The sequence below is a fragment of the Salvelinus namaycush genome, chromosome 16 (assembly GCF_016432855.1).
Source record: "Salvelinus namaycush isolate Seneca chromosome 16, SaNama_1.0, whole genome shotgun sequence".
Taxonomy (NCBI): Eukaryota; Metazoa; Chordata; class Actinopteri; order Salmoniformes; family Salmonidae; genus Salvelinus; species Salvelinus namaycush.
In genome coordinates, this window is record NC_052322.1 from 39,905,391 (window position 1) to 39,958,601 (window position 53,211).

Below are 53,211 nucleotides of genomic sequence, written 5' to 3' on the forward strand. Positions count from 1 at the left end.
TCCTATGACACCCATAGAGTTCCCTGAAACTCACCACAAAACATCTAACTACAAACATGTTCACACATCCACTCTTTGTCTAATCTTTATCAAGTCATACAATGGCAATTGTTACAAGACTACTTTTGTCATTGTGTGGGGAGTTTTGACCTGTTTTCATAGCAGAGCCCTCCTGTGGTCTCAGGAGGTACCGCAAATAAGTTTCAGTTTCATAAAGATGACAATGTCATGTGTTGAGTTGTGATTTCATTTCACTTTTCTTTCTAAACTGAGTGTACACATAGACCCATAAACAGGACAGGTCACCACAGCAGGAATACACAGCACAGACAGAAACTGTAGAGCCAACACAACACACAACAGCACAGCACGCAACCCTGTTACCTCCCCCCTCTCTCCCAAAGGACATAAGATCATTGAGAATTGTACTGCGACCACCACCCTGATTGGCCACTGTTAATTATCTGACAGGATTACATTTCTCTCTCTCTCTAAATGTATTGTGTGTTCTGATACACTATCCCATTGTGCTGTATTTTGGATTCAAGTCATTCAGAAACTTGAATTTAAGCTTGATGAACAAAATTAATTTGGCTGTGTATGATCCCAGAGTGACAACTGCTGGATAGTATGTAGAGTACATCACTGCCATAATGGGTCCTGTAGTTAATGATTGATCTTATTCATGTCAAATATCTTCCAGCAGGTGATGTTTTAGTCATTACATAAGAAAATTTAACTTTAATCTCTCAGGGAAGGAAAGCAGTAGAATGATGAGTTGTATGTTTTATTCTCAAATAATCTACAAAGGCAAAATAATTAGCAAACAACAAACTAAATGGCTAAAGGATGGTTAAAGGGTTATTAAGAAAGGCTATTGACTAGTTACATTAATGCTAAATAAGTGCTTAGTGGTAATAATGCTAATTTAATAATGTTACGTAAATGCTTATTCACATGAAACAATCATTTCATAGAGGACATATTTCTTCCACATTGTTTACAGCAGTACAAAAAAAAGAAACACCCTCAAATCTTTAATTAATGATAGATCTTTATGTAACAGTTGTTTTTGTTTTTATTTTTGGCAAAATCCATTTCCCTCACACATTTCTATTTTTCTCCTTTTAAAAGAGCAAGCAGTCATTTGTATCTACACAAAACAGGCACCAAAACAATACATTTTTATATAGCCATTTCTTCAAGTAACATACAGTGGAATCGTTTTCATTCAGCAAAACGTGTGAAAAGACATCTATCTACAGGTAGGGAGGCCTGGTGACAACACGAAAAATACACATCCTACAAAATACAGAATAACATACCAGTACGTACTGAAAACAGACAAGAAATATATACATCCCTGAAATAAACAGCAAAATGAAACCAATGAAAAACATTCACATTCTATGTGCTAGAATTACACGAGCATAGTGATTGGTTGCTTCTTATTCATCATCATCCATTATAAACATCATCCTCATATTCTTCTCCTCTCTTCATACAGATTTCAAAGTTCATAAATCATAAAATACGGTGCACTCATTCACAATTAAACACACACGCACCACATACCACTGCTCTGTTTCTTTCCACAAGGTATGAAGGTGCTGCTCGTTAGGGAATTCTTTGATTAATTCATGAATATTTCAAAATATAGAATTTATCAATATATTTGATGACTAAGATATTGGAGCATAAATCAATAGAAAAAGCAGGCATTTACAGTTCTTCTATTAGCTAGCTGAAAATCACAGAAGCTGATAAGGTTGAAAGGTCAAGTTAACATGTTTTGGTCAAACACACTACTATACTTTGCACTGCAGTAAGACTCAGGGCGTGATCCCTGTTTGAATACTTGGCCAATGCACTATTTTATTCCTCATCACTGATTTGCATGTGATTGGATACGTGTAAGCAATGTTTCTACCATACTGCTTTAACCTATCAGATCTGCGTTCAATTCAAGGGAGGAAGGAAGGATACAGTACATGCTTCAAACAGGACCCTGGTCAATTGCAAAGAATGATGCCCATTTTACATGGTGGAATCAATCACATGAACGACACATACTTCTAAAATGAAACAATAATAAAATGGAGGGATAAAATGACAGAACAGGATCTAAAACTGGTAGTCCTCTTCAGCCATGTCGATGGCCCAGGCAAATTTCTCCCTCTGGGTTTTGTTGTAAATCTTCTCCATGGGAACGTCCCATTTCTTAACCCTGCAGAGGAGAGGAGGAGAGGAAGAGAGAAGGAGAGCAGGGCATTAGGAGAGAGAACTAAAGACAGAGGAGGGAAAGAAAACAAAAGTATTGGGACAGTGACACATTTTTAGTTGTTTTGGCTACAGACACATAAATATCCTACCCCCAAGTCATGTTAATAACAGGGGAGGTTATGATATTTGTGTGTCTGTAACGTTCTAACTCATCATTATTCCCAATTCATTCAGGATTATTTGTAATCATGGTAGCACCCACATTAATGTAGACGTGTTTAGAAACATACTCTAATCTTATTTACAATAAAAGTGACTTCTAAATGACAGAATACTTTATTAAATTAAATTTAAATTAATGGTAAATAATCTGAAACACAACCAAAACAAACAGCAAATGCATCCAACAAATGTATAAAGTCACAAGCTTGATGTAGTCATTGCGTGCTATGAATATGGGACCAAATGCTAAACGTTTGACTATGTTAATATACATATAAGTGAATTTGTCCCAATACTTTTGGTCCCCTATGCCCAAAAAGTGCTGCAAATTCTAAACGGTTCACCCGATATGAATGAAAATAGCCTCAAATTAAAGCTGTCAGTCTACACGTTAACTGCATAGTCATTGTATAATTTCAATCCAGAGCCAAAACAACAAAAAAATTGTCACTGTCCCAATACGTTTGTAGCTCACTGTATTTAAATCCCTCACACTCTCAATCTCTGACAATGACTGTCCGAAGACAGTTGTCTTTTTTATTCATGTTTTTTCCTTTTATCATTGAAGATTATATAAAATAATCTATTGATCATGTAAGGGTGTGTGGGTGGAGGGCCCTCTGTAAGGGTGTGTGGGTGGAGGGCCCTCTGTAAGGGTGTGTGGGTGGAGGGCCCTCTGTAAGGGTGTGTGGGTGGAGGGCCCTCTGTAAGGGTGTGTGGGTGGAGGGCCCTCTGTAAGGGTGTGTGGGTGGAGGACCCTCTGTAAGGGTGTGTGGGTGGAGGGCCCTCTGTAAGGGTGTGTGGGTGGAGGGCCCTCTGTAAGGGTGTGTGGGTGGAGGGCCCTCTGTCTAAGCCCTCCATTCATCCAGCAGCAGTAAGCTCTTTGGAGTGGTGTACTGTACTTAAGTAAAAATACTTTAAAGTACTACTTAAGTCGTTTTTTGGGGAATCTGTACTTTACTTTACTATTCATATATTAGTCAACTTTTACTGTTACTCATTCCTAAAGAAACAACATTTCGAAAGAAAATATGTACTTTTTACTCCCATACATTTCCCCTGACACCAAAAAGTACTTGTTACAGTTCAAATGCTAAGGCAGGACAGAATTATGGTCCAATTCACACACCTATCAACCATCCCTAAGATCTCTGATCTGGCAGACTCACAAAAAAATATATACTGTGGTTGTGTTGGAGTGTTTAACTGTCTGTCCGTAAAAAATACAAAATAAAATTGTGCCATCTGGTTTGCTTAATATAAGGAATTTGATGTATAGCATTTTACTTTTCACAATTGTTTCATGTTGAATACTTGTTCCACCACTGTACTTAGGTACATTTAAAACCTGATACTTTTAGAATTGCACTCAAGTAGTATTTTACTGGGTGACATTCACTTTTACCTGAGTCATTTGCAATTAAGCTATCTTTACTTTTACTCAAGTATGAGAACTGAGTACTTTTCCCACAACTGGCTATTTGTTCCGGGCGGCCACGTCACATTGCCTCTACATGTGGAGGAAAAGCTCTGTGAGGGGACGCTCTCTGGCCCTACAAACAAACCCTATTGTTCCTCACGCTCACACACTTTTCCTTCTCACCCTTTCGTTCTCTTCTTCACTCTGCTTTCCCACAATGCACAAGCATTTCCTGCCTTCTGTCACCATTGGCGACCACTAGTGACCCCACCACTACCCCCCCCACCCACCCAAGACACACACCCACCCCCGCCTATGAAAACATTACATGTAGTTACCCTTATGTCAGGCTTACGTATGTAACTACTTTAGTAACAAATATATTCCTCAGTTTGTACCTGGTAACGTCAGACATTACTTACTTACTTATCGTGTAATTACAAGATAAATTAACTACATGGTATCTGTGAAGTAAATGTAATCCACTCTATGTAATGTGATCATTCGTCTGTCTGTCTGTCTGTCTGTCTGTCTGTCTGTCTGTCTGTCTGTCTGTCTGTCTGTCTGTCTGTCTGTCTGTCTGTCTGTCTGTCTGTCTGTCTGTCTGTCTGTCTGTCTGTTAGTTACCATGCCACAGAGATGTGATCATTCCCCTGTCTGTCTGTCTGTCTGTCTGTCTGTCTGTCTGTCTGTCTGTCTGTCTGTCTGTCTGTCTGTCTGTCTGTCTGTCTGTCTGTCTGTCTGTCTGTCTGTCTGTCTGTCTGTCTGTCTGTCTGTCTGTCTGTCTGTCTGTCTGTTAGTTACCATGCCACAGAGATGCGTGGGTCCAGGTAGTTGAGTTTGGAGGTTCCCAGGGCGATCTGCTTGTTCTCCTCTCTGTCTGTGGCCTGCATCTGTAGCTTCATCAGCTGTTCCTCTATCCTCTGGACCGCTTTCCTCTTCACCTCCACCATCCTGAGGACACCACACAAGTCATTGATTAGTTGATTGATCGATCACTAGTTCTACCAAATTGGATTGGGGTAAGAAATGAGTAGAAACTTCCACCTATCTGCTGGCAAGGTGAGTCTATTGTCATTTGTATGCAGCACAAAGTACGTAGAGGAAGGGGCTAGCTAGGGGTTGACTTGGCATGGGGCCCTAGTCTGGTGTAGTTTCAGTAGAGCTGTACTCACTTTTTACTCTGGTCATCATGTGAGGCCTTGTGCTCTGTCTTGGCCCCCTTCAGCTGTTTCCTGGTGGCCGACAGCTGCTTCTGCTTCTCATCTATCTGAGAGCATTAAACACACACACACACACACACACACACACACACACACACACACACACACACACAAGGTCATTACTGTGTATACTATGTGGGTACTGTGACAGCAAAAATATACATTTCAGTGCAAGTGGACAATAGAGACTTATTCTATTCTACTGTTACCTTGGTTTGCAGGTTCTGCATGGACTTCTCAAAGGTCTTAGGTGCAGCCCTCTGGTGGTTGCACAGTATAGCCACAGCCCGGTTGGCTCTGTTGTAGGACAGGATCTTAGCAGGAATGCTCTCATCTGCTGGAGACAGACACAGAAACAGTGTTTACCATGCACTTTTCAAGGAAATATCTGGTAAATTGTGTAGGCTACCGCAACATAAAGTTGAACCAACTATTTGCTCACTGTTTGCTGCTGCCAATGTGATCTTTATTAAAGCTAGTAACACAGCAACAATAACATTTGCCCCGACATCAGGTTAGTAGAAGCAAACAGTGGGCAGACAACTTCATCCACTATTGGCTAGTGGACCTGTCACTCATGGGAGCAGTGTGTGTGATTGGCTGTCTGCGTGCTGTCACTCACGGCTGGTGAGCTCTTTGAGCTGCTGCTGCAGGGTGATGGAGGCATTGTACGTACGGAACACTTTGGCTGTCAGCCCGTCCATCAACTCCTGGAGGTGCTTATTCAGAATAGAGGTCTAGAGAAGAGGAGGAAGAGAAGGAACAGAGAAAGATATAAAGGCAGGGGGAGAGAGGTGAGTTTAGGGGAGATGAGGGAGAGAGAGAGAGAGGTGAGTTTAGGGGAGATGAGGGAGAGAGAGAAAGGTGAGTTTAGGGGAGATGAGGGAGAGAGAGAGAGGTGAGTTTAGGGGAGATGAGGGAGAGAGAGAGAGAGAGAGAGGTGAGTTTAGGGGAGATGAGGGAGAGAGAGAGAGGTGAGTTTAGGGGAGATGAGGGAGAGAGAGAGAGAGAGGTGAGTTTAGGGGAGATGAGGGAGAGAGAGAGAGAGAGGTGAGTTTAGGGGAGATGAGGGAGAGAGAGAGAGAGAGGTGAGTTAGGGGAGATGAGGGAGAGAGAGAGAGGTGAGTTTAGGGGAGATGAGGGAGAGAGAGAGAGGTGAGTTTAGGGGAGATGAGGGAGAGAGAGAGAGGTGAGTTTAGGGGAGATGAGGGAGAGAGAGAGGTGAGTTTAGGGGAGATGAGGGAGAGAGAGAGAGGTGAGTTTAGGGGAGATGAGGGAGAGAGAGAGGGGTGAGTTTAGGGGAGATGAGGGAGAGAGAGAGAAGTGAGTTTAGGGGAGATGAGGGAGAGAGAGAGAGAGAGAGGTGAGTTTAGGGGAGATGAGGGAGAGAGAGCGAGGTGAGTTTAGGGGAGATGAGGGAGAGAGAGAGAGGTGAGTTTAGGAGAGATGGGGGCGAGAGGGAGGTGAGTTTAGGGAAGATGGGGGTGAGATATGGGAGATGAGGGAGATGTAGGTGAGTTTAGATGAGATGAGAGGGAGAGGGAGGGAGGTGAGTTTAGGGGAGATGAGGGAGAGAGAGGGAGGTGAGTTTAGGGAAGATGGGGGTGAGATATGGGAGATGGGGAGAGAGGGAGATGTAGGTGAGTTTAGGGGAGATGAGGGAGAGAGAGGGAGGTGAGTTTAGGGAAGATGGGGGTGAGATATGGGAGATGGGGAGAGAGGGAGATGTAGGTGAGTTTAGGGGAGATGGGGGCGACAGGGAGATGTAGGTGAGTTTAGATGAGATGAGAGGGAGAGGGAGGGAGGTGAGTTTAGACGAGATGGGGGAGAGAGGGAGAAGGAGGCGAGTTTAGATGAGATGAGGGAGGTGAGTTTAGGGGAGATGAGTGCAAGAGGTAGGTGAGTTTAGATGAGATGAGGGAGAGGGAGGGAAGTGAGTTTAGAGGAGATGGGGGAGAGGTAGGGGAGATGGGGGAGAGAGGGAGAGGTAGGTGAGTTTAGATGAGATGGGGAAGAGAGGGAGAGGGCGGTGAGTTTAGGGGAGATGGGAGAGAGAGGGGGTGAGTTTAGAGGAGATGGGGAGAGAGGGAGAGGGGGTGAGTTTAGAGGAGATGGGGAGAGAGGGGGTGAGTTTAGAGGAGATGGGAGAGAGAGGGGGTGAGTTTAGAGGAGATGGGGAGAGGGCGGTGAGTTTAGAGGAGATGGGAGAGAGGGGTGAGTTTAGAGGAGATGGGGAGAGAGGGGTGAGTTTAGAGGAGATGGGGAGAGAGGGAGAGGGCAGTGAGTTTAGGGGAGATGGGAGAGAGAGGGGGTGAGTTTAGATGAGATGGGGAAAGAAGGGGGGAGTTTAGAGGAGATGGGGAGAGAGGGAGGTGAGTTTAGGGGAGATGGGGACAGAGGGAGAGAGGGGGTGAGTTTAGAGGAGATGGGGAGAGAGAGAGAGGGCGGTGAGTTTAGAGGAGATGGGGAGAGAGAGAGAGGGCGGTGAGTTTAGAGGAGATGGGGAGAGAGGGGTGAGTTTAGAGGAGATGGGAAGAGAGGGGGTGAGTTTAGAGGAGATGGGAGAGAGAGGGGGTGAGTTTAGAGGAGATGGGGAGAGAGGGGTGAGTTTAGAGGAGATGGGGAGAGAGGGAGAGGGCAGTGAGTTTAGGGGAGATGGGAGAGAGAGGGGTGAGTTTAGGGGAGATGGGGACAGAGGGAGAGAGGGGGTGAGTTTAGAGGAGATGGGGAGAGAGAGAAAGGGGGTGAGTTTAGAGGAGATGGGGAGAGAGAGAGAGGGCGGTGAGTTTAGAGGAGATGGGGAGAGAGGGGGTGAGTTTAGAGGAGATGAGGAGAGAGGGAGGTGAGTTTAGAGGAGATGGGGAGAGAGGGGGTGAGTTTAGAGGAGATGAGGAGAGAGGGAGGTGAGTTTAGGGGAGATGGGGACAGAGGGAGAGAGGGGGTGAGTTTAGAGGAGATGGGGAGAGAGAGAAAGGGGGTGAGTTTAGAGGAGATGGGGAGAGAGAGAGAGGGCGGTGAGTTTAGAGGAGATGGGGAGAGAGAGAGGGCGGTGAGTTTATGGGAGATGGGAGAGAGAGGGGTGAGTTTAGAGGAGATGGGGAGAGAGGGAGAGGGCAGTGAGTTTAGAGGAGATGGGGAGAGAGGGGTGAGTTTAGAGGAGATGGGAAGAGAGGGGGTGAGTTTAGAGGAGATGGGGAGAGAGGGGGTGAGTTTAGGGGAGATGGGGAGAGAGGGAGAGCACATTTGAGACACTTATGTAGGACCTGTTTTATATTTGACTATTAGCCCTCAGTTCCTTCATTCACCCAGTATTAAGACCATAGGTTGTCTCTCTTACATTGAGTCTGTCGAAGAGGTCGTCCTCGGGCTGCTTATTCTCCAAGAAAAGCTGCAGGTTCTTAAACACCTGAGATAGAATACACAGGTTCATTTAAGAGGGAGTCTTGACATGTCTTATTCCTTATAAAATACATCAGTATTCTAGTACATTTGACTTTTAGGTTCAGATAAATAATCCTGACCAGGCTGGTGATCTAGTTATTCTCTTAGTTGTAATGTCTGATTCCTGCCAGATGAGGGTGCCGTCATTGAGCAGGTTGTGTGTGTGTGTGTGTGTGTGTGTGTGTGTATGCCAGTAATAGCAGGAAACAGACCTCCCCCAGAGGCAGAGCTGACGGAAAGCACTTTAGGCCTGGATCACCTGTCTGTACAAACATCCTCTGAGCAGTGTGTGCCCAAACACACACACACACACACACACACACACACACACACACACACACACACACACACACACACACACACACACACACACACACACACACACACACACACACACACACACACACACACACACACAGGCAGGTGTGCGTACACAGGCAGATCATTTGAACATGACTAACACACGCTCCAGACATCTGTTAAATGCCCGCCCAACACAGACTAGACCACCCGATCAAATGGAAGGGTTGAAATCTTAAACATCCCTTTAATTCTAAATCAATATCCTATTCTCTCCTTCCTCTTCTCTCCTCCCCCTCCTCTGTTCTCCGTCTGTCCACCCTCTCCTCCACTCCTCCCCCTCTTCTCAATCTCTTCTGTGTTCCCCCTCCTCTCTTCTCCATCTGTCCCCTCTCTCCTCCACTCCTCCCTACTTTTCCCTCCTCTCCTCACCCTCTTCTCCACAGGCATCTTGTTGTAGTATCTGATGGAGTCTTTTCCCAGGAAGTCAAACTCCACCACGTACTCCTGGTCGTCCATCTTGGGGTACAGCTTGATGTGTTCCACCCTCAGGGAGCAGCAGCCAACCGTATCAGCCGTCTCCCCCTCCTCCTTCTCATTCCCCGCCCTCAAGGCCAGCTATAGGACACACAGGGTGGAGGACAGAGGTTGTGTTTGAGCGTCCTCGAGTATTTAGGTATCCAACCTCAATCGAAAAGGCTTGGAGTGGTGAAAGCAGAAGGGCAGTAACTTTGCTCTCAATAATCCAGTCACAGCTAATAGATGTACTGTAACGTGTATTTCCCCTCACCTTGTCTATGAAGTAGAGAGCCACAGCTCTCTGTCTGACCCTCATCTCTTTAGACTTCCAGTCCTCTCTGTACTGGGCCCTCAGGCGGTCCACACACTTCTTCAGCCTCCGGGCCGTCTCATACTTCTGCCAGTCCTTCTCGCCCTACACACAGGCAGACACGGAACAGAGGCAGACACAGAACAGAGGCAGACACGGGACAGAGGCAGACACGGGACAGAGACAGACACGGGACAGAGACAGACATGGGACAGAGACAGACACGGAACAGAGACAGACACGGAACAGAGGCAGACACGGGACAGAGGCAGACACGGGACAGAGACAGACATGGGACAGAGACAGACATGGGACAGAGACAGACACGGAACAGAGACAGACACGGAACAGAGTCAGACACGGAACAGAGACAGACACGGGACAGAGACAGACATGGGACAGAGACAGACACGGAACAGAGACAGACACGGAGAAGAGGCAGACACGGAACAGAGACAGACAAGGGATAGAGACATACACGGGAGAGAGACAGACACGGAACAGAGGCAGACACGGAACAGAGACAGACAAGGGACAGAGACAGACACGGAACAGAGACAGACACGGGACAGAGACAGACACGGGACAGAGACAGACACGGAACAGAGGCAGACACGGAACAGAGACAGACACGGGACAGAGACAGACACGGAACAGAGGCAGACACGGAACAGAGACAGACACGGGACAGAGACAGACACGGAACAGAGGCAGACACGGAACAGAGACAGACACGGGACAGAGACAGACACGGAACAGAGGCAGACACGGAACAGAGACAGACACGGGACAGGGTCATGGTTAGGAGTTAGATCTTAGAGTTACCTTGATTCTGGAGCTGAAGTAAATGTACTTGTTAGGGTTAGGAGTGAGGAGGTTTAAGGTTGTCATTACCTTGATTCTGGAACTGGGGTTGAGCATGATGTACTTAATAGAACCCTGGATGTTCTCAGTCCACGACACCAGCCATGTGACTTTGTTGTCATGACGAACCTCCTTCCAGCGCGTGCCCTGGGGCGGCTTGGGGTGCTTGGAGTCTCTGAGGAGAAGAGGAGAGGGGCAGAGAGAAGGTTTGAAGAAGAATTAAGCAATACCTTGGATCAAAGAGACTGAGTGAGACAACTTGGGGAAGAGGGGCTGAGAGATGTAGTGTTTTAGCTGGTCTAAGAGGTAGGCCTAGTCCACGTGGGTTCACCCCAAATCCTTTAGGGCTTGAGGCCTTCAGACCTCTCGTAATGCATGGGATGGCATACTGAGGTTCCTCAAGGGAGTAAGGCTTCAATTGTGTTCTAAAGTCAAAGCTGATCCTGTTTTGACATTTCCTCTCCTGTGTACAACTATTACAGGACCGAGGTGAAAAACACAACAAAACAACGCCAAGCTGAGCAGGTAGATGGCCAGCTTGTCCTTTTATTGTTTCCACCACCGGACTGGGCTCGAGGCGACACACACATGCGTTTGCATGCACACACACACGTGCACACACGAACACACACACACACACACACACACACACACGAACACACACACACACACACACACACACACACACACACACACACACACACACACACACACACACACACACACACACACACACACACACACACACACACATACACACAGACACACACACAACTGAGCCTGGGGCTACACAGACAGAGAGATGGCCTTTGACACAGACGGGGACACACGTAAACAACCATATGGCATGTTTAGGACCATCACACACACAAACACAAACCATGCACGGAAACTAGAAGAGCCAGGACAGGACAGAGCCAGGACAGGACAGCAAGCAAAGATACTTTTTACCCTGGATAAAAATAGCTGCAGCAATCACAACAAGGCAGATATGGAGGGGGAGATAAGAGGGGGGAGGGAGGGAGGCATACAGAGGAAGGAGGGAGAAGTGGGGGACAGACATACAGATGAGGGAGGAAGAAGGGAAGAGAGGGACAGACATACAGCAGGGAGAGGAGGTATAAGGGAGAAGGGGGAGGGATAAGAGAGAGAACAGAGGAACATAACAATGGGGCAGAGGGGTGGAGGACTCTTTTACATAAAAACACACACACACACACACACACACACGCACAATAAGAAATTCCGTTACCGTAGAAAAAAAAGTGTGTGATGTCAGGAACATAAAACTCCCACAAAACACAATGTCCCAATAACATGTTCTCTTCTCACGAGACATAGGTTCACACCCTTACACATGAAGCCGATAGAATCCATACAGGAGCAGGCACAACTTGGCAAGCAATTCAATGTGATTGTTGCAGGACTCAATAGCGTACCACTCAAATATATAGTGGTATACAGGGACCTCTTGTGGTAGGAACACAAAACTTCTTGGTGATCCATAGAATTTTTTAATTTTTTAATTTAACTAGGCAAGTCAGTTAAGAACAAATTCTTATTTACAATGACGGCCTAGGAACAGTGGGTTAACTGCCTTGTTCAGGGGCAGAACGCCAGATTTTTGCCTTGTCAGCTCTGGGATTTGATGTAGCATAGTCCAACGCTCTAACCACTTGGCTACCGTTCTACCAACAATCCCTCGCAATGCTCATTCATCACCCTCTTTCCAACTGATGATGATGAAGATGGGGAGACTCACTTGCTGCAGTTGATAATGATGTCTTCAGGGCGGATGCGGCGTTTCAGCATGCCCATCTTTGGGTGGTCCCCACGCCCCCTGAACAGACCGGGAGGCTCGATGCGGAAGTTTCCAATTCGCTCCTTATGGTTGTCCATCACACAGAAACCATACTCCTGGAGGATACGCTCATTCTCCTCTTTGATTTTCTGGAAAACGTTGGAATAACATTGGAGAACGTTGGAGGGTGTGTGAGTTGTAGACGTGTGTACTGTATGTGTACTGTATGTGTGTGTCTGTGTGTGTGCGCGCGTGTGCACATGTTGGTTCAGGGCCTCACCAGTTTCTCATCTTTGGACATCTGTTTCCGGGCCTCTGATTGGGCCTTGAAGTACTCGCTTATCTCCGTGAAGTTACACTTGTTTATATCTGTGATCTTTGACTTCTCCTCCGATGTCATTTCCTGGGGTTAAAGGACAGAATGGAGTTTTATTTATACAGAGGATCAACTGAGACTAAGGTCTCATTTGCAGTAGAGCCCTGTTTTCAATACAAAGAAAAAACATGGACATTATGAAAAACAATCACAATTAACATTTAAAAGATCAGAAATCAATTTTTTTAATGGCCCAAGAGGCACTAGAACATCCATTCTAACAGTTTTTTGTAAATTGTTCCACATGTAAGGTGCAGCATATCTGAAGTGTAATGTAATTCATTGACATCGTTTTAGAATGAGTAATTCTATAAGAGATCAAAGATGTCAGATAAATTGGAAATATTTGCATTAACGCTTTATAGATAATTAACATAAAATGCTGCTCTCTTCTGGAGGTTAAAGAGGCCCAACCTACTTCTAGATATCAGGAACAGTGGTGAGTTTTAAAACCAGAGCCAGTAATGAACCTCAGGGTACAATGATATACAGCATCCAAGTGTGAACGCTGCAGCATGCATGTAAATAACACCCCCATAATCCAATACACACATAAAGGTAAAGGTTGCCTGCCCTTTCCCATCTGGACAAAAGGAACACTTATGTGAGAATGCTATTCATTGACTACAGCTCAGCGTTCAACACCATAGTGCCCACAAAGCTCATCACTAAGCTAAGGATCCTGGGACTAAACACCTCCCTCTGCAACTGGATCCTGGACTTCCTGACGGGCCGCCCCCAGGTGGTGAGGGTAGGTAGCAACACATCTGCCACGCTGATCCTCAACACTGGAGCTCCCCAGGGGTGTGTGCTCAGTCCCCTCCTGATCTCCCTGTTCACCCACGACTGCATGGCCAGGCACGACTCCAACACCATCATTAAGTTTGCAGACTACACAACAGTGGTAGGCCTGATCACCGACAACGACGAGACAGCCTATAGGGAGGAGGTCAGAGACCTGGCCGGGTGGTGCCAGAATAACAACCTATCCCTCGATGTAACCAAGACTAAGGAGATGATTGTGGACTACAGGAAAACGAGGACCGAGCACGCCCCCATTCTCATCGACTGGGCTGTAGTGGAGCAGGTTGAGAGCTTCAAGTTCCTTGGTGTCCACATCAACAACAAACTAGAATGGTCCAAACACACCAAGACAGTCGTGAAGAGGGCACGACAAAGCCTATTCCCCCTCAGGAAACTAAAAAGATCTGGCATGGGTCCTGAGATCCTCAAAAGGTTCTACAGCTGCAACATCGAGAGCATCCTGACTGGTTGCATCATTGCCTGGTATGGCAATTGCTCGGCCTTTGACCGCAAGGCACTACAGAGGGTAGTGCGTACGGCCCAGTACATCACTGGGGCTAAGCTGCCTGCCATCCAGGACCTCTACACCAGGCGTTGTCAGAGGAAGGCCCTAAAAATTGTCAAAGACCCCAGCCACCCCAGTCATAGACTGTTCTCTCTACTACCGCATGGCAAGCGGTACCGGAGTGCCAAGTCTAGCACAAAAAGGCATCTCAACAGTTTTTACCCCCAAGCCATAAGACTCCTGAACAGGTAATCAAATGGCTACCCGGACTATTTGCATTGTGTGCCCCCCCAACCCCTCTTTTACGCTGCTGCTACTCTCTGTTTATCATATATGCATAGTCACTTTAACTATACATTCATGTACATACTACCTCAATTGGGCCGACCAACCAGTGCTCCCGCACATTGGCTAACCGGGCTATCTGTACTGTGTCCCGCCACCCGCCACCCACCACCCGCCAACCCGTCTTTTACACTACTGCTACTCTCTGTTCATCATATATGCATAGTCACTTTAACCATATCTACATGTACATACTACCTCAATCAGCCTGACTAACCGGTGACTGTATGTAGCCTCGCTACTTTTATAGCCTCGCTACTGTATATAGCCTCGCTACTGTTATTTTTCACTGTCTTTTTACTGTTGTTTTATTTCTTTACTTACCTATTGTTCACCTAATACCTTTTTTGCACTATTGGTTAGAGCCTGTAAGTAAGCATTTTACTGTACGGTCTACACCGGTTGTATTCGGCGCACATGACAAATAAACTTTGATTTGATGGGGTTTGAACCATTTTCTTTCAAATAACAAATGATAAACAGGCTTTGTTTCTGTAAAAGAAAACGATTTTGAACTTCAACTTTCCTACCAGCTCAGATATGTGTTTTGAAAGACAACTTGTCATCTAGCCATATACCAATATATTTATAATAAGGAACTAGTTCAGACTAGTAATTTAATAGTAATTTAGATGTAAATTATGTAGTCTAGAGAAGAGCATATCTTTTGTTTTGTTAGCATTCAGCACCAACTTAAGATCAGAAAGTGTCTTCTGCAGTACCAGAATTTGAAAATGCTTGGCCAATAGTAGGTGCAATGGAGTATAACACAGTATTCCATGGGGCATAACTCAACTAATATCTGTCTGAACGTTCCACTAGATGAAACAGAGCAGCCATGTACCTACCTTTCTCCAGTCCTTGTAGAAGTTCTTCCTAAACATTTCCTTGGTTGTGTACTCATGGTCCAGCATCTTAGCAAAGAACGTAGCTACCTCCTCTGCAGGGGCACTTAGTCTCAGGAGCTTACCTGGGGCATAGAAAGATTGAGCACATAAAATATGACTTGTCTTTCGGAGAGACTTGGTGATATCATCATATCAAAAATATAATCTAACCACCTAAACATAAAGTGTGAATCTATATGGACTCACTCACCATCGTAGAAAAACCTGACATGGCCAGGTAGGGGTTCGTATGGAGGAGCAAGAACAGGTCCCTTGTGTTCCAGAAACTTCCATTTGGAGCCATCAGTAGATCTCTCCTCCTCCCACCTAAAATGGATGGGTGACAAAATGTGTAGGAGAAAAATAACAAGTAAACAGTAGAAGGACTGTAGATTTTTGTATTTTTAGAGTACGCACAACCATTTAGTGATTGTATTTGTAGGAATCAACCCTCCCAAACATCTCACCATTTTGTGATTGTATCTGTAGGAATCAACCAATCCTCCCAAACATCTCACCATTTTGTGATTGTATCTGCAGGAATCAACCAATCCTCCCAAACATCTCACCATTTTGTGATTGTATCTGCAGGAATCAACCAATCCTCCCAAACATCTCACCATTTTGTGATTGTATCTGCAGGAATCAACCAATCCTCCCAAACATCTCACCATTTTGTGATTGTATCTGCAGGAATCAACCAATCCTCCCAAACATCTCACCATTTTGTGATTGTATCTGCAGGAATCAACCAATCCTCCCAAACATCTCACCATTTTGTGATTGTATCTGCAGGAATCAACCAATCCTCCCAAACATCTCATCATTTTGTGATTGTATCTGCAGGAATCAACCAATCCTCCCAAACATCTCACCATTTTGTGATTGTATCTGCAGGAATCAACCAATCCTCCCAAACATCTCACCATTTTGTGATTGTATCTGCAAGAATCAACCAATCCTCCCAAACATCTCACCATTTTGTGATTGTATCTGTAGGAATCAACCAATCCTCCCAAACATCTCACCATTTTGTGATTGTATCTGCAGGAACCAACCAATCCTCCCAAACATCTCACCAATTAGTGATTGTATCTGTAGGAATCAACCAATCCTCCCAAACATCTCACCATTTCCACTTCTCCTCTGTTTCCTTCTTGGCTTTCTTGCCATCCGCTCCAGCTTTCTTGTCTTTTGTCTTCTTCTTGGGTTTTATGTCCTGAACGAGACAAAAACGAGTGTGAACAAGGGTGAGGAAAGAGTGTCCAACCTCAGCTGAGAACCTCAACTCACCTCTTCCTCTTGTTTTCTCTTCTTGCCATTCTCTGTCTTGATCTTTTTGGGCTTGTATTCAAATCTGAACAAAATACAACCATCAGATGAAACATGATTTGTTTTATCTAGGTTTAATTTGATCACTTTCATTAAAAAAATGCATTAATGAACTATTTATATGCAGCGTACGTAATATTTATGTGTGAGTATGCACACATAAGTGTTAGTGTTTTTGTATTAGTTTCTAATCTGTTTGTCTTCCTGATTGGCTCAACAGGCATGGCTAACAAACCTTGGCATACTGCACCAAGAGTTAATGAGGAGCCTTAGACCATTGTGGATACTCACTCCTCCTCATCTCTCTCTCTCTTCAGAGTCTTGTTGTGTTTGGGAGAGGGGTACAAGCCGTTGTCCTCCTCTGGTTCACTCTTAATGGCAGGAGGGCTGGGGCTGTTCCACATCTCCCTGTAGGACACATTACAGTGTTAAAGGTGCAATCCATAGATATTCATAAAATGTACAGTATCTGCCTTCTACACCCATAGTTGTTTACACTACTACTTGTAGTTACAATTAAAAATAAAATAGAACAATCAATTCTATATTCCCATTTACCTCGCATGACCGTTTTCTTTCTCCTTCTTGGGCTTGCCTTCAACATGGGAGGATTTGACCTGCGAGAAACAGACAAACTGGCTGGGAATTGTAGTCTACTAGTAGAGTCACTGTGACATCTGAGATCTACCTTTTCTGATAGACCCTCTATACCCCTCAAACTCAACTGTGGACCTCAAAGCCAGTTCCACTGCATGTTTTCATTGTTCCCCTCTAATCACAAACATATTTAGACCTGGGACACCAGGTGGGCGCAATTAATTATCAGGTAGAATAGAAAAACAGCTGGCTCCGGACCTCATAGGGTCAGAGTTGAATAACCCTGCTCTATACGGAGAAAACAAACCTCTCTTTTCTCTCTGTCTTTCTCCTTCTGTTTCTCCCTGTGCCTGTCGACACTCCCGTCGCTGTGCTTCAACCTCTCCTTCTCCTTGTCTCTGTGCTTCTTCTCAGAGTGCTCCCTGTGTTCACTGAGAGATGGACAACACATGAGAGGTCAGGGGTTAGGGGTCAATGGACAAGGGTCAGACACAGGAAAGCTATACAAACACAAATTATTCAGGCCACAGAGAACTCCAATATTGAATACAGACTACAACACACAACCTGGATGAACACAGAACATATCAAAGAAGGCAAAGAAGTCAACGTAATAAAGACTTTTAAAATGTAGATTGCAAATGGAGGGCTTGTTTGTTTTGTCTACAGCTTTCTGTTTCACTGAATAGACTACGCAATTGACGCGGCAAGTAGCCTTGTAGTTTTTGAACTTTTGTAGGCTTTTTGAATGGTCTTCAATGGCAAAAAACATAGTGCAACAGTCTTCTGCGCAAAAACTTAATGAAAGGCATTTGATATAATATATTGATATAAGGTGCATTTGGAAAGTGTTCAGACCCCTTGACTTTTTCCACATTTTGTTACGTTATCGCCTTATTCTAAAATGCATTAAATAGTTTTTTCCCCCTCATCAAGCTACACACAATACCCCATAATGACAAAGCAAAAACATTTTTTTTATTTTTTATTTGCAAATGTATTAAAAGTAAAAAATGTGAAAATCACATTTACATAAGTTTTCAGACCCTTTATTCAGTACTTTGTTGAAGCACCTTTGGCAGCGATTACAACCTCGAGTCTTCTTGGGTATGATGCTACAAGCTTGGCACACCTGTATTTGGGGAGTTTCTCCCATTCTTCTCTGCAGATCCTCTCAACCTCTGTCAGGTTGGATGGGGAGCATCACTGCACATCTATTTTCAGGTCTCTCCAGAGATGTTCAATCAGGTTTTCATCAAGGATCTCTTTGTCCTATGCTCCGATCATCTTTCCCTCGATCCAGACTACCACCATGCTTCACCGTAGGGATGGTGCCAGGTTCCCTCCAGATGTGATGCTTAGCATTCAGGCCAAAGAGTTCAATCTTGGTTTCATCAAACCAGAGAATCTTGTTTCTCATGGTCTGAGAGTCCTTCAGGTGCCTTTTGGCAAACTCCAAGTGGGCTGTCATTTGCCTTTTACTGAGTAGTGGCTTCCATTTTGGCAACTCTACCATAAAAGCCTGATTGGTGGACTGCTGCAGAGATTGTTGTCCTTCTGGAAGGTTCTCCTATCTCCACAGAGGAACTCTGGAGTTCTGTCAGTGTGACCATCGGGTTCTTGGTCACCTCCCTGACAAAGGCCCTTCTCCCCCGATTGCTCAGTTTGGCTAGGCGTCCAGCTCTAGGAAGAGTCTTGGTGGTAACAAACTCCTTCCATTTAAGAATGATGGAGGCCACTGTGTTCTTAGGGACCTTCAATGCTGCAGAATTGTTTTGGTACCCTTCCCCAGATCTGTGCCTCGACACAATCCTATCTTAGACCTCTAAGGACAATTCCTTGGACCTCGTGGCTTGGTTTTTGCTCTGACCTGCACTGTCAACTGGGGGACCTTATATTGACAGGTGTGTGTCCAATCAATTGAATTTACCACAGGTGGACTCCAATCAAGTTGTAGAAACATCTCAAAGATTATCTATGGAAACAGGATGCACCTGAGCTTAATTTCGAGTCTCATAGCAAAGGGTCCGAATGCTTATGTAAATATGTATTATTTTAAATGTTTTGTATAAATTTGCAATTTTTTATTTATTTATTTATTTTAAAAATTAAACAAAAAAAATGTTTTCGCTTTGTCATTATGGGGTATTGTGTGTAGATTGATGAGGGGAAAAAACAACTTCATCAACTTAAGAATAAGGCTGTAACGTAACAAAATGTAGAAAAAGTCAAGGGGTCTGAATACATTCTGAATGCACTATATCTTATATGACCACGTTTTCATGAATTTGATTATATAATCCTCAAGCCCATTCAAAAGACCAGAGACATGAACAAGGAAGTACGACGTATGAAACGTGTGTCACGTTCCTGACCGGTTTTCTGTTATTTTGTATGTGTTTGACGGTCAGGGCGTGAGTTTGGGTGGGTAGTCTATGTTATGTGTTTCTATGTTTGTTAAAGGGTGACCTGATATGGCTCTCAATTAGAGGCAGGTGGTTTTCATTTCCTCTGATTGAGAGCCATATTAAGGTAGGTGTTTTCACATTGATTGTTGTGGGTGGTTGTCTCCTGTGTCTGTGTTTGTCGCACCATACGGGACTGTTTCGGTTTGTTTGTCCGTTCGTTCGTTTTGTGTAGTCATTTTTCCTGTTCGTGCGTTCTTCACGTTATATGTAAGTTCGTTAGTTCAGGTCTGTCTACATCGTTTATTTGTTATTTTGTTTAGTATCAAGTATAGTTCGTTTTTTGTCTTGTTTAAATAAATATCATGTCATTTCACAACGCTGCGTTTTGGTCGAATCCCTGCTCCTCCTCTTCGGATGAAGAGGAGGAGGAAATCCGTTACAGAACCACCCACCGAACCAGGACCAAGCAGTGTGAGTTCGAGCAGAGGCCAAATAATCAGGACTCATGGACTTGGGAGGAAGTATTGGAGGGAAAAGGACACTGGGCTCATATTGGGGAATATCGCCGCGCTCGTGAGGAGATGGAAGCAGCGAGAGCCCAGGAGCGGTGGTATGAGGAGGCAGCAAGGAGACGTGGCTGGAAGCCCGCGAAGAAACCCCAAAAATTTCTTGGGGGGGGGGGGGGGGCTAAGAGGTAGTGGGCCAAGGGCAGGTAGGAGACCTGCGCCCACTTCCCAGGCTAACCGTGGAGAGCGGGAGTACGGGCAGACACCGTGTTACGCAGTAGAGCGCATGGTGTCTCCTGTACGTGTTCATAGCCCGGTGCGGGTTATTCCACCTCCCCGCACTGGTAGGGCTAGATTGAGTATTGAGCCGGATGTCATGAAGCCGGCCCTACATATCTGGCCACCAGTACGTCTCCTCGGGCCGGCTTACCACCAGTGCCTACACCACGCACCAGGCTTCCAGTGCGTTTCCAGAGCCCTGTTCCTCCTCCACGCACTCTCCCTATGGTGCGTGTCTCCAGCCCAGTGCCTCCAGTTCCGGCACCACGCACTAAGCCACCTGTGCGTCTCCAGAGCCCTGTACACACTGTTCCTGCTCCCCGCACTAGCCTGAAGGTGCGTGTCCTTAGCCCGGTGCCTCCAGTTCCGGCACCACGCACCAGGCCTACAGTGCGCCTCATCCGGCCAGAGCCATCCGTCTGCACAATGCCATCTGAGCCATCCGTCTGCCCAGTGCCATCTGAGCCATCCGTCTCCCCAGCGCCATCTGAGCCATCCGTCTCCCCAGCGCCATCTGAGCCATCCGTCTCCCCAGCGCCATCTGAGCCATCCGTCTGCCCAGTGCCGTCTGAGCCATCCGTCTGTCCCGAGCCATTAGAGCCGCCCGTCTGTCCCGAGCCGTCAGAGCCGTTAGTCAGTCAGGAGCCGCTAGAGCCATTCGTCAGTCAGGATCTGCCAGAGCCGCCAACCAGACAGGATCTGCCAGAGCCGCCAACCAGACAGGATCTGCCAGAGCCGCCAACCAGACAGGATCTGCCAGAGCCGCCAACCAGACAGGATCTGCCAGAGCCGCCAACCAGACAGGATCTGCCAGAGCCGCCAACCAGACAGGATCTGCCAGAGCCGTCAGCGAGCCATGAGCGTCCAGAGCCGTCAGCGAGCCATGAGCGTCCAGAGCCGTCAGCGAGCCATGAGCGTCCAGAGCCGTCAGCCAGCCATGAGCGTCCAGAGCCGTCAGCCAGCCATGAGCGTCCAGAGCCGTCAGCCAGCCATGAGCGTCCAGAGCCGTCAGCCAGCCATGAGCGTCCAGAGCCGTCAGCCAGCCATGAGCGTCCAGAGCCGTCAGCCAGCCATGAGCGTCCAGAGCCGTCAGCCAGCCATGAGCGTCCAGAGCCGTCAGCCAGCCATGAGCGTCCAGAGCCGTCAGCCAGCCATGAGCGTCCAGAGCCGTCAGCTAGCCATGAGCGTCCAGAGCCGTCAGCCAGTCATGAGCTGCCCCTCAGCCCAGAGCTGCCATTTATCCAGAACTGCCCCTCAGTCCAGAGCTGTCTCTCTGTCCGGAGCTGCCCTTCAGTCCGGAGTTGCCCCTCTATCCTGAGCTACCTCTCTATCCTGACCTACCTCTCTGTCCTGAGCTATATCTCTGTCCTGAGCTACCTTATCCCGGTGCTGCCCCTTGTCCCGGTGCTGCCCCTTATCTTAAGGTTACCAGTTAAATTAAGTGGGTGTAAAATGAGGGTGGTCATTCTAAGGGGGAGACGTAAGCTGGGATTGACTATGGTGGGGTGGGGACCTCGCCCAGAGCCTGAGCCACCACCGTGGTCAGACGCCCACCCAGACCCTCCCCTAGACTTTTGGTGGTGCGTTCGGAGTACGCACCTTGAGGGGGGGGTTATGTCACGTTCCTGACCGGTTTTCTGTTATTTTGTATGTGTTTGACGGTCAGGGCGTGAGTTTGGGTGGGTAGTCTATGTTATGTGTTTCTATGTTTGTTAAAGGGTGACCTGATATGGCTCTCAATTAGAGGCAGGTGGTTTTCATTTCCTCTGATTGAGAGCCATATTAAGGTAGGTGTTTTCACATTGATTGTTGTGGGTGGTTGTCTCCTGTGTCTGTGTTTGTCGCACCATACGGGACTGTTTCGGTTTGTTTGTCCGTTCGTTCGTTTTGTGTAGTCATTTTTCCTGTTCGTGCGTTCTTCACGTTATATGTAAGTTCGTTAGTTCAGGTCTGTCTACATCGTTTATTTGTTATTTTGTTTAGTATCAAGTATAGTTCGTTTTTTGTCTTGTTTAAATAAATATCATGTCATTTCACAACGCTGCGTTTTGGTCGAATCCCTGCTCCTCCTCTTCGGATGAAGAGGAGGAGGAAATCCGTTACAACGTGTCACTTGCACACAGTATTCCTGACTGAAACCATAGCCATTCTTTGTCACAGACAACATTCAAACTCTCTCTCTGACAAATTTCCCAAGGTATTTGCTATAAATTATAATGTGTTCTCAGTGAACTTACATAGACACATATGAGCTAAAAAAAATACACAAATCCCAGTTATCCTCAAAAACTCTTAAAAGCATGCTTTTCTTTATCTAGCATTACTGCCCAGACATAACCTCAAAAGCATAAGACCCACATTGTGCCAAATATCAATTGGAAAATGTTTTCATAACAAGTACAAGTGGGAACACTTTGTTTCAGAGAGGGTACTCATGCCTATGGATGTTAGCAGAGAGCGAGAGAGCGAGAGAGGGGGGTAGTGAGAGAGAGGGGCGGTAGAGAGAGGGGGGGGGGGTAGAGAGAGGGAGAGAGAGAGAGAGAGAGGGGGGTAGAGAGAAAGGGAGAAAGAGAAAGAGAGAGAAGGGGTAGGGAAAGAGGGAGATTGAGATAAAGTAATTTCTGTGAAAATCATGCATTGATGTCCTAGATGTCCTAGAGAACTAGGTAGAAGACATACAGTACCTTCAAAAAGTATATCCCCTGACTTATTCCACATTTTGTTGTGTTACAGCCTGAATTAAATATCACCCATCTACACACAATACCCCATAATAACAAAGTGAAAACATGTTTTTAGAAATGTTAGCAAATTTATTGAAAATTAAAGACAGAAATATATCATTTACATTAGGATTCACACCCCTGAGTCAATACTTTACTTTGCAATACCTTTGGCGGTGATTACAGCTGTGAGTATTTTTGGGTAAGTCTCTAAGAGCTTTGTCAACATGGATTGTACAATATTTGCCCATTATTCTTTCTAAAATTATTCAAGCTCTGTCAAGTTGATTGTTGATCATTGTTAGACTGCCATTTTCAAGTCTTCCCATAGATTTTCATGCCGATTTATGTCAAAACTGTAACTACGTCAGAAACAATAAATGTCATATTGATAAGCAACTCCGGTGTAGATTTGGCCTTGTGTTTTAGGTTATTGTCCTGCTGAAAGATGAATTAGTCTCCCAGTCTGTTGGAAAGCAGACTGAACCAGGTTTTCCTCTAGGATTTTGACTGTGCTTATAGCTGTATGTTTCTTTTTATCCCCAAAAACACTCCCTAGTCCTTTCCGATGACAAGCATACCCATAGCATGATGCAGCCACCACCATGCATGAAAATATGAAGACTGGCACTCAGTGATGTATTGTGTTGGATTTGCCCCAAACATAACACTTTGTATTCAGGGCAAAAAGTAAATTTCTTTGCTATATATTTTGCAGTATTACTTAAGTGCCTTCTTGCAAACAGGATGCATGTTTTGGAATATTTTTATTCTGTACAGGTTTCCTTCTTTTCATTCTATAATTTAGGTTAGTATTGTGGAGTAACTACAATGTTGTTGATCCATCCTCAGTTTTCTCATATCACAACCATTAAACTCTGTGTTTTAAAATCACCATTGGCTCATGGTGAAATCCCTGAGCAGTGTCCTTCCTCTCTGAGTTAGGAAAGACGCCTCTATCTTTGTAGTGACTGGGTGTATTGATACACCACCCAAAGCTTAATGAATAACTTCACCATGCTCAAAGGGATATTCAGCATCTGCTTTTTAACATTTTTACACATCTACTAATCGGTGCCCTTCTTTGCGAGGCATTGAAAAACCTCCCTGGTCTTTGTGATTGAACCTGTGCTTGAAATTCACAATTCGATTGAGGAACCTTACAGTTAAATGTATGTGTGGGGTAGAGATGAGGCAGTCACTGCCATAACAAGTGTAGATCAGTGACTCAGAAGAAAGCCATTAAGAGGGTTTGTGCTCAGGCTATAATGAAAGAAGGCAGGTGCGTGGGAGAGAATATACCTGTAGAGTTAAAAAAGTACTCACACTCAAAACCACGAAAAGGAATTACCCAAGGAGGCCGATGCAAAAATAATATAATTCATTTAATCCATGCTTGAAAGAATACAATACCACACTGCCAGGTCTCTGACCTTCTCCCTATAGGCTGTCTCATCGTTGTCGATGATCAGGCCTACCAGTGTTGTGTTGTCGGCAAACTTAATGATGGTGTTGGAGTCGTGCTTGGCCACGCAGTCGTGTGTGAACAGGGAGTACAGGAAGGGACTAAGCACCCACCCCTGAGGAGCCCCCGTGTTGAGAATCAGCATGGCAGTTGTTGCCTACTCTTACCACATGGGGGCGGCCCGTTAGGAAGTCCAGGATCCAGTTGCAGAGGGAGGTGTTTAGTTCCAGGGTCCTTAGCTTAGTGATGAGCTTCGTGGGCACTATGGAGTTGAACGCTAAGCTGTAGTTAATGAACAGCATTCTCAGATAGGTATTCCTTTTGTCCTTTTGTTCATCAGCACTGATGAAGGCATAAGGCCGAAACGTATGCTCCGTTTCTTTTTTTCTTTTTTTAGCACCTTGCACTTTCACTTTTAGTATTCTTTCGAGCATGGATTAAATTAATTATATTATTTAGTACTTTGAGTACTGTTTGTTCAGTGACACACAATCTCAATATAATCAATTTTAAATTCAGGCTGTAACTCAACATAATGTGGAAAAAGTCAAGGGGTGTGAATAGTTTCTGAACCAGTGGAGGCTCTCAGAGGAATATAAATAGTTATCCTTTTTAAAACTAGACTAAATATATTCACGTCACCAAATAATTGAATAAAACACTTCATTTTGCAATGAAGCTCTACAGTAGCCTCAACAGCACTCTGTAGGGTAGCACCATGGTGTAGCCGGAGGACAGCTAGTTTCCGTTCTGCTCTGGGTACATTGACTTCAATACAAAACCTTGAAGGCTTGTGGTTCTGACCCTCTTCCATAGACTTACACAGTAATTATGACAACTTCCGGAGGACGTCCTCCAACCTATCAGAGCGCTTGCAGCATAAATTGACATGTTGTCCACCGAATCAAAGGATCAGAGAATTAATCTATTACTGAATGCATAAGCTACAGCTAGCTAGCACTGCAGTGCATAACATGTGGTGAGTAGTTGACTCAAAGAGAAAGACAATAGCTGAACAGTTTTTAACAAATTCATTTCTTAAAAAATTAAGGAGAAGCAGCTACCTAAAGTAGCCATATTTCATTGTATTTTTTCCCCCCACATTCACTTACTTAGCTAAACAATACATCTCAAAATAGCCTGCGGGTAGGGGTGTTGGGCCAGTAACCGAAAGGTTGCTGGATCGAATCCCCGAGCTGACAAGATAAAAATCTGTCGTTCTGCTCCTGAGCAAGGCAGTTAACCCACTGTTCCCCGGGTGCCGATGACGTTGATGTCGATTAAGGCAGCCACCGCACCCACCTCTCTGAAAACACATTTCAGTTGAATGCATTCAGTTGTATAACTGACTAGGTATCCCCCTTTCCCATCTAGCTAGTTTAGCCTACTCAAACACCCGGCTCAAACAGAGAGGCATGCTATGTTAGCTAGCTGGCTATGACTATCCAACACTGGAACTCTTCCAATTCAAAGTAAGCTTTTGATTTTATAAATGTATTGCCACTGGGGCCCGACGGTGTAACTGCTAAATTGCTTGCTGTACACTGTACTGCGTGATTGTAGTGGGTTAGTTCTAGTAGCTATGTTGATTATGTCATTAGCTAATATAGTGACAATTATGTAGGTTGTGTGTAGCGGTTAGCATTCATGAAGGTTTGGCTTGTTAATTTTTGTCACAGACTGGTGATGTGAAGGGCACTGAAGTCCACAACCGAAGGGAAAAGGTGAGAGGAAGAGAGAGCATAGATGCGATAAGGAATTATACAACAATCAAAGGGATCATGCTGTTTGTATGTGGCTGCTATGAAAGTAAACCGTGTTTGAGTGTGATCAGGGGCGTATTCATTCTGCCGATTCTGTTGAAAAACGTTTCTCAAATGGAACGAAACAGGGATAAACATAACTGAATTTGTACAATAGAAACTTTGGTTTGGAGCTCTTGGACTAATGATTACACCCTAGATCAGCTAGATGCTGGCAAGAGTGTGCAAGGCAGTATTGAATGTGTCAATGTCTGTCACCTTGATTACTCAAAAATAAATTGACCTGTGTTGTAAACTTTCATTCATAGGCTAAGTTGTAGCAACCTCATGATGAATGTAGAGAAATTTTTGTATCATGTAGTAGCCTAAGCTTATCGATGTTACACTGAGCTGGGTGAATGGAATATGAATGATATTCATCCAATATGCTGTAATAAGGCCATGCTCATAAAACAAAAATGTCCTCCCTCATCTTAAATGGCACCGACCGCCACTGTTCTGAAGGCATAGTACAACAGCACAGAGACAGCATAGGGGCAGCATAATAAATTAAGATATCCTGTTGAATGATGTAATGTGGTGTTGTCTTATGGTCTTGTACAACACAAAGTTATGGTCAGCAATGCCAGTATACTCAGAACTCTCCCACAGACCAAATGAAAAGGGAAATGAGAAGGAATGAGAGATGGAGAACAAGACGGAAAGACTTCTGAGAAACCCTCAGCGGGATGGAGATGACTGGCAAAAGGAAGGAAAAAGAGAGAGAGACAAAGAGAGGAGGGGAGAGGGAACATACCTGCTGCTGTGCTTGGCTTTATCTCTCTCCTTGTCTTTCTTGTGTTCTTTGCGCCTGTGTTCTTTGTGCTTGTCCTTGTGTTTGTGAGCGTCTGGGACAAAGTTAGAGATTGACTTGCTTAGTAGAGATCCCCCAGACAATAGGAACTGTAACAGCACAGTGTAATCTGAGCATTTTGTGGCCCTCGGTGGCCCAGTGTATGGATAAGCTCATGTCTTCACCGTCACATAGTAATGAATACAAACTGCAGGTTCAACAAATAGAATCACTTCTCATACCGCAAGGGTGTTCAATATTAAACATCAAACAGCCCCTAACCCAGCCTATTTAGTGCCACATTTTCTTTCAAATTAGTTGGCTGGATTATTAAGTTACTGTGTAGTTACTTTGTAATTACACCACAATTAAAAGCTTAAACGGTATCGTACCATTTAATGTGAAGAATGACCTGTAAAATCAAGTACGTAAACAAGACTGGGTAATTGAAAGTCAAAACCCCCCTTGCATATCTCTCCCTACCTGTCTAAACTCAGAATGAGATCCCACAGGGAGTGTCAAAGAGAAACAAAGTGGGTCCAGGGGAGTGGGGATGGGAGGGAGGTTCACACATCTAGGTGGGTCTACTTTCCTACAACGGAGGCTGCATATCTCTGTTATTAGACCAAAACATGAGAGATCCATACTGCTGCTGCCCTGTCTCAACACGCACCCCAGACATCTAGACCTGAACCACCCGCACACACAGGCCTGCATGTTCTCTGTTGATAGAAACATCACAACTGGCTGGGTCTTGTGAAACACACGTTGAACTCACATGTAACCCTAGACCTAAGGTCAGTGGTGTAGTGGAGGGTAAACGCATACAACGTTGTTTACGCACCTTTTTTTATTTTGGGTGAGCGTTTACACACCTTTTTTTTTTATTTTGGGTGAGCGTTTACACACCTTTTGTGGAAAAATGCATTGAAAGTATAGGGAGCGTTACCTCTGTAATCCAGTCTTGCAATCAGCATTTACCCACCATTTTTTTTACCACTACATCACTGTCTAAGGTAAAATCTTAAATCTGAGGTCTTCAACCTTTTCTTGACCAGGGACACCCGGCTAGGCAAACAGGCGACCCAGGGACCCCCATCATATGTCTTATCTTGAAGTAAATTATAGTGGCAAGAAGTAATCGAAAATGTACAATTAATAGTTTTTAATTGTTTTGACCTTCCCACATAATTGGAAGAGGAAGTGTACAAGTCAAGAAAGCTTACCAGCAGCCAGTGGCACTTTTCAAAGCGGGTGCTTTTTCAAAGCCTATGTCAGATACTCCAGTGAGTGTAATTAGCTCAATATTAGGAGAAGAGAAATAAAGTTGACATAATAACTAATATATTCTCCTATTTTCTACTGTAGGTTTGTAATTCAAAATGTATTTATTCTGTTGTTGCAAGCGATATTCATGAAAACATTTCAATAAAAACATGTATTTTCGCAGACCCTCTGCAGTACCATGGCGAACTCCTAGGGGGCCACAGACCCCAGGTTGAATACCCCTGTCTTAAATGATAGGATACCCTTTTCCTCTAGTGATGCACAATAGTCTATGTGTCGCTGGTGAGAAGTAGTGCACTAGATTAAGAATAACAGGTTATAATTTGAGACGGTCTATGATTCCTCAATAAGTAAAATTTGGGCCATCTCTTTTGGGTGACTGTCATTTTTTTAAATCCCCCCTGAACAAAAGTGGGAAAAACTTCCAATTAGTGGTGGCTTTGTCAGAAGGGTGGGCCCACATAACTGTCAGTCTTGAGCTTGAACGTCACCTTGTGGCGTCCCTCTGTCATGGCAGTTAAATAACGGGTAGGGGGTTATTGTCATAGGAAACAATAATATGCTCCCACTACTATATCTCTGTCCCATTTCCATGACTGTTTAATTATAAAACTAATGAAATGTTGAGTTGTCAAAGGTGTGTGCACTTGATTCACCCCCTCCTCCCCCCTTTTTAAATATATGTTATTACAGTATTATTGTGCTGGCAGAATTCCAGTATAATTTCTAAAAACCATGCCCAAAGTTGACTAACAAATGCAACAAGCTATAACAACATTTAAAACATATATTTGTAATAAAGCAACTATCTTTGACAGATGAAATGTAGTGGCAGTAATGTCTGCAGCGATTGTACCAGGAGCCATGGGGTGGGAGAGGCCGATGAACTCCCAGCTCTAGCCTCCATATCACCGCCAACTGTTCTATCAGTGCTCGGCGCACTGGCTGCTAGACAGAGAAAAAGAAAATGGCGCAGAGACTAAGTCCTAAACCCCCATTTCACTACTTTCGGCTCAAAAATTATACATTGTTGCACCACAACATAAACAAACAATGGTCTATTTGAGAAACACGGTGTAAAGTGCTGCCAGAATTTACCCTCAGATCGCAATATTATATATCGAAAGGGTAATTTTGAGGCCCTCTTTTTGAACAATAGACACAAGAGAGTGGAGGAGAAGGGACTTAGTCTCTGGGACGCCATTTCTGTCCTTTAAAAACTAACAGGAGTAGACGAATGAAGATCACAAGCAAAACCATGATCAATAATTTTTTTGCCGTTAAAAACAACTTACCATTGGCTCGAGACCCAGAATTGACCTGCAAAATTTTAAAAATATATTAAATTAATGTTTATATTTTCTGAATGCCGGTAGAAAGGAGAATGTCAAGTTTCATACAGGGAAATATGAGAAATTCTACACAAAGCCCAGCGATCGCTTGTGATATTTATAACAAAGTTGCTACTTGAAAGACAACTAATGCAACTTGTTAACATTGCATGGACACAATCGATAGGCTATCACATTAATGTAATTTTATCATTATCTAGTCAACCAAACCAACTGTCACATAATGCAAATAACCAGCTACCTACATCTCGTTCAGCATAATAACACTACCTGCGAGTCTCTTTCACCGTGATCCCCGCTCATTGTCTTGTAAAGCCAAATGCACAAGTCAGAGATGCCCAAGGTAAGAAGATGAGGTTGACAGAGTAGTCTGGATAGACTGTGGAATGGAGTCGTTGCGCACCGGGCTAAGTCCGAATTCTCTGCAACTGCGCATGCTCGAATTTAAATAATGAAAAATAAATGTTTCTACTGTCCTGCATGGTTCCTCCCTACAATAGTTAAAGTTCCCTGATTTGTCGAAAAATCTCTCTATGGTAGATTAACAGTAGGATATAGACTATAGAAAATACGTTGTTGTCAAACTGCACTTTTAAAAGAGGACAGCATTCAGTCCTAACAAAATATTGTAAAATGGAACAATTCATGCAGCCATGTAGGCCACTTGTGTGTGAACTTCTTTCACAGAATGTCAGTTCAACACATAAAACAAGGACAATTAAGTAGCAGAACATTTTAATAAGTTTCACAACATAATTATACAATTGAGACACCTTCAATTATCAGTCTTCACATGATTAATCCAGCATAATTGTTTAAAAACAAAACACATTCACACGCGCACAAACACACACTAGCTACAACCTCACATGATAGCTGGGACAAAACATCAACATAATTATTTTCAAACAATTATCTGTACATGGTTATTTTCTCCATTGAGAATTCATAATCGGGGAGAAAATAAACTCATTGAATGATTGACAGAAAAACACATTTACAGTTCACAGGGTTTCACTACTGTGGTCATTTAGACTTCCTTCTCTTAGCCTGGGTAGGACTGGCACCGGTTTCTGAAAGGACACAGGAAAGAGGGAGAGGGGGACAAGTTTGAGACGACAAAGAACTTTAAAATAACAATTTAAGCTATGCAAGAGTAAATTGTGTGAGAGAGTGTATGCCCTCAGTGGGAGGTGTGTGTACTGTATACATGTGCCTGTGTGTACCTTTAGCAGCAACCATAGCGCTGGCTCCAGGCCTGGCTGGTCTCTTCCTCTGCACGCCGTCTGCCACCGTTTCCTCCTCCACCTCCTTTTCAGCCCGCGAGCTCCGTCTGCTGGGACCTTTCGGCTTCTCCACAGCAGCCCTGATAGATTCCCAACAGCAAACAGACCAGGGGAGAAAGAGAAAAGGACAGGTCATTTACAGAGATAATAATAAAAATAGTAACTCTACAGTAGCTACTCAGTGAAAGTTCAGTTGGGAAAACCGCTTCGGGAATGGGCTGTTTTCCCTCATCTACCACAGACACTGTCGTCCGTCTTCACCCCAAACAGTATCCGATAGATAACAAAATGGTGAACACGACAGGGCTGCTTGCGTGCATCCTGGCAGCACTCATGCATGTAAATACATACCTTGGGACTAAGTTGACGGGAGTCTTTCTTTTCTTTGCCCATCTGTGATAGAAGTGGAAAAACAGCGGTAAACTAAAACTGTGATGCTGAACAAACATGGTTTTAAGTCCACCAACATACTCTTAATGATTATAATTATCACCAGCAAATATAAATCAGATATGGCCATATTCATATTGTAAACACAAGATCTTATGGAGTGGTAGTGCTTGAGTTGTCTTTTGACATGCATTAAGTTTGGATATAGTTTGCATGCTAAGCATACATACCAAGTGATGAGGCCACGTGGCTCATTGGGTTTCGCCATGTACCCCCCTGCCCTGGCCAACCAAATAAACTCCCTGAGTTTCAGTAGAGTTACAAATGTCTAAGCATTTCTGTTTACAAACATGGATGGCACTTACAGCAGACTAGGCCAAGTACTAAATACTCATGTTAACCTTAAAAGGCAATGGAATATCCCAATCACCCCTGGCATGAAAAGTATTTAATTATTAAAAAGAACAGGGTTACATTTTGTTCATTTGAAATCGGTTTTGATAACCTCACCCTTGCTCGGTTACTGTGGCAACTTCTGCTGTAGAGGGAAAAAAACAAAAAAAAGGTTACTAAATATCACAGCAAAGGCCATATTATGTTCACAGCATACAGGGTATCATATAAAGCAGTGTTACCCCTATGTGCATTTAGCAGCAGCGCACCAACACTGTCAAATCGTGGCAGCCCCAAAAAATTAAGTAATGTTTTATAGGGGGGTATGTAGAAAAGATAACGGAGCAATATTTTTAAACAAGATCTTTGAGAACTAATAATCACCCCCCAAAAAAAATTGACAGTCAGGGAGAATCTTAAATTCCAATAATGTCATGGCATTGACTTTGTTATAATGCTTGAGTCACTCAAATAACATAAGAACAAGGCCTCAGCCATGGTAAAACGTGTATAATTGTAGGAAATTAGCTTTAAAAACGGTGAAATGTCTCTGCGGCCAAGAGAAGGGCCTATAAAAACCGCACCATTGGCCACGCCCAAACATATGGCACATGACATTAAGATCATAATGAATAAGGTTATTTGGACAGATTCTAGAGCAGTGTTAGCCTGGTTGCCAGTCTGTTTAGCTAACATTCCACTCCCTGAACTTCAAGGCAAAACTGATCCTAGATCAGCACAGCCTGCATGAATAACTTGCTCTATTACTTGCTCTAACACATTTACATTTTATGATTCCCTCATAATATATCGCAATCTTTGCTTACGTTATGGATGTTCCCATCCGTCCTCTGTTAACAATATGCCATATCATGTCATTACCATGGCCGGAGCATTAACCATTTTGTTACAGATAAGTTAGTGTGACAGTGCTTACCAGTCTTCTCCGTAGCAGCAGGCTCCTCTTGCTGTAGAGGTTCAGGTTGGACTGACACTGGGAGAAAGGACATGGTGGAGGTTATTATTATCAGTCGAAGTTTGACATGTGGGGGATAAGTCACTCAATCATTGATTGATTTATCCATCAATATGTACCTGGGGTGTTGCCTGCAAGTGCTGGGGGCTCTAGTGGGGCTGGCTGGCTGGGAGGCTCCATGGCTGTGGGGGCAGGCTGAGCCCCAGTAGGGGTAGGGGCCACTAGGGAGGATATGGCTGGGGAGGGACCGGGGGGGTTGGGGGGTCCAGGGGCGGCAGCAACAGGAGAGGTGGATGTGGATGGACTTGGGACTGAGGCTGAAGAAGGAGCAGGGAGAGACGTAGCAGGGGTAGGAACAGGGGCAGTAGTAGAGGTTCGGGTGGTGACAGGTACTGATACTGGGGGAGGGGTGGTAGTAGTAGAGGCAGGAAGACAGGACTGGGCTGGTGCAGCAGATTGAGCAAGGACAGGAGTTGGCGCTGATACTGGAGGAGTGGTGACTTTCAGAGGAACAGCAGCAGCTGTGGTCCGAGTCTGTGCTCCAGACACTGTGGTCCGTGTCTGTGCTCCAGACACTGTGGTCCGAGTCTGGATGACAGATGCAGGGGGTGGAGGGAAGGCGTGAGGGGGCACTGCCCAGTTCGGCCCCCTCTGGGGCTGGGAAGTCCCCTCTAAAGGTTGGGCAGCCCGTGCTTCAGCAACCTGCTGGTAGTCTGGTCGATTACCCACTGGTGGTGCAGAGCCAGGAGCCTGGGCAGGCTTTCCCTCGGCAGGCTTTCCCTGGGCAAGCTTTCCCTGGGCAGGCAAGGGGGGGGACATAGGGCTCTTCCGGGCGCTGGCTGGGACACCAGGACTGGAGCATGGAGGAGGGGACGCTAGGGGCTGTTGGACGGAAGACGAGGCAGACGCCAAGGCTGTGGGAGAGAGGCTGGGATGGGGGGATGGCTGCCCAACTGGTGGGCTCAATTTCTGGCCAGGGGGCGCCTCACCCGGGGTCTCCGACTTGGGAGTGCCAGGCTTTTGCTGCTGAGGTCGAGGCAGAGTACTAACAGGGACAGGGGAAGCACGTCTAGTGGCCATCTGGACCTGCCCAACTAGCGTTCGGGCAGGCTGGTAGCTAGCCACACTGACCACAGCAGCCTGAGTCGAGGCCGGGGCTTGGGCCTGGGTTGGAGCAGCAGTGAGCTGGATGTTAGTGGTGGACACCTGTATGGGCTTTACCATGGTGACCGGCTGGGACACTACCGTGGCGTTGGGGGCCACAGACACTGTAGGGATGTGGAAGATGGGAGTACCGGTGTTAAACACAGGAGTGGTGATAAACTGGGTGTGGGGGCCACGGGTCTGCTGGCTGGACTGCTGGGGTCTGATGTTCTTTTTGGGCATTGCCACCATAGCGGAGATGACACCTGGGGGGGCCTGGGGGGTGGGAGCTGGGGTGTAACTGATCTGGTTGGGGAAGATGGTGGCAGATGATGCAGGGATCTGCAGGACAGTGGGGATATTGGTCGAGGGTTTAGGGCTGGGGGTTGGTTTGGGGCCAACGGCAGGGTTTGGGTTAGGTTTGGGGCTAATGGCAGGGTTTGGGTTAGGTTTGGGGCTGGGGGTTGGTTTGGGGCTAATGGCAGGGTTTGGGTTAGGTTTGGGGCTGGGGGTTGGTTTGGGGCTAATGGCAGGGTTTGGGTTAGGTTTGGGACTGGGGGTTGGTTTGGGGCTAATGGCAGGGTTTGGGTTAGGTTTGGGGCTGGAGGTAATGTTGGGGAGGGGACTACTGTGACTGACGCTGGCACCCACACTGACGCTAAAACTAGGAGTAGGGTTTAGAGTAGGGCCGTGGGTAATGGTAGGGTTTAAGTTAGGGCTAGGGGTGCTAGGCTTGGCGCTGGGGCTAGAGTTAGAGTTGACGTTGGGGCTGTCAGTTTGGTTAAGATTGGGGCTAGGGCCGGGATTAGCATTCAGATTGGTATTTGCATTGCGCTGCAGGTTAGGATTACCGACTGGATTTGGGAGTTTTGGGCTGGGGGTTGAGCTAGGCTTGGGGTTAGCTTCTGGCTCGTTCACAGCAGCAGTAGTAGCAACAGTGGTAGCCCCCGCATTCGAGCTCTGAAAAACACTGGTTAGGTTCTCTGAAACTATGGAGGCTTTAGAGCTCTCCTTGCAGGCAGCATCCCCAGCTGGAGCAATCAGAGTGGGCCTGGGATGCACGCTGGGGGTGGCTGCGTTATCCAGCAGCTGGTTAAGAGAAGGAGAGGCCTCAGATCCAGACACCTGCTGAGGAGTGCTCTGTACAGGCTGCCTCTCCACTATCGCCACTGTCTGCTCCAGCCCAGCTTTAGCCTCCTGAGGAGTGGCTACACGGGGGCTAGCCATCCGTGGGGCGGAGAGCTCCCTCAGAGGCTGGGGCATCTGCCGGTGCTCTACACCTGCCATTCCCTGCCCTTCCCTGGGCATCTCAGCTGGGTTACCCTGCATCACCTGGAAGGGGGTCTGGATCTGCTGGGGCTCCAGGCCCACCCCCGCCACTGGTGGGAGAGTGACTGGGCTAGGAGGCACCGGGGTGGGGCTCAGCATCATGGTCTGCCCTGTCTGGGGGTTGACCATTTGTTGCTGGTGAGAAGGGGATGTGAGGGTGATTTTGGTCCACTTCTGCCTCCCTGAGCTGGGGTTAGTGACTTTGCGGCTGGAGGCAGGGCTGGATCTGCGGCCGTTACTGGGATTGGCCCTTTTAGCCTGACCTCCTCCAGGCTGCTTGTCCGGTTTGCCCTGGCCCGAGTTGGCAGCTCCACTGCCTGTAGGGAAAGACTGCTGACCGTTGTTAGAGTTACCTACACCACTTCCGTTGTTGCTGGGCAGAGTTAGGCTGGGAGGGGCCTGCCCTATGGCTTTGAGAGTGGTGGGGTTGAGCCCACCCTGCTGGTCAAAGCCCCGGCTAAGGTTGGGCTGCCTGGGGGGCAGAGGGATGTTGATTTTGGGGGGGAACAGGCCTGCGATGGAGGCATTCAGCCTCTCAGGGGAGAGGTTGATCTCAGAGGGCTCAGTGCTGGGAGGACGATTGGTTGGGGTGAGAGGATGGTGGTAGGGCCTGGGACTGGCTCGGTTGGGTGTTTTGGGCCTGGAGCTCTGGGAAGTTGTGGGGACATTAGGGAAGTGGAGGCCTGGCATGGGGCCACCCTGCTGGGGCTGAGGGGGCATCTGCTGCTGGGGGCTGGCTCCAGGGTGCTGGGGCGAGGGGCCTGGGCCTTGCTTCATCATGTGGGTATTGGGGCCCTGGTTCACCAACATCTGTTGGGCCCCGTTCCCAGGCGGCATCCCCATCTCCTGGCCCCCGGGTCTGTCTTGCAGGGAGTTGGCTGCTCCAGGGGACTCCTCAGCCCCAGTACCCTGCCCTGCCTCGGGGTGAGACATCCTTCTGGCTGCCCCAGCCATCTACATAGGTAGAGCAAGAGAATACTTTATTTATACACACAGAGGAATTCATTAGTCCACACAGACAAATTCAACAAGCATAGAACATTCACAAGACGATAACAATAAATATGATATATAAAAATGTTAAACATCCAGATAGTGTGTCCAACCTGTGGATTGACGATGAGGGGCATCCCTCTGGGTTTGTCTGGAGAGGGAGGCACTCCTCCGTGCCCCTGGAGGTTGATCATGACAGGCATGTTGCCCTGTTGGGACCCGGGTATCCTCTGGGCCTCCCCGGGATTCAACATGCCCCTGGGGGGGTGCTGCCCGCCTGGAGGGAGGGGCATCCGGCTCTTAGCCTGCTCCTGCTGCATCTTCATGATCATCAGCATCTGCTGCTTTAACACAAGGAACCAATTATCTAGATTATCCATAGACCAAATGGAAAATGTGTCTTTTTACCACATACACAAACGCAAGGCTGGAAGCAGCAAGTACACATTGGCAGTAGATTATACCTGCTGTTGCTGCTGCTGCTGTAGCTGATGAGGGTGCATCTGTGGCTGGACTTGAGTCGGACCCTGAGCTCCAGCCACCCCCTGCTGCTGTCCAGCAGGAACCTGCAGTCCCTGCATCTGCTGCTGTTGTAGTTGTTGCATTTGCTGTTGTTGCAGCTGTTGCATTTGCTGTTGTTGCATATGCTGCATTTGATGCTGTTGTTGTTGCTGCTGCTGCTGTTGTTGTTGCTGCTGCTGTTGTTGCTGCTGCTGTTGTTGTTGCTGCTGCTGTTGTTGCTGCTGCTGTTGTTGCTGCTGTTGCTGCTGTTGTTGCTGCTGTTGCTGCTGTTGTTGCTGCTGTTGTTGCTGCTGCTGTTGTTGCTGCTGCTGTTGTTGCTGCTGTTGTTGTTGTTGTTGTTGCTGCTGTTGCTGCTGCTGCATGAACTGCATGGGCACCTGCTGTAGGACTCTCTGGTCTCCAGGCTGACCTGGGAAACCTGACATGAGCAAAAAGGAGTGATCGAAAGCCAATCAACTATATAGAACAGTGTGAGTAAGCAAACCAAGAAGCATTCAAATTGCATACCTGCAGGCCTGTTGAAGTCTGAGAGTTTGGGTCCGGAAGGGTCCATGCCCACTCCCTGTTCCCCACTCAGCCCTGGCAGCTCCGGGTCCTCCAGGCCAGCCCCCACATCCAGACCCCTGAGGAGAGAAGAATACCTCAATGACAAACCATGTCCAATAACAAATACCTTGTGCAAATATATACTTAACAAAAATATAAAATGCAACAATTTCAAAGATTTGTGAATTATAGTTCATATAAGGAAATCGATCAATTGAAATAAATTCATTAGGCCCTAATCTATGGATTTCACATATGCCACACCCACTTGAGAGCCATGCACACCCACTGGGGAGCAAGGCCCTGCAAATAAGAGCAAGGCCCTGCAAATAAGAGTTTTTCCCCACTAAAGGGCTTTATTACTAAAACCACATTGGTGGCAGCTTATGGTAGAGAAATGTACATTAAATTCTCTGGCAACAGCTCTGGTGGACATTCTTGCAGTCAGCATGCCAATTGCACACTTCCTCAAAACTTGAGACAACTATGGCATTGTGTTGTGTGACAAAACTGCACATTTTAGAGTTGCCTTATATTGTCCCCAGCAAAAGGTTGTACCTGTGTAATGATCAAGCTGTTTAATCAGCTTCTTGATATGCCACACCTGTCAGGTGGATGGATAATCTTGGCAAAGGAGAAATGCTCACTAACATGGATATAAACAAATTTGTACACAAAATTTGAGAAAAATAAGCTTTTTGTGCGTATGGAACATTTATTTCAGCTCATGAAACATGAGACCAACACTTTACATGTTGCGTTTAAATTTTTGTTCAGTATAGTTTTTAATTTCAATAAAATCCAGGTGCTTACCCTAGCCCCTCGACCGGCTGCTGTCCCTCCCCTACTTTGGGCTTCTTCTTGCGTGGTGGTTTCTTCTTCTTGGGTTTGGCCTGGCCAGGTCCTCCAGCCGCCTGCTTCCCCCCAGGCCCAAACTGACTGGCAGAGATGTCACTCTGAAGCAGGTTGACCAGGAGAGGACTGGTTAGTGTCACATCCTTGTTCACTGGAAACCCCCCTGCCTGAGCACACGGCCCTCCCATGGGCATCTGAACCCCAAACTGGGGGTTGAAGTTCATCCCATGACCAGGGAAGTGGCCATTGCCCACCTGCATGTGCTGAGGGACTCCAATTCCCATCATGCCTTGTTGCTGAACCTGCATGTCCGGGAGCATCTGTTGGACACCGCCCATGTCGCCTGTAGCACCGCTGGGGTCCCCGAGAGCGTGTGGGTGTTGCTGCGCCGCCTGTTGCTGCTGCTGTTGCAGCATGGCTTGTTTTTGTTGGAGCTGCTGCTGCTGTAGCTGCTGTTGGACCAGAGGATGACCACTGGGGAGTCTCATCTGTTGACCCTGCATACCCATGGCCTGGTTGGGGTTGCCGCCAATGGGGACCTGAACAAATTAAGGAATGAGCGAGTGAAATAATACTCTTTAATGCTACCCAGAAGTAAAATTGGTGGATGGTTTTCCGCCGTGCAAATAAAAAAGGAAAAAAAGTAATGAAATACCTGTTGGGGCTGCTGCTGGGTCATCTGTTGTTGTTGTTGTTGTTGCTGCTGCTGTTGTAGCTGTTGTAGCTGCAGTTGTTGTAACTGTTGGAGCTGAGCCATTTGCTGCTGCTGTTGATGCTGCTGCTGCGGAGTCATTTGTTGCTGCTGTTGGCCCACCTGAGGCTGCTGGAACTGAGCCATGTTTCCGGGCACGTTAGGAGATGGACCCCGCATCATCTGACCTGGCATGACCCCGGGTTGACCTTTCAACCCAAATGCCTGCTTGTTTCCTTGCATTTGTTGCATCTGTTCCATCATGGAGTTTTGCTGTTGTTGTTGTAGGAGCATCGCCTGGTGCCCCGGCCCTCCAATCATCTGGCCCTGGCCCTGCTGTGGCATCAGCTGTTTGGGTGGGGTCATGCCTCCTCTCTGCCCTGGGTTGAGGGGTCTAGAGAGGACTGTCTGCCCCTGACCCCCACCTTGAACCATCTGGCTGGGGGACGAGGACACGGGCTGGCCCTGGAGGTCCATCATCTGGGACTGGAGGCCTGGCTGGGGCTGGCTCATACTGGGCCCGGAGTTGGTGCCTTGGGGCTGGCCAGCCATGCCACTGTGGAGGCCCATGACATTGGGCTGGGAGTGTGAGGGACCCTGCATGGTGTTGGGGGTGGAGGCTGATGACTGGGCTCCTGAAATCAGATTGTGACATAAGAATGACACTGACGAATGCAGTCTAAATCATATCACTGTGTTGTCTGCTCTTAGGCATTTTTCTATGGTATACAGTATATCTGAACGGTATGTGCTGATCTATTCTTTGTCTTGTACCTGTGTGGGCCATAGTCTGGCTGCTCTGGGGCTGGGGATTGGCTCCTCCCCCTGGGGTTCCTGGGGCGCTAGTCACCTGACCCTGGGCAAAGTTCTGGTTCCCTGAGACGCTAGGGAACCCCATGGGCAGACGTTTGGGCATGCCTGTGATCAAACATCACCATGGGGAACTTCATCAGCCCAGCTAACACGGTCATTATAGTGAGTCTGTATTACACTAACTGTCCGAGTACTACTTTGAGTTAAGCGTGAATTGTGATACCAGTAGGGCCAGGACATTACCAGTATCATAATACACGCTAGAATGTGGCAAGGAAAGAAAACACGAAGCAGATATAATTTCTTTAGGAAAACATCCCCAATGTTGGAAACAAACATGTTATCATCCAGAATCACATACATTTATTTTTCACGCTATAGCACACAACATTTTACATACAGCAGGTTTTTAAAAGGACCAAAGTGTTATCTGTTTCGTGTTTTCATTTTTGCCATGGAAAGAAATATTGCAATACAGTCACATTCCTAGTTAACAGCAATTCTAACTACAAAGGTAATGCCACAGGAGATCATCTGTGGCCATGAAACAAACATACTCTATGAAAGTGAATGAATCATTTGTAGTCATCCACAATGGTTTAGTTTCTTACCTCCCATTCCTCCTTGATGAACCTGAGGTCCAGGTTGCCCATGTTGGGGCATCCCTATGAACCCTTGCTGCATGTTACCCTGCTGTCCCATCACCACCCTGCCCGGTGAGCCCACCCCTTGAGGGAAACCCTGTGGGGCCATAGATCGCGGGCCTAGCTGGGCCTGACCCATCATGGGAGGAGTCCCTGGAGAACCCTGCTGGAAGGGGGAAGATGAAGACCCAGGGGACTTGGCTGTGAGGTTACCCTGAGGCCCTGCTGATTGAGGCAGATGAGGTCTAGGGAGTCCTGCCACCCCTCCAAGCACACCTTGGGGACCTTTAGGTTGGGGGGCTGCAAATTGACCAGCCCCTGACTGCTGCTGTTGCTGGAGCTGCCCCATAGCATTAAACACCTGGCCAGCCTGCTGGCTACCAAACGGGTACGGAGGTGGAGGGTGGCTGGGGGTCTGCACCGTAGCCAGGGAGGGGGGACGTTGACCCATCTGGACTTGGGGAGGGGCCTTCCTCCAGGCTGCTGGGCCCATGGGTCCTCCCTGGGCTGGAGGGGGCTGGAGGACCCCTGAGGGGAGCTGGTTCCAGCCGGAGGGTACAGGCATCTGGCCGGAGGGATTGAAAGGGGGACGGGGGCCACCAAGCTGGGAGAGCTGGGCCTGTTGCTGAGCCTGCTGCAGCTGCTGGAGGGCGGCTGGGTTGAGCTGCCGCCCTGCCTGCATGACCTGTGGTCAAAATACAGCCTTTATAAATGCAATCAACTCCTGATACAGTTGATCCTTTCATTACTTGGTAGAATTAATAGTGATTATAAACATGGTTATTGTTGAGCTCCATTAGTGATTATATACCTGAATGTGGTGAGCAGCCTGGGGGGGCATGGGGCCTTGGCTGTGGGGGCCAGCCTGGGGATGCTGAAGCTGCTGCTGTTGTAAGGACATCATGGGGTCCATTGCATCTGAAGGAGGGGAAAAACGTATACATGTTCACTACCTCTGAACAAGTTGCATATATTCTGGATGCGTGAATGAGTTAACTGGTTGGTTATTAAGCAAGTATGTCCTCACCAGTCTGCGAAGGGGGTCTGGGGTGCATCTGGCCACTGCTGCTGGGGACCATGGCCTGGCCAGACATACCGGGGCCAGGGGGGACCATCGACGGGTTGCTCATTCTCATGCCTCCTATGAGAGATTATAGGGCTTGACATGAACTTTTTTAGCCACCTGTCCTACTTGTCTGAAGGACCTCTTTTTTTGTTTTCCAAAAGCTCATGTCACTTGGCTCATATCAACACCCTTATCCCAGAAACCCTAGACCCACTCCAATTTGCATACCGCCCCAACAGATCCAGATGCAATTTATATTGCACTCCACACTGCCCTTTCCCACTTGGACAAAAGGAACACCTACGCGAGAATGCTATTTGTTGACTACAGCTCAGCGTTCAACACCATAGTGCCCACAAAGCACATCACTAAGCTAAGGGTCCTAAGACTAAAAACCTCCCTCTGCAACTGGATCCTGGAATTCCTGACGGGTCGCCCCCAGGTGGTAAAGGTAGATAACAATACATCTGCCACGCTGATCCTCAACACAGGGGCCACACAGTGGTGTGTGCTCAGTCCCTCCTGTACACTCATGACTGCATGGCCAAGCACAACTCCAACACCATCATTAAGTTTGCAGACTACACAACAGTGGTAGGCCTGATCACCGACAAGACAGCCTATAGTAGAGGTCGACCGATTAATCGGAATGGCCGATTAATTAGGGCCGATTTCAAGTTTTCATAACAATCGGAAATCGGTATTTTTGGACACCGATTTGGCCCCCCCCAAAAAACAACACTTTATTTACACCTTTATTTAACTAGGCAAGTCAGTTAAGAACACATTCTTATTTTCAATGACGGCCTAGGAACGGTGGGTTAACTGCCTTGTTCAGGGGCAGAACGACAGATTTTTACCTTGTCAGCTCGGGGATTCAATCTTGCAACCTTACGGTTAACTAGTCCAACGCTCTAACCACCTGCCTTACATTGCACTCCACGAGGAGCCTGCCTGTTAGGCGAATGCAGTAAGAAGCCAAGATAAGTTGCTTGCTAGCATTAAACTTATCTTATAAAAAACAATCAATCAATCCTAATCACTAGTTAAGTACACATGGTTGATGATATTACTAGTTTATCTAGCGTGTCCTGCGTTACATATAATCGATGCGGTGCGCATTCGCGAAAAAGGACTGTCGTTGCTCCAACGTGTACCTAACCATAAACATCAATGCCTTTCTTAAAATCAATACACAAGTATATATTTTTAAACCTGCATATTTAGTTAATATTGCCTGGTAATATGAATTTCTTTTAACTGGGAAAATTGTGTCACTTCTCTTGCAACAGAGTCAGGGTATATGCAGCAGTTTGGGCCGCCGGGCTCGTTGCAAACTAATTTGCAAGAACTTTGCGTAAATATGACATAACATTGAAGGTTGTGCAATGTAACAGGAATATTTAGACTTATGGATGCCACCCATTAGATAAAATACGGAACGGTTCCGTATTTCACTGAAAGAATAAATGTTTTGTTTTCGAGATGATAGTTCCCGGATTCTACCATATAATGACCTCAGGCTTGTATTTCTGTGTGTTATTATGTTATAATTAAGTCTATGATTTGATAGAGCAGTCTAACTGAGCGATGGTAGGCACCAGCAGGCTCGTAAGCATTCATTCAAACAGCACTTTCGTGCGTTTTGCCAGCAGCTCTTCGCAATGCTTCAAGCATTGCGCTGTTTATGACTTCAAGCCTATCAACTCCCGAGATTAGGCTGGTGTAAACGATGTGAAATGGCTAGCTAGTTAGCGGGGTGCGCGCTAATAGCGTTTCAAACATCACTCGCTCTGAGACTTGGAGTAGTTGTTCCCCTTGCTCTGCATGGGTAACGCTGCTTCGAGGGTGGCTGTTGTCGATGTGTTCCTGGTTCGAGCCCAGGTAGGAGCGAGGAGAGGGACGGAAGCTATACTGTTACACTGGCAATACTAAAGTGCCTATAAGAACATCCAATAGTCAAAGGTATATGAAATACAAATCGTATAGAGAGAAATAGTCCCATAATTCCTATAATAACTACAACCTAAAACTTCTTACCTGGGAATATTGAAGACTCATGTTAAAAGGAACCATCAGCTTTCATATGTCCTCATGTTCTGAGCAAGGAACTTAAACGTTAGCTTTCTTACATGGCACATATTGCACTTTTACTTTCTTCTCTAACACTTTGTTTTTGCATTATTTAAACCAAATTGAACATGTTTCATTATTTATTTGAGGCTAAATTGATTTTATTGATGTATTATATTAAGTTAAAATAAGTGTTCATTCAGTATTGTCGTAATTGTCATTATTACAAATAAATAACATTTAAAAATTCTTTTAAATTTCGGCTTTTTTGGTTCTCCAATAATCAGTATCGACGTTGAAAAATCATAATCGGTCGACCTCTAACATATAGGGAGGTGGTCACAGACCTGGCAGTGTGGTGCCAGGATAACAACTTTTCCCTCAACGTGATCACGACAAAGGAGAGGATTGTGGACTACAGGAAAAGGAGGACCGAGCACGTCCCCCATTCTCATCGACGGGGCTGTAGTGGAGCAGGTTGAGAGCTTCAAGTTCCTTGGTGTCCACATCACCAACAAACTAACATGGTCCAAGCACACCAAGACAGTCGTGAAGAGGGCATGACAAAATCTATTCCCCCTTTTGAGACTGAAAATATTTGGCATGGGTCCTCAGATCCTCAAAAAGTGCTACAGCTGCACCATCGAGAGCTTCCTGACTGGTTGTATCACTGCCTGGTATGGCAACTGCTCAGCCTTTGACCGCAAGGCACTACAGAGGTTAGTGTGTATGGACCAGTACATCACTGGGACCAAGGTGATTGGCCACCCTTGGTAGTCGATAAAATATTGCAACATTACGATTACAACCAAATGCTTTGTCTTTATAAAATAATTGCCTCCAGGGCTTCAAATGAAGGGCGTCCCGTCATCCCAGGGGCGATAAATATGTCTTTGGTTCAAAATACTCTGAGATGGCAGATCCAAAATTCATAATACCACTGCACATTAAAACATGTAAAAATGCAAAATATACTAAATAAAGCAATGAGTCTGATACAACAGATCAGACCATTCAGCTTAAAATGTTGATCAAGTTTTATTTCTTCATATTATAAGCTCAACAATGTGCACATGGCTGTAGGCTACACGCGTATGTTCCAAAATGCAATTAGCGGGAAAACATATGACAGAGATGAAAATATCCATCAGAAATTAAGGGGAGATCTAATGATGCATCAACTAGCATGGTTTACTAATATGACTAGGATTATCACCAACTAGCATGGTTTACTAATATGACTAGGATTATCACCAACTAGCATGGTTTACTAATATGACTAGGATTATTATCAACTAGCATGGTTTACTAATATGACTAGGATTATCACCAACTAGCATGGTTTACTAATATGACTAGGATTATCACCAACTAGCATGGTTTACTAATATGACTAGGATTATCACCAACTAGCATGGTTTACTAATATGACTAGGATTATCACCAACTAGCATGGTTTACTAATATGACTAGGATTATCACCAACTAGTATGGTTTACTAATATGACTAGGATTATCACCAACTAGCATGGTTTACTAATATGACTAGGATTATCACCAACTAGCATGGTTTACTAATATGACTAGGATTATCACCAACTAGTATGGTTTACTCATATGACTAGGATTATTATCAACTAGCACGGTTTACTAATATGACTAGGATTATTATCAACTAGCACGGTTTACTAATATGACTAGGATTATTATCAACTAGCATGGTTTACTAATATGACTAGGATTATCACCAACTAGCATGGTTTACTAATATGACTAGGATTATTATCAACTAGCATGGTTTACTAATATGACTAGGATTATCACCAACTAGCACGGTTTACTAATATGACTAGGATTATCATCAACTAGCATGGTTTACTAATATGACTAGGATTATCACCAACTAGCACGGTTTACTAATATGACTAGGATTATGCCTTTGGCTTCTGGACAATAAAATAACATTGACTTGAAAACCAATAGAACATGCTGGTTTCAATAAGTGTTTATAAAATAATCCCAACATTTCTGTGGACATATTTTAGCCTAAACTACATTGAAACAAGGTAACACATGCTTTAAAAAAATGACATAAAACATCAAGGTTTTAAACAATTAAGTTGATGGTTAAATAGTTTCAACATGATGACTGCCTCCGCTCAGATTTAAGGTAGGTGATGTGCAGTGCACATCAGTGGACAGGCACTGTCCTTGACTCTCCGGTCTTGTGACAGAGTCACGCTAAAGGCTGAAGCCTTGATTCTGTCGACATACTTGAGGCACAGTTCATTCATACTACTATGGCTGACCCTGTAAAACACCTATCCGGTGTACTGTATGTGACAATAAAACGTATATATTTGTCAAACATAACTGGTGTTTAGCCTATATTCAAGTAATTAAAAGTCTCATTAAAGTTTGGCTACATTTTCTGGCACCTCCCTCATGTCAGCATGGGTTTGGACATGAGGCTGTAGCAAATATGCATATCACCTACAATTTGACCTGTAGGCTTTTTTATTTATGTACATGAAAAAATAATTTCAATATTATTCCAATGTCAGCCTCTCTGGTCAGGGTAAAAAAGTTAGATATTGTGATTTGTGGGTGATAATTATATATATTTTTTACTATTCGGACAATTAAATCTATATTCTTCTTGTCCGACTACTTGTCTTGTCCTGGACAAGAGGACAATAGTTAATGTCAAGCCCTGGATTGGTATGGAGGTTTGTTTATATTTTAACAACTAAAAGATGAACAATGAATGTATATAGTTCAACTTGTCACTTACCTATCCTGGGTCAGTATGACATCATTCGAGTGTTAGTTACCTGGGCCTGGTTGTCCTGGGAATCCCACATCCATCCTCATCTGTCCGGGCGCGCCGATTGGTCCGTTCACTCTGACCTCCTGACCTCTGTTCTGCCCCATGGCCACGTTGATGGCTCCTTCACCTGGACGAAACAAAAACAAACATTAACAACAAATCAGGGTCTAAGTACTTTTCTGGATACATATTATAAAATAAACCATAACTTTTGGGCCTGATCATAGCAGCAGCAATGACTATCTGCGTACTGTACATACCTTCTATCTGTACAGAGAGGATGCCCAGGTCTCGGAGCTGCTGCTGGTTGTTCTGGGCCAGCAGCCTGAGGCGCTCCGCTGCTTCCCGGGGAATGTTAAAGGTGACACGCACACTGTTCCATGGCTCCACATGCTGGGGCTGGAGTCTATCAGAATCTGGGGAGGGATAAGACAGAGAATGAGAGGTACAATATCACATTTCATTTTCAGCTTAGAAATAATACAGAGGTCTGAAATGATGGCTTTCAAACATTGAATGTATCCTGAAAGTAGTTTGACAAAGTAGGAAAGTGTTTAACCAGTTAGAAAGGTGCACCACCCATTACTAACCTAGTTCAAGCATACTAGGCATCCTGTTAAGGATGTTGTCAAGTTTCTCTTGTAAGTCCTCGTCATCCATATTTCCTCGAAAGGCAACAAAGATAGTGAAATCCCCCTCTCCGCCTCGCTCTCGAACTCCATCCTGCCGGTGCGAGATGTCATTGCCACGGTGACTGCCGGCATCTTCTCCGACTCCTGAGTCCCGGTCAGAATCTGATTCAGGGTCCCCATCTGGGACTGCTGTCCACTGGGGAAGCTCCAATGGGAGGTGTTGATGTGCCATCTTCCCCTCTCAGTAGGACTGGCGTGGGGAAGACCGGAATCGTTTATGCTATGGAACCAAAAGAGGACTTTATCTTCCATGATATACCCAAATGAGACAATTATTGTAAGTTATGTGAAAATGTATGCCATGTAATTAAATCTACTTTCAATAGAAAGGCCATAAGGAAGTGTCAATGTACAGTTCCAGTCAAGTTTGGACACCTGCTCATTCAAGGGTTTCTCTTTATTTTTTACTATTTTCTCATTTGTAGAGTAATAGTGAAGACATCAATACTATGAAATCATACATATGGAATCATGTGGTAACCAAAAAAAGTGTTAATCAAATAAATATATTTTAGATTCTTCAAAATAGCCACCCTTTGCCTTGACAGCTTTGCACACTCTTGGAATTCTCTCAACCAGCAACACCTGGAATGGTTTTCAAACAGTCTTGAAGGAGTTCCCACATATGCTGAGAACTTGTTGGCTGCTTTTCCTTCACTCTGCGGTCCGACTCATCCCAAAAACATCTCAATTGGGTTCAGGTAGGGGAATTGTGGAGGCCAAGTCATCTGATGTAGCACTCCATCACTCTGCTTCTTGGTAAAATAGCCCTTACACAGCCTGGAGGTGTGTTGTGTCATTGTCCTGTTGAAAAATAAAATGATAGTGGGACTAAGCCCAAACCCGATGAGATGGTGTATCATAGCAGAATCATGTGGTAGCCATGCTGGCTAAATCTGCCTTGAATTCTAAATAAAAATCACTGATAGTGTCACCAGCAAAGCACCCCCACACCATCACACTTCCTCCATGCTTCACGGTGGGAACCGCACATGCGTAGATCATCCGTTCACCTACTCTGCGTCTCACAAAGACAGCGGTTGGAACCAAAAATCTCCAATTTGGTCCGATCAGACCAAAGGACAGATTTCCACCGGTCTAATGCCCATTGCTCGTGTTTCTTGGCCCAAGCAAGTCTCTTCTTATTATTGGTGTCCTTTGGTAGTGGTTTCTTTAGAGCAATTTGACCATGAAGGCCTGGTTCACACAGTCTCATCTGAACAGTTGATGTTGAGATGTGTCTGTTTCTTGAACTCTGTGAAGCAATTTTTTGGGCTGCAATTTCTGAGGCTGGTAACTCTAATGAACTTCAATTGAAGTTCTTGACATTTTCCGGATTCACTGACCTTCATGTCTTAAAGTAATGATGGACTGTCGTTTCTCTTTGCTTATTTGAGCTGTTCTTGCCATAATATGAACTTGGTCTATCTTCTGTATACCACCCCTACCATGTCACAACACAACCGATTGGCTCAAATGCATTAAGGAGGAAAGAAATACCACAAATTATCTTTTAACAAGGCACACCTGTTAATTGAAATGCATTCCAGGTGACTACCTCATGAAGCTGGTTGAGAGAATGCCAAGAGTGTGCAAAGCTGTCATCAAGGCAAATGGTGGCTACTTTGAAGAATCTCAAATATAAAATATATTTTGATTTGTTTAACACTTTTTTGGTTACTACATGAGTCCATGTGTTATTTCATAGTTTTGATTTCTTCACTATTATTCTACAATGTAGAAAATAGTACAAATAAAGAAAAACCTTTGAATGAGTAGGCGTGTCTAAACTTTTGACTACTACTGTACATCAAAGATATAGTCTTGACTTGTTACAGATTTGATGAGAGCAAGAAGAGAGATAGGCTCACTAAAACTATACAACAAGTGGCCTAACACATACATTTATACAGCATGACCTTGCAAACACAAGCAAGGAAGTGTCAAGATATTTCTTGACCACAATAATGGATAACAAATTACTGACCTTGATTCTATTTGCTATGAAGGCAACAAATATATGTACAGTATAGTTGGAACTGTATATAAATCCTAAACAAGTTACCTATGTTGCTGGGTTGTGACTACATAGTACCCTAACCCAAGATGTAGTCTTGGGAGCATACCATTACTCCTTAACAGGTACAAGGTCCTTATGTATTTTTCAGAGGTAGACTGGCTTTGGCAGCAAAAAACTCCACCTAAACGTGAATCGATTCTCACATTGCAATACGGTTCTAGAAAAATAAAGCTCTTTACCTCATATCACATCAAAATAATTTCACAAATGCAAAATATACACTTACTATATTCAGTGGAGGCTGCTGAGGGGAGGACAGATCATAATAATAATGGCTGGAACAGAGTAAATGGAATGGCATCATAGAAACCATGTGTTTGATACCATTCCACCAACTCTGTTCCAGTCATTACCATGAGCCCGTCCTCCCCAATTAAGGCGCCACCAACCTCCTGTGTTGCATGTACACTGTTTTCAACAGATTTATCACAGTTGCAGCCGACAGTATTTTTCAGTGACAATACGTTTCTCGAGGCCTTCTTCAGTTACACACAGGTGTTTGGATCATGCTAAATAGCAGTTCGCGAACAATCCCCCCCCCAACGAGTTTGATGAGCAGAGTAAACACAGGCTGTAACATGGAGATATGGCCGTGTGGGAACACTAATAGCCCTATAAAGTTGTGTATCAATTTAAACTGTTTATTTTTTTTCTCTCTCGCTGATATGAAAGATAAGGTTCTTGTGCTTCCAAAAACATACTGCAAGCGATGAGTGGTAATGTTAAATCCAAGCGTAGGGACTCGATGTCGATTAAGGCAGCCCCCTGCACCTCTCTGATTCAGATGGGTTGGGTTAAATGCGGAAGACACATTTCAGTTGAAAACGTTCAGTTGGACAACTGACTAGGTATCCCCCTTAATGTAAAGAAACCGAGAGTCATGATCAAGGGCTAGTAGTACCCATGAGAATACCCCTGGTAACATTGTTGTTCAAATGGAGCTAAGATAGCTGCCGATGTTGTCAAAAGTTTCGGGAGTTGTTAATTTACTGTATATCAAACAGTCTTTTTGGTTATAATTAGCTAGCTACAAAATATGTTTATCACAATCATTAACATGACATGTAGCTTTAAGCTATCCTAACGTTACCTAACTTGAGTAAACGAACACCAATGCAATGGCTAAAGTAAAACACCAATAATAACTATCTAGCGACATAATTCAAAATAACAAGCCAAGTTTTAGCAATAAATAATAAAAAGACCCCTACTACAAAATATGTAAAGCCACAGCACTATCTGGCAAAAGAGATTCAATAATTTCCTCGATTGGCTAAGGCGGTAATCAGAACGATTGATTGCAAGGCCTTCGCTAGCAGGTCATTGACGAAGAAGACCTGGCTTGTCAAGCCTGCATAGTGCCGCGCTAACAAGCAAAAAAAACTTGTAGTTGTCGAAAATGAACGTTAGAGATCACCGAAAAGCCAATTGATTACAAAGTTTACATCACGACACACAGCTGAGCAAAAAAAAATATGAAGGCCTAAACAGCTAGCTCTGGCTAGCAAGATCCAGTAGTTAGCTTTTAGCATTAGCTAGCTACACTTCTAACAGCTATTCACTATTCAACGGTTAGATGGCTAGCTTGACAATGCGTATTAAGTTATTTCATCATTTTCGTCCCGGTTACTGCTACCTATCTAGCTAGCTACAACTGCTAGCCAAATGTTAACAGGAAATATAACAATGCAATACTTACCAGATAAATCCATTAGGGAGAAAGTCCAACGATGTAATATCTGATAGCTAACAAAACATGAACCGGGGAACAGTGGCAACCAACACCGCAACAGGAGAGGCTTTCCAATCGGAATCCGACGAGATTTTTTCTTTCGGTTTTCTCTGTATTCTCAAAAAGAGGTACTCGCATACCTACGTCGTAATTCTTTGTGAATACATTCTGCGTTTAAAACGTAGCGTACGACCCACGGACTGTCGATGCTGTTTTTTGACTGGACCATTATCTTACTAAAATACGCTATTTGCGGTGGTGTTTGCGTAGTTGGAGTTGGTACCATCAAGAGAGGAAAAGGCGAAACTAGAGAGTTTACTCCGCTCAAAATCTGTCCATGAAAATAATAACCACAAAGTGAGGTATTTTTGTATGGAGGTCAATCAGTGTCGAACCAATTTTTTTCATTTTTTTTTTCATACGTGAGGCCATAAAGAGCCCCTCTAGTAATTTAATAGGATATGTCATAAATCCCTCAAAGTTCAGCATGGACTGAAAATGGCAGCGATATTGGTCAGGGAGAAATCCAAATCAGTCTAATTGTAATTTATGGCAGTAGAGGCATAATCCTGATTTTAATTATGCAGGAAAATAAAAGTAAGGCATGTGATATTACAGAAATTGTGTATCAGAATTTTTGTCAATCGAAAATATTGTCATATAATCATAAATACAGTTTATAGGGGGCTTATACCAACTGTATGTATACATATCCCTTAAACTATACGTAAACAGACAATACATTTCAAAATGGTTGTTTACTTGGAAAGCTGTGAGTTCTATTATATGACGCAATATTAGTACTTGCTGCACTTACAACTTGTCTAAATCCTATCATCAACAGATTTCAGCCAGTGTATGGCTGTGGATTGACTACAATGTTTGAATGGAATGTTGGTATATTTGAATGTTGCCAGTTAATTAGAAAAATATATGGAATAATTCCTCTAAAACTCTCTGGCTAGCTAGCTAATAAACATACAGTGCAGATACATTCTTCAAATTCTATATTTTACTCTGATCTTATCACAGCACTGCAAACCATGGTTGACCAAAATGGATTACCTTTATCCCATCATAAGAAGGTTCATGTCTATTCTAGTATTGTAATTCATATTTTTATGAGTAAAGCTTATTTGATCAAATATAAGTTCCATAATGGTTATGTTCTTACCAATGCAATGATATAAGTGCATTTCAGCAACTTTGAAAAAAATATGTTTTTGGAGTTGTCCTAGTAGTTCATGCGCGTATCTGCCCTCTCATTGGCTAGAATGGCCCCACCTGATCTTGCCTTCTCCCGCTTGCCTTCCATCAATCAATCAAATGTATTTATAAAGCCCTTTTTACATCAGCCGATGTCACAAAGTGCTATACAGAAACCCAGCCTAAAAGCCCAAACAGCAACAACGCAGATGTAGATGTAGATGCAGATGTAGAGTACATGTCCATCTTTGAGGACATGCATTTCCATTGTTAGAAGCGGTCAATTGACTTACTTGTCAATATAATAGATAATCTTCAGTACAATTTATTCTAATGACAGTTAACTCGATTGGCTGAAAGGGGTTTAAATAAGTAAAAATCACAACCAATAAGTGAAATGCTAGGCTGAGGTCGATGGAGGAGAAACTTTTACCAAAGACAATTTAAATACTCTGTGATTTTACTATTTATTATGGATTTATTATAGGGACACTACTTGGCCTTATTTTGCTTACACACTAATAATCTTGTCAAGCAATAAATACAGTAGATGTAAGCAAGTGTTTACATCGACGGGGCTGCAGGCAGTGGAGAGGGCCATGAGCTTCAAGTTCCTCGGTGTCCACATCACTGAGGACCTATCATGGTCCTCTCACACCAGCAGTCATAAACAGCTTCTATCCCCTTGCCATAAGACTGTTAAATGGCTAACAGCTCCCCTTCACATCTACACTGCTGCTAAAATGATTATTGATTAGCTAGATTTATTACTACCACTACGCTAGTGTTCATTGATTGATTGCCATTACAATTAGTATACATCTACAGTATTTCTCCTGCTACTGGTCACTATTACTCCTGTTTATATGTACATATTACCATTAATACATTACCATAAGTATTTATATATTCCTGATACCAGTCACTTTTAAGCCATGTTGACATGTATATCCATCTATCACACCTACACTGACACATGCACACTCACACTATAAGACCCACACACTTACATAAACACCCACCACTTATGTTGCTGCCATACTGTTTATTATTATCATTATTAATCCTGCTACCAGTCACTTTCTTCTAATCCCTCCATACATGTACAGTACCAGTCAAAGGTTGGACACACCTACTCATTCCAGGGTTTTTCTTTATTTTTACTAT

General features: G+C 45.0%; 2 protein-coding genes across 2 annotated transcripts; both read right to left on the minus strand.

Annotated features, from left to right (window-relative positions):
- Nucleotides 1-975: 975 nt before the first annotated feature.
- On the minus strand, nt 976-28,944 carry LOC120061669 (DNA topoisomerase 1-like). The gene is made up of 20 exons (XM_039011564.1): nt 28,894-28,944; nt 27,110-27,255; nt 17,477-17,600; nt 17,131-17,189; nt 16,864-16,980; nt 16,534-16,597; nt 16,371-16,459; nt 15,452-15,567; nt 15,202-15,323; nt 12,604-12,726; nt 12,285-12,472; nt 10,553-10,697; nt 9,620-9,763; nt 9,262-9,447; nt 8,426-8,494; nt 5,711-5,825; nt 5,298-5,425; nt 5,041-5,135; nt 4,670-4,819; nt 976-2,227 (listed from the first exon to the last, which is right to left on the minus strand). Exons 1-20 carry the CDS (start codon nt 28,942-28,944, stop codon nt 2,125-2,127), a joined length of 2,334 nt encoding a protein of 777 aa, XP_038867492.1. The 3' UTR covers nt 976-2,124.
- A 1,558-nt stretch (nt 28,945-30,502) lies between these two features.
- On the minus strand, nt 30,503-50,974 carry LOC120061670 (nuclear receptor coactivator 6-like). The gene is made up of 20 exons (XM_039011565.1): nt 50,806-50,974; nt 46,925-47,246; nt 46,595-46,750; nt 46,339-46,461; nt 41,393-41,506; nt 41,177-41,283; nt 40,333-41,050; nt 39,683-39,826; nt 38,873-39,543; nt 38,176-38,756; nt 37,324-37,439; nt 37,077-37,234; nt 36,759-36,971; nt 36,408-36,638; nt 32,949-36,255; nt 32,791-32,847; nt 31,971-31,998; nt 31,422-31,463; nt 31,011-31,150; nt 30,503-30,857 (listed from the first exon to the last, which is right to left on the minus strand). The coding sequence occupies exons 2-20, from the start codon at nt 47,196-47,198 to the stop codon at nt 30,811-30,813; spliced, it is 7,227 nt and encodes a 2,408-aa protein (XP_038867493.1). The 5' UTR covers nt 47,199-47,246; nt 50,806-50,974; the 3' UTR covers nt 30,503-30,810.
- Nucleotides 50,975-53,211: the final 2,237 nt, after the last annotated feature.

Bases quoted from the DNA above. Each gene is read 5' to 3' on its own strand.
- LOC120061669 (XM_039011564.1), bottom strand. From the start codon at position 28,944: ATGACAGAGGGACGCCACAAGGTGACGTTCAAGCTCAAGACTGACAGT. The intron at 16,981-17,130 runs GTAAATGGGAAT...TGTGTCCTACAG, and splicing joins AAAGAAAACGGTCATGCGAG to GGAGATGTGGAACAGCCCCA. The intron at 9,448-9,619 runs GTGAGGGGAAAT...TGTGTCCTATAG, and splicing joins CTCTCTACTTCATAGACAAG to CTGGCCTTGAGGGCGGGGAA.
- LOC120061670 (XM_039011565.1), bottom strand. From the start codon at position 47,198: ATGGCACATCAACACCTCCCATTGGAGCTTCCCCAGTGGACAGCAGTC. The intron at 38,757-38,872 runs GTATTTCATTAC...TAATTTGTTCAG, and splicing joins CCCAGCAGCAGCCCCAACAG to GTCCCCATTGGCGGCAACCC. The intron at 31,464-31,970 runs GTGAGGTTATCA...CTTCTATCACAG, and splicing joins GCCACAGTAACCGAGCAAGG to ATGGGCAAAGAAAAGAAAGA.